At 32.9% G+C, this 59,977-nt stretch overlaps 4 protein-coding genes across 8 annotated transcripts; 1 reads left to right on the top strand and 3 right to left on the bottom strand.

Moving 5' to 3' along the window:
- Window positions 1-3,215: 3,215 nt before the first annotated feature.
- LOC130801799 (uncharacterized) lies at window positions 3,216-9,236 on the bottom strand. Its single transcript, XM_057665690.1, has 10 exons — window positions 9,031-9,236; window positions 8,834-8,947; window positions 8,675-8,740; window positions 8,321-8,467; window positions 8,123-8,233; window positions 5,268-5,339; window positions 4,864-4,947; window positions 4,656-4,756; window positions 4,280-4,364; window positions 3,216-3,962 (listed from the first exon to the last, which is right to left on the bottom strand). The coding sequence occupies exons 1-10, from the start codon at window positions 9,106-9,108 to the stop codon at window positions 3,585-3,587; spliced, it is 1,236 nt and encodes a 411-aa protein (XP_057521673.1). The 5' UTR covers window positions 9,109-9,236; the 3' UTR covers window positions 3,216-3,584.
- Window positions 9,237-14,483: 5,247 nt separating this feature from the next.
- Window positions 14,484-32,668, top strand: LOC130801798 (uncharacterized). Of its 3 annotated transcripts, none has more exons than XM_057665687.1 (13): window positions 14,484-14,779; window positions 15,144-15,270; window positions 15,761-16,016; window positions 16,117-16,191; window positions 16,273-16,331; window positions 16,447-16,582; window positions 18,532-18,628; window positions 18,729-18,795; window positions 25,233-25,331; window positions 27,996-28,085; window positions 28,703-28,857; window positions 31,130-31,231; window positions 32,230-32,668. In XM_057665687.1, the coding sequence occupies exons 3-13, from the start codon at window positions 15,764-15,766 to the stop codon at window positions 32,357-32,359; spliced, it is 1,263 nt and encodes a 420-aa protein (XP_057521670.1). In that variant the 5' UTR covers window positions 14,484-14,779; window positions 15,144-15,270; window positions 15,761-15,763; the 3' UTR covers window positions 32,360-32,668. The 3 variants fall into 3 exon arrangements, with proteins under 3 accessions (XP_057521670.1, XP_057521672.1, XP_057521671.1); XM_057665688.1 differs by having other exon boundaries at window positions 14,516-14,779; window positions 15,743-16,016; XM_057665689.1 differs by lacking the exon at window positions 15,144-15,270.
- Window positions 32,669-35,473: 2,805 nt separating this feature from the next.
- On the bottom strand, window positions 35,474-47,336 carry LOC130801530 (uncharacterized). 3 transcript variants are annotated; one of them, XM_057665401.1, is made up of 16 exons: window positions 46,776-47,336; window positions 45,401-46,056; window positions 43,123-44,373; window positions 42,590-42,943; window positions 42,396-42,464; window positions 42,167-42,247; window positions 42,005-42,042; window positions 41,832-41,919; window positions 41,608-41,733; window positions 40,867-41,055; window positions 40,636-40,715; window positions 40,450-40,519; window positions 40,254-40,352; window positions 38,872-38,977; window positions 36,916-37,003; window positions 35,474-35,924 (listed from the first exon to the last, which is right to left on the bottom strand). In XM_057665401.1, the coding sequence occupies exons 1-16, from the start codon at window positions 47,110-47,112 to the stop codon at window positions 35,738-35,740; spliced, it is 3,819 nt and encodes a 1,272-aa protein (XP_057521384.1). In that variant the 5' UTR covers window positions 47,113-47,336; the 3' UTR covers window positions 35,474-35,737. The 3 variants fall into 3 exon arrangements, with proteins under 3 accessions (XP_057521384.1, XP_057521385.1, XP_057521386.1); XM_057665402.1 differs by having other exon boundaries at window positions 36,916-37,000; window positions 46,776-47,297; XM_057665403.1 differs by having other exon boundaries at window positions 35,903-36,495.
- A 3,871-nt stretch (window positions 47,337-51,207) lies between these two features.
- LOC130801469 (uncharacterized) lies at window positions 51,208-58,197 on the bottom strand. The gene is made up of 9 exons (XM_057665330.1): window positions 57,783-58,197; window positions 57,059-57,084; window positions 56,754-56,838; window positions 56,459-56,668; window positions 53,162-53,284; window positions 53,023-53,080; window positions 52,852-52,925; window positions 52,062-52,150; window positions 51,208-51,970 (listed from the first exon to the last, which is right to left on the bottom strand). Exons 1-9 carry the CDS (start codon window positions 57,879-57,881, stop codon window positions 51,901-51,903), a joined length of 834 nt encoding a protein of 277 aa, XP_057521313.1. The 5' UTR covers window positions 57,882-58,197; the 3' UTR covers window positions 51,208-51,900.
- Between the last annotated feature and the right edge of the window lie 1,780 nt (window positions 58,198-59,977).

The following is a 59,977-nucleotide window of genomic DNA, read 5'->3' as shown; positions in this document are numbered from 1 at the left end:
ATAGAAAATTTCTACACATAAAAAATAATATAAAAATAATTTAAATCTTCAATGTCTTTGTAAAAACCTTAATATATATTTTAAGCCTAAAGAACATATTTTTTACTATAATAATTAACGTATAACTTAATTTAAGTATTTATGTATTATAAACTTGTCAAACATAGGTGATGAAATTATCATTTGAAATTTATTTCACCAATATCTTATCCTAATTATTAATTATTATTTACTTAAATAATTAATGTGTAATCTATTTTTGTGCAGTTTCTTCCATTATCTCATTTAAGCATTCTTCCTTCTAACCCATATATTTCCCCAAAATTGAACCCTAAAACAAGATCATGACAAATATTCTTATTCTAACCCATATATTTCCCCAAAAATCAAACCTTACATTATATACCAAATTAAATTTGCTAATAATCCCCAAAAAATATTCAATATCAAATTTTAATACAAAATGGTATTGCCTTCCTTTTAGCATTATGTTTTCTTTTGTTTCTTTAAAACAGTTTATCAATCAACCTTAATTACTCTATAAGTTGATACATAGTCAAGTAAAATCTTTTTTAATTTGTCTCATTATAAATTTTATTAATATTAGTTTTTTATTATTTTAAATTATGCATTGTTAGATATAATAAGGGTTGAATTTTAACTCGCCTTTACATCAACAGTGAACTAGATAGAGAAAACCTAAGGTGAAAATTGGAGGAAATGAAAGTTATAAAGACTACGGATATTTCATGATATACCACTAAGTTTCTTCGAAATTCACCATATACCACACGAAATGTTTTAATTCACCATATACCATTGAGTTTACGTCCGTTAGCACAGAATACCATTAATGACAACTGTCGTCAGTTTGCCATTTGTGGTAAATTACCAGTATGCCCTTACGCATTCAACTGGTGCCATTGTTAGGCTTGACTTTCCCAAACACAACGTATTTCTTCATAAAATTGATCCTCCATCTTTCTTCTTCTCCATTCAATCCCACGGTGAGTTGCCTGAGTCTTTGTCAGATCTCATCAATCAGAAAATCGAGCAAATCCTCCATCTTGGAATTCTTCAACGCAACCAAGAAAACCATACAACTCTTTTCCTCAACCAAAAACTTTCTCTCAGTCATATAATCAAACACCTTAAGTGCATCATGAAATTGCTTATTATCAGCATAAACCCTCATCAAAAAGTCATAAAATTTTGCCACAGTTGTGAGTTTATAACCAAATTGTTCCAAAACAGACGCCATAACTAAAGGTGGGCATTTGAGATTTCGATCAACAGTCATATATTTCACTACGTTTTTGGCAGCTACAAATTTTTTAACTTCTAACAATCTAAAAATAAGGGTAATGTGGGTATGAAGATCGGGTATTTGAGCAAATGGAGATTGTGAATTTCGTAGAAAATCGAAAAAATACAAGCAAGAATTGACGGGAATTAGTGGATCCGAAAGAACCATATTGCTTATTTGTGGATTCAGATTGCGAAGGGGAGGTGATTTCAGGAAGCCATCAAAGCTTGAGGATATTAAACATTTGGAAATATTCTCTGTCTTTACCAAATATTTTAGCTTCAATTTGAGTTAGATTTTTGATTTTTTTCTTTGTTTTGTTTGATCAGGTTGAAAATTGTTCTAGGGTACAGACATACAGCTATTGTTTCTGTAATTGCATAGAGTATAGACTTCCATTCGTAAATTTGTATTGGGTCTTTTTAGTTCTTTTTACTCTGCAAGATTGTATTGAATTTGGGTGTCAAGATAATCTGCAAAATTGTATTGATTTTGGGTTTCAAGAATAGGGTTTTAGAGGTTATTGTTGTGCTGTATATGAAGGACGAAGATGATGAGGGTAATCAGCTTATGCGTAGGAGGCGAAGGTCTGATCTCGAAGGGGATGATCTGGCTGAGTCTTCTGTTGCTTGATGCACTATGTTTGATATGGTGCAGGTCTTAACAGAATCAAATATGCTTGGTTCAGACTTCAATGAACATGCTTAAGGTCAACCCTGTGATTGAGCAACCAATTATATCAGAATGTGTGCATTCTGAAGTCAACAAGCAGCAATTTAAATTGTTAATCAATGAATTGTTCAATTCATCATCAATTCAGCATATCAGCACAAGCTGCTGTCCTTGAAGATATGTATATAGGTGTAAACCATCATGAACATCCCACAAAAACTAGCACATTTGATAAGAATGAACAAAAACAGAAGACAACAATTGCAGAGGAACAGAACACAACAGCAACAGCAATAGCCCAGTACCACAGAACACCCGCTGACCAGCCCACCTTGCAGCATGATCCAAGCCTTGACCATGGAGATCTGGATCTAACCAATCATGGGGACGTCATCTCTATACATGGGCCTAGCCATAAAGGTCCAAGAACCATGCTAATAGTGCACACAGCTCTCTGAAATCCGTGTGCAAGGTCGTGTAGTCAACAACCTTTCTCACAAACGGCACATTGACGGCAGTTGTCATTAATAGTATTCTGTGCTAACGGACGTAAACTTAATGGTATATGGTGAATTAAAACATTTCGTGTGGTATATGGTGAATTTCGAAGAAACTCAGTGGTATATCATGAAATATCAGTAAAGACTATATTTCAAGTTCAACCCATTAAAAATTAATGCCTATTTATCGTATTCTTAATATCTACTTAAAGCTTACTTACCCTATCCTTAATGCCTACTTTTAATATCTTAAATATCTACTTATATCATTCTTAAAGCCTACTTATAATATTTTTAAAAATATATAATAAGCCGGCCCAATCAGAAATAGTCTCTCAAAGAGTCCGTCTCTCACAAGAATTTGTGAAGCCTAATTAGGTCCTTGCCTCCTACTTGAAAATCAAGTCTTGTTTCCGTTAAAGCAATTATCACTTTTTTTTCAAATATAAAATCTTAAACTCTTGAATCAATTCTCACCCAACTCTCTCATTTTTATAACATACCTTGTAATAAGTGATAAAAATAATAATAAAAAAAAAAAGTCCTTGCCTCCCACTTATGCTCTTTTAAGTATTCCTTAAAATGGAAAAGTTGAAGCAGGAATCAAATAGTTAGGAGTCCTAAATACAAGGAAATTGTTAGGAAGCTAGAGTTGCAACCTTGTACAACTTTAGATGCATACACAAATGCACTCATGCACTAGTTAGATACATGAAACAATGAAGAAGAACAAGGAATGAAGATGAAACCGATTTACTGTAAAGGAAGTAGTTCATTCGCCCATAAACCAGACCATACTACGAACTAAATTTCAAGCTAAGCCGTAATTCATAATGATTGGTCATTGGTGAAGTAGTTTAAGTGTCGCGGCTAACGACACTTTCAAGTTGATTGTCCAAAGAAAAGAGCCATATATAGAGGCTATTGAGATAGAGATGAAGCAAAACCAGCTTGTAGAAGATGATGAGGTTACTTACTACTTAAATAATCACCTAGTACACAAAATACAATGCAAGAACAAAAATCTAACACGGAGATCCAACTGCCGAGAAAGAAAAAGGTAACTCTAACGATACCAAACGGAAAATTTAGCTTAAACAATGCGTCTACTCCACAGCATTCAATGGTGGGTTGCCATCGTCATCGTCACGCTTGGTTTGTTCATCACCTCTCTCGTTATCATCAAGACCAAGAACATCATCCATCATATCATCCTCGCCAACATTTATATCTTCTACCTCATCTTCGTCTTCGTTGTTAGCATCTGGGATTTTTCTGGCCTTAGGTCCATGTTCCAGCCTATGTGTTTCCAACTCTTTATCCATGGTTTCCTGCAAGTTTGCATCATTGTTTGCAATTCTAGATTTTCTTGCAGTTAACCCCCTTTCAAGATCCTTTTCAACATTAGCAATATATTGTTCATGGATTTCTTTCTGGTACGCAGAAAGCTCTTCTCTCCTGGCAGCCTTCCATTCCAAGAAGGCCTGCAATTAGGAAGAAAAGCACCCGGTTATATAACGATCAAACTGTAGCTTTGATATGCCTGACACGGAAACTACCACTTGGAACGAGAACGACAGACAACGAGAGACTACTGACTAGTTTGACAAACATAAACCAATACTTAGCTAAATAATAGAGAAATTTGTCAATGATAATGTCCTTATTCAGAAGAATTAGCATCACTTTTCGGATGTTAGTTTGGTCTCACTTTTAAATAGGATTTTTTACATCTCCACTGATGCTGTTATCAGAAAAGAAAGACAACATAAAAGCTGCACACCATTGAAAAGACAATCACCTGTTCTTTCTTCTGCTCATGTAATTCAGGATCCTCTTCCAATGGCTTGGCAGGCATGAAATAAATGGGCGGTTCTGTCTTTGTCCTGAATCACCAAAATAAACGAAAACATTAGAAAATCAGACAGATAACTAGAATGTTGCTAAAAAATAATACCTAATCATCACATGCCAAACCCAAATAAATCGAGCCATCCGGTTGCTTGAATGGCATGCACATGAAATGAAACTTATCTTTGGCTCAATAAAATTGTCTATATGGACTCTTTTTGGACCTAAATTAAAATTAACCTGCAATTGGACAAGAGTTTGCTCAATAATTAGAAAATTATTAGCAAATGCCAAAAATTGACCTAAAAGTTTAAATTAAAAATCACCTTAAAAAGTTCGTAAGCCTTTTATGGTGCTCGATCCATTCAAGAAACAGCAGTTCTAGCTTCTTCTCTTCAGCCTTAGCAGCTACTCGAGCCCTGAGCATCTGAAAGATAAACAGTGTGAGACAGAAAGTATGTAGCTCAACTACTCAAGGGACAGACAAGTAACACAAAGCACCAAGCCAAAAGAAGGGACATATAGATAGCATACCAAATCACGTTTCTTGTTTTCAGCAATTCGCTCGCGCTCTTGCTGCCGCAGCCTCTCGCTTTCTTCACGTGCTTTTTGCTCAGCCTAATAGGATCAAAATCCTTACGCCAGTGAGAAATTTATCATGTAAATGTAAAAATTATATTTAAATCCAATCCTCAGCGACACAGTTAACAGTAATTGTTATATATTGCATAACATAACAATGGCATTAAACAACCAAATTTCATGGCCTGACACAACAGAGATATGTTTATAGATATCTTCAACCTAACTAAATAACATATTCACTATAACAAATTTACACAAGTTACTAGACCATGTTCAGAATGGGCCCAACTTCTTTTGACTACAGGCCTGTTATTCACATAATAAAAAGAAAACTTGGACAAGCGTATACTCACTCTTTGCAAGGAAGATGATCTTCGCATGTATGCATCTGACCCTGATAGTTGCATGTCTTCTTTTTTAAATTTCTGAAACGAAGATTAAATGGAGGAAGGAAAAGCCATTCAGACTCTAATTGCTAACAGGATTGAGAAAGATCATTTGACAATGCAACAACAATGCCAAAGCTTTAATCCAAACAACATGGGGCCGGCTACATGTCAAAAAGATGATTAATAAAAAAAATTGAATTAATCAAATAAATATAAGCATCTGATACAACAAATTGAAAGCACGAACACAGATTTAAAGAGTGTATGGAAAAAAATAGGTGCTTAAACAGCAATTAGGAAAAGTAAAAGGACTTCCAAACTTACACATTTTAAAACAAATATGTCATGAGTAAGGACTAAGGAGTTATAAATCCATACAAACCAATTCACCAGAATTCAGACTTCCATTACTAAAAACAGTACATGCTACTCCCTTCGTTCCTAAAGAAGTTTCCATTTGCCTTTTTGAATGTTTTATTTGTTGTTCCCATAAAGAATCATACTATTTATCCCATAAATTTTGGACAAAAATAATCTTGTTCATTCTCATTTTAATAGTTTAATAATGTTTGCGGTCCTACATATTTTTTACTAACTTTACTCTCCACACGTTTCCCACTAACTTTAAAACAATATTTTTTTATTATTTGTGGTTTTTATATTTTTTTCTACTAATTTTCTTTTAATAAATTTTTTAGATGCTTATAGTTCCCACTCTCCATTATTATTATTTAATAAAATAATATATTCGCTATCTAAAAGATTTTATTTTTCTTAATTCCTATGAACATTCCTTGTATGAACTTCATTAAGGAACAGAGGGAGTAAACTTTGTTATGTTTTCTTTATTTCAGAAACTTGTATTTCCTTTCTGCTTTCTTTAAGGGAGAAACATGTATTTCTTAATTTAAGTAGATTCGACCAAAGAGAATAAAATCGAGAAAATACACCAAACAGCGAAATCTAACTGTGATGCACCATTAAAGGTCACCAGTCCAGCAAAGTGCTAGCATATCAGGTGTGTGGAAAGGCACACAAATAAGGAATTGTCTTTATTTCATTAATTTAAAGTATTAAGCTAATTGGTCATTGTAATTACAGAAGAATATGTGAATACAAATAAGGAAGAGTGGGACTTCAGAATTATATAAATTTGCTGATGCGAGATAAGTTTTCGAAAATTATCTATGAGTAAGGTAGCTCAAGTTGTCTACTTGTCTTATGTAGCAAGCAATAGCAAGCTCACCAAGCTGGTAATACAACTTTCCCTCTCTCTTCAATTTCTCTAACCGTCTCTTGCATTTCTAGTTTTCTACTTATTCTCCAGTACAAAACATATGCAATACGATATCTTCGACATTCAGAAAATATATTATCATTACAGTTCACGAAAAGCAAAAAGTAATATAAATAATTCCAACTATATGGTCATCTTCACAAAATGCTCTTATAACCCAATGCATCCAGCTGATTAATTTATTTCTTCTTCGGAAAAACTACATTGCCATCATCAGAAATGATGTCACACCACAGTTGAAATGTTCATTAACTTGATGGCAATTGACAAGGTAGACAACAAATCACATGCTGGAAACAATGGTAGAGATCTCTTCAAGAATTTCGATGTGGAGTAGAGGTGCTCATTCGGGTATTGAATTGATTTCGAGTTATATGTTTCAAGACGGTTCAAAATTGGGTTTTGTGTCCATGTTGGTTTTTGCATAATTTTCAATTCATTTTGAAGTCGGGTCAAAGTCCAGTTCGATCACAAGATCGGGTAATGTTGAATCCTCACATTTGTTTTGAACACCTCTAATATTGAGTGGTTGCTTTTAAAGTGTCTTGAGGGTAGGAAGTGTGTTTGAGGTAGAAGTAAGGGAAAGGGAAAGTGGTAGCAAGGTGAGTTTGAATGCAATGTGGTAGATTTGGCGGAGCGGATTACAGTTAGTCATGGCTTTAAGACACACTACACTAGTACATTGCCATTGCTTAAAATGAATATGCTACAAGCCTACAATGTAACGAAAAATTATTTTTGAAGAACTGGATGAGGTTTGTTTGAATTGTTGAGATCATGAAACAAAAAATTGAGTTGTGTGGATAATTTAATTAAAAAGAAAAAAAGAAAAAAATGTGTGGGTGAGAATTCAAGAACATGATCGGAACATTTTCAATAAAAATTTGACGCCAAATTGTTGAGACATCCCAAATTGGAAAACTAACAAGTTGAAAGGGACACAGAGAGTAAAAGATAAGTTATAGGAAAGGTAGAGCTACTTGGTCATCAATTTTAGAAGTAGTTTCAAATTCCCGGTAAGGCAAAGGGCAAATATCCTGCCAAAAGCCAGCATCTACCCTCCAAAAAAAGTTACCATTGCAGATAGTAGTCAATCTATTTGTCATTTCCTACACTGACAACAGTTAGAGTGATAATCATAACAGTGCATGAAGGACAATTCTTAACATGAATATAGTCAAAACTTAAACTCGCAAGAGCAATCTAAACTACTAAGTACTATCTAAATTCCAATAATCAATCTAAAGGCTAAATTAGCATCGCTGTCCTGTATAGAATCCAAATTAACGTAGTTCTGTATTTTTATACTTTTGAAACTGCTTCTACTTTGATTATAAATCCCAAAGAATGTTCTTAATGAGGCTTACAAACTAATCTGAAATTAAATACCCTGATTATGGTTCACTCACAGTTTGCTTCTTAAAAAAAATTCTAAAATTAAACCAAACTGCATTTCATAGAAATATAACTTACCCACACCTCAAAACTAGATTAAAGTTTTAAGAATAACAATGAAACATACCTCAAGGGTTCCCAAAAGTTGACCCAACATCCTCCTATTCCTATTAACCAATCTTGGATCCTCATCTTTGGGCAAAACTCTAGGAACCTCCTTCACCTGATGATCAAATCCCTACAATGAATTATCAAGATACCAAATATCATTTACTGTTCAATAAAATTAGACACAAAGTAGACAACATGAAAACAAATTACTAACATTTTCTGTTTGTAAAGCACCATTCTTTTGTTGCGAAAAGGAAGGCTTCTGATCATTCCTACTCATAGAAATGGAAACAGCAGCAGAAGCATGACTTTGCACTTCACTACCTAAATTATCTCCTTCAACCATAACACTGTCATCCACCTTCATAATCAAACAACATAGACCCATTGTATGTCAATATATATTCATTTCACAACAAAATCCAAGCTGGGAATATAAATTAGAGCACAATGACATGAACCCCAACCATTATGTAAGTTAACTCCAACCACAAATTCATTTTACAATAGAACCCAAACAGGGAATAAAAAATTAGGGCAAAAGGACATAAAAAGAAAAAAGAAAAACCTTGACAACAGCGGAGCACAATCGACGCTTAGGAGGAGGTTCATCCTTAGAATTGTTCCTATCAACCTAACATGGATAAATCACGAATGAATTAATTAATTGAAACAAAAAGTAATTCATATTGATAATCAAGAAATTGATGAAATAGATCGGATTTACAATAGGTCTAGTAAAAGCACGTTCACGTTGGAGAGGAGGATTAAAATTTCTTGGATTATTACTAGAAAAACCTCCGCGACGAAGTCCTCTTGGATCCCTAATACGCTCTGTCAACTGCACCAATCAACCAAGAATTCATTAGAAAAAGATGAAAAAGAAAGGGAAATGGAGAGAAAAAGAAAAGGAAGAAATGGAACCTCGCGTTGTTGCCGCTGTAAAGCCTCAAGTTCCTTACGTAGCTCTTCCTGGGTCTTCTCCAAAGTCATGGTCGCCATTGTTGTGTTGCGAGATTCTTCGTGATTTTGGTGGCTAGGTGAAAGACAGCCGCAATAATAGTCCTTCCTTGTTCCAACACCTAAACCCTTCCTTAGCCCGAGTGACGCCTATTGACCATGATGATTGCGAGTGTTCAACTGATCCTTAATTGAATATAATTTGACCCGACTTAAAAATAAAAAGTTACAAATGTATAAATAATATGCGCACAAAATTCAATTTTAAACTGATCAAAAACACCTCATCCGAAATCAACTTGATTATCCGAATGAACACCCAGTGATATACTCATCTTCATTTATGTGAGACCGTCTCTCGGTGAGACGATATAAAAAAATGATTTTGACATGTTAATAATTATATTAATTGGTCTATTCGACCCATATATGGATAGCGTTTTATGATGTGACCGTCTCACATAAGAATTTGTATTTTTTTTACATAAATTATCAAATAAATTAGTCTCATGGGGAGATCATCTATATTTGGTTGATCAATGTACATTTAATGTGTTAATGTGATCACTGACCATTTTATTGTGATCAATTAGAGAAATAGGTTAATTGACATTAACACCAAAATTAGGTCAAATGTATTTATTTTACTACAATATTATATTAAGAGGACAATTCGCATAACTTTTTAGTGCCTTTTTTATTTTTGATTTTTTTATGAACCAAATGGTAAAGAAAAAGAATTTAGTAAATAGTTTTAAGACAACAATTGACATATACACCAAAATTAAAAACCTATCATGAATAGCTTTTTTTTTTTATTGATTTTAGGTTCTTGCTTCACTTTCCTCTAATAAACAATTAAATATCTAACAACTAATTATTAGAAAATATTTTTATAACAATTAGTTTAATATTTGGCTTTGGTTAACATGATAATTAATGCGATCAACTAGTCAAACAAACCAACAAAACCAGACAATAATCAACAATAAATTGCAAAATGCCCCCTAAAATTATATATTGTCTTTGTGCTCTAATATTTGCTACAATTTTTAATTTTTGATATTTCTTATTCATTTTTTACATGATCATTCCCTGCTTTTTGCTTTCATCCACGTGTTTTATCTATTTTTTTCATCTTAGTCAATTATTATTTTATCTTAACTTTTACTAATTCACCTTTTTCTAATAAAGTACAATCATCAATTTTAACAAACACAATATACTAAGCATTATGTTCTAGCTTTTCCTTCTAGATCCTTGAAAAGTTAATCCTTATCCTAATTTAGATAAATACTTATAAGTCATGTCAAAATAAGTTAAACAACCAACAAAGACAAACCATACAAACATTTAAAGACAAGTCTAAACTCTCGTAAAGTCCAATAAATGTCACCTCATTGCTAATAACCTCAAAGGTCACCCAATACCCTAAAAATGTTTTTCCCTATAGATATATCATGATGTGATTTATACGCCAACTCATTATTACCATCTCTCTATATATTTACCAAAGTCTAGTCACCTCATCAATAAGATTATTGATATTTTTTTGTTGCAACGAAAGTAACCGCTGCTAAACACAAGATATATCAAAGGCTACTAATTATCTATTTGCAATATATTACTACTCATTGCACACACGTTACTTGTTGCAAAAAGTTTTCCCAGTATATTTGTAAAAATAGAAAAAACTATTTATCTTCCCTTCATTCAAATTCTACTCATCAGCCAACGTGAACCTTAAACATTTCTCTTCCTCCCGATTTTCCTCTCAAGAGCATTTTTTGTTAATTTTTCCTCATCCCATTTTGAATTCTACAATTATCAGTTGCCTCAAGTGCCATCTTTGCTAAAATGTTTTCATGTGTCAAGTAAATTAGTTTCCAACTGTTTTCTCCACTTGTTTCAAGTGCCCCCATCAATGAGCAACTCCACCATCAGTGAGCAATTGCACCTTCTACTCCTATTGACGCAATTCATATGCCATTATCGTTGTGACTGTATATGTAAAATATTAGTCATAAGTAATTATAGCAGAAAATTATCTGGGAGAATTAAATTAATGTTAATCCGGGAGAAATTAATAAGATTAGAAGGAAATCTGACAATATTCATTTGGGAGGGTTGAAGGAGCCTTGAACATACATTAGGAGTATTAGTTCATGGGAAGATCACGTGCGATTGGAAGACACTTGTCGTTATAGAAGGTCATTATAAACTAGTGGGACACATGTTAATAGAGGAAGCAAAGAGCGTCAGATAAAAGAAAAGGAAAAATTACCAAAGTAAAGGAGAATTGGACACGTCGAGGACAACAACAGAAGGAATGTTTTACATGCATAATGATGGACTATAAATACACATCGAGGAGCTCATAAATGAGATAATTAATTTTTACTATTAAGAGAGGTACAACGAACTCTATGTAATTTATTGCTAAGGAATTATTACAACTGAATTTCAAGAACCCACGTTGATTTTCAAAATAACATCAATAGCACAACGATAAATCTAAAAGAGTAATTATAATTATTCTAACTAATCTTCAAAAGAACATTTGTCAGATATTAAATCACAAAGACCTCACGTCAAAATAAATCTTAAGTAGTAATCCACCTTGCAGCCACAGTGTTCCTAAAGGACCTATTAGGCAATTTGTCTCAAACTGATACTGACTTGGGCGTCGAAGTGGGTCCTCAGAAGAACATTTTGGGCCCTGCTAAACCCTTGTTGCATTTTACAGGAACAACCATCTTTTCCAATGATCTTACTGCATAGCTTGGCAAAATAGTAAAAACAGGCTTCCACCAACACTTTATTCTTGATTAATCACAAATCAGGAGATTAAGTTCTTAATTAATTGTCCTACAAAACGAAACAAGAACAATTACCTTGATTGCACTTTAACAAACTTTTTTTACCCATCTTTTCCCTCAGATAAAGTCATTGCGAAAAAAAGCTTTTGCAACGAAATTGATTGGTGTCAAAATGATAATTTTTATCAACGACATTTTTTTTGCAATATAAATAAGAATTCAGGAGTATAAAATTTATTTTTGGCACCGAAATAACTATGACACCAAAAATTTTCGTTGCAACCACCATGGTAGTTGCAAAAAGTCTTTAGCCACTGTACCCACGGGCCACAACTATAGTAGTCGTTGAAAGAAATTACTACGGGAAAGAGCGAGTTGTTATACAAAAGCCACTTGATCTGCTAAAATAACTTTTGTATAACTTGAAAAAGATTCAAGTGAAAATATGAAATATATATGCGCGCCAGTCCAACTACTTGAGATTGCTACTTTAAATTAAAGCAAAAAACTTAGACTAAAATATTCTTAACTTATATAAGTCTCTTAGTCTTTGAGATTTTGACACTCTGTTATTCAAATTATTATAACTCAATTCCTTAACAAAAACTTAAATAATTGAAAATTTGAGGTAATAGAATGTCAAAATTTTTTTTCGGTCAACGTGTCGGAAAATAGGAACCAACCAGACCTGCTTTGCTATTTTTGAATATAAAATGGAAGTTACAAAAATGCGTACGCTGAGGTGGATGTGTGGGCACACATTGATGAATCGAATTAGGAACCAAGAGTTTAGGGACAAACTAGAAGGTAGTCCCTATTTTCAAAAAATTCGCGAGAATCGATTGAGGTGATTTGGACATGTGCAGAGAAAGACTTTCGACGCCCCTGTAAGGAGGGTAGAAAGCATTATAGTAGAGGGTAAGAGGAGTCGAGGAAGACCTAGGAGAACTTGGGATGAGCAAATAAAAGTTGACTTGCATGAGTAAAACCTCTCTAAGGACCTGACTAGAGATAGGGGTAGTTGGAGGCGCCATATCCATGTTTAAAACTACTAACTTCCTTTTAGATTACCTTTTGGTGTTCTTGCCCTCTTGCTTACCTCGTTTCTTTTCATTATTAGTATTATTGTTCTCTTTATTTTGTAGTCGGTTCTACTTATTTATCTTATTTATAGGCAGTTAAGTTATCTATTCCGTGTAGATACGTCTCTTTATCTTTTTCGAGCCGGGGAATCCTTTGGCCACGCTCTCTTTTATGGGTATGAGTTGCCGCCGTCCTTCCTTCCCCATACCCTATCCATAGTTTTTCTATGAGCGGGATACACTGGGTATGATGATGATGATGCGCTGGAAAATAGGCGAATGGTACTATGTGATGAAACGTTTATCCTTCCGATATACATGTAGCAAAAAGATCTTTCAGGTGGAATAAGGGTCTTATTTCAATCAGGTGGATGGGTATAGTAGACCGGTTTCAATCATTAACATGGAAACGTCGTTAAATATCTTTTTTCGGTCTACGTGCCGAAAAATAGGCAAATTAGTACTTATTTCGACCGAATTTCCAAAAGAGTTACCCATAAGGGTAATTACGACGTTTGGTTTTTGAAAAAAATATCGTTATGATGGGTAAAAACTATACTAAATATCTTTTTCGGTCTAGATGCCAGAAAGTAGGCAAATTAGTACTTATTTCGATCGCATTTTCGAAATAGTTATCCATAAGGGTAATCACAACGTCCGTTTTTTTTTTTTTAAATATCGTTATGATGGGTAATAATGACGTTAAATATCTTTTTCAATCTATGTGCCGGAAAAAAGACAAATTAGTACTTGTTTCGACCGGATTTTCGAAAGAGATATCCTATAAGGATAATTGTAACGTCCGTTTTTAAACAAAATATTGTTATGATGGGTAAAAGCGGCGTTGGATATCTTTTTCGGTCTACGTTTAAACCAAAATTTTGAAAGAGTTACCCATAAGGATAGTTGTGACATCCGTTTTTTTGAAAAATATCGTTATGAAGGGTAAAAACGACGTTAAAGTGCTAAAAAACAAGGGTACTATTGGTAATTAGGAAAGTCAAAGGTGATTATGAATGGTCAACAAGAGTCAAAAGTGATTAATGAAGGTCAATGGTAGTTTAGGTTGATCAAAGGTCATTTGGGTAGGTCAACGGTCACTTGGCCTGAATGGTGTAGACTTTGATACTTTGGTGGCAGTATTTCGCAAAAAATAAATTTTAAGGCTGTAATTCGCAAAAGCCCTACACTCGAACACTGTTATTCGCAAATTTACTCTAGAATTAAATTCAATATTATAAATTTATTTGAAATTTTGGTTAACAAAACATTACTCACTCGTTCCACTCGTTTTGCATCAATTGTTATTTTGGTCCGTCTCACTCAATTTGCTTCATTTATTTTTGGAAAATGACTCACTACTTTCTTTTAATATTATCCATATATTTTAAATCTCTTTTAATTTCGTCCATAAAATTCACTCTCACTTGATTTATTACTAATATCTATTTTTTTAAATAAAAAATATTTATTTATTTTTTGTTGCAAACATTGTTATAAAAAATTAAAGAAGGCCAGAAACAAAAGAAAAAGAAAGAGTGAAGACAAGCAACACAAAATAGGGCACCCCTTTTTAAGTGGATTCAACTAACGATCCCAATTCCTAACCAACCAGTGCAGAGGAGCGGTGAGCTGTATTCAGACACCTTACATTAGGGTGATAACAGTAATGGCCTAATTATGCTGCCATTAACTAGTTACTACTAGATTCTAGAGAGAGAAACTGAGATTTACAACGCTTCACAAATTCTTCAGAGTACACCAAGGATTTCTCTCGCGAACAAAACTTGCTTTTTCTTCAAGTTCAATTTGGTATGTGTTCAATTTCTTCCATTTCTCTCACGAATGTTTTTATTTTCTATTGATTTATTATGTTTGCAATCCTGATTTTGTAACTTCAAGCTTCATTTTTGGTGATAAGTTTTGTACTTTGCTACGTTAGTGTAGGGTTTTGACTTTCTTCCTGATTTTTGTTTCTTTTTATTGATTGACGGTTGTAAATGAAATTTTTATGGGATTTATTCGTGAAATGGTCTAAAAGTTCCATAGAATGGCTTGAGTTCTTCGGATATGATATTGTTATTTCAGTTATTTTCTCGCTTTGTACAAATTACTTGATATAATCATATAATTGATGATTGCGTTTGTTGATTGGCGTTCATCTTTTTTGTGGCAGTTACTAGCTATTAACTTCAATCGTTGAGGTGTATTAGGGTGAGTAGTGATCGATACAAATCTTTATCGGCCAATAGCATCAAATCTAATTGAATTTGGAGCAGAATGAAGCTGATTATGATTAATTAGTAAGCCTTTTGCATCCTCACTAGCCAAATTTTGGGTCCTTTTCTTTTTTTTTTTCTGTTTCCTGATAAATGATTACTGTCTTGACCAACAAATCAACTGCTAGATTATAAAATGGTCTTTTGATGACTTATTAATTAGTATTTGTAAGTAGGCTTTTGTTCTCTATGTTCCACATTTCAAAGCAGTTTAGTAGATAATGAGGCAGAACTAAAGCCATTCATTAAGGCTTATAATGAGATTTCTTATAACTATGACGTTATGAAGAGAGTTTACCCGGAACATGAAGCGTTAAGCTTAGTTATGGGCTAATATGTGTACTTCTTCCAGCAGAAACTGAGTTTTTTCTTTCAATTTCTCTTTCTTTCCACGTGCTTGTTTGGTTGTTGCAACTAACAAGCCAGTTTATAAGTTTTTTTTTGTATGTTTAAATTTCTCGTGGGGGCTTGATTACTGTGAAATAACTCGTAGTAGATAATTTTTATTCCTCAGAGTATGGGGTGTTTTGCATCAACTCCGAAGGAGGCTGGTGGAATTAGGAAGCGACCAACCAATATCGGCGAAGTCTCAGTCTTTGTTCCTGGGCTCCGGATTCCCAAACCTGTGGATTTCTCTCATTGCCTTGGTGACAGTATACCAAAAAGTATTTTGGACCGCTTGTCTGCTCTCAGAACACAAATTGTTGTTATGGTCGGCCATGAAGCCCTAACAGTCACGCGATCAAGAAGAAAATCTGCTACACAACATGGTATGTACCGTTTTATAGTGATGATGTGATATTTGTTTGGTTTGGCTTTATGATTTTCAAAATTGAATTAGTGCGAAAACAATTGTTTTTTTCTATGCAGGAGGTTCGACTTTGGCTGATCTTCAGCAAGCTCTTGAAGACTACTTGCCAGTTTTGCTGGGATTAGTTAAAGATGGTAAATGTCAAAACTTTTTTATTTAAGTTATTATGTCAGCTTTTATATCTAAGTTCAGAAATTGTGCAATATTTTCTTCAGGAAGTCCTTTACAGCACAAGATTCAATTTTCTTGGGTTAATCAGGAGGATGTTGCAGAGGTTGAGCCTTACACAGCCACACTGTATCAATGTTACTTTCTTGTTGATTGGTTTCTCTGTTATGTGTATCCTTATTGGGAAATCTAGCTATTGAGTCCTGTTTCTCATCTTTCAGGAAACAACAATGTCTAATGCTTGGTATGAGGTATTGTCTGTTCTACATTTGATGGCGATGCTGTTATTATCTCAAGCAAACCTTTTACTTTTGCCCAGAATATCTGCTGATAGCTATCAGCCAAAGGTTTCAGACGGTAGGCATAACTTTCATTTTATTCTTATTGAAACCCAACTGCCATATCACTAAAACTATTTTTGAGCTCGATGTTTTCAGGCTGTTAAAACTACTTTTGTGCTTGATGTTTTCATGTTGTAGAGATGGTGATACTACTTTAAACTATTTTTGTGCTTGATGTTATCTTGATATAGAAATGATGACACTATATTTTTTAACTTAACCTCTCAATGCGATTTCAAGCAGTTACCACCTGTTCGAAGTGTTGATTTATGGCGTGGTTATATTCTAATAATTTTCCTGAAAATATTGAAGATAATTGGTGGACAGGAACAAAGATATTGGCTAAATTGGTTATTGGGAGAGTGGTGCGACAAGGTCAACTTCAATTTTATATGGATGGGGGTGGTTAAAAACCTTAACAATTGACATATTGATCAATACTTCATTATGATAAATATTTCATATAACTACAAACTCAAATCTCCATTGAAGAAACATAAATTGTCTATATCCGATGCAAGTAGGAGTACTTAAAAATAAAATAAAATGGACTACTGAGAGGAAGGAATGAGCCATGTCACCCTTAAGATCCTTTACTTAATTATTTCTACCCTCCTCTTTTGACCTTTTTGAACCCTAATATCTTCATCTTAATCTCTCTCATTTCTTTTCACAATTCTCCTGATTCAGTTTCTTTAAATCTAAAATACTAATGTGACTGAATTGTTAAATTGATTATTTTTTTCTTACTCTTCAAGTTTGAATTTATCTTGTTATAAATTCATTAATGAAGCAATTATGGATATAAGATCCCAATTTTTTTCGAGTGCATGTGTTGTAGAAACTTCTTTTCTTTCATAGTAGTTGAATTTTGTTCAAATACAAGTAGTTTGATCTCATCCTGTTCTCTTTACAAAAATGCTACAAATGAAACATTCAACACTGCTGCAAACGCCAAAGATTTGCAAAAATATTTTTTTATGTCTAGTAGAGATGATGTCATGGGTAGTCTCATAAAACCCAACATTAGATCAATATCTATTGCCTAATGACTAACCCAGCAAGGGAACATGGTCTAATACTGAGGTAAAGGTTAAATGTAAAATTATTATGCATTGTCATTACACGAACACTCTTGTATGGCCTTTGCAAAAGGTGATCGTAAGAACATGGGGTAGTCAAAATTATAAGGTCGAATAGAAAAGAGCATTGTTAATAAAATGTTTTTCGTGTTGTCGACTTTGATTTGGATTATGGTTTTGACATTGTTGTTATGTTGTTGGTTCAATTATTTGTTGGTTTAAATAGTTTCGGTTGTGTGTTTCTTTTTGAAAGGTAAGAAAGATAACTTTTTATTATGGCACATTTTTTGGTCAGTATAATTAAATAAGGGTACATTCATTATCTATGTGTGATGAGAGGTTAGGCTGATTTATTGGAATCATAATTTTGTTCAGCAAATGACAATATGAAAATGAAGTGATTTGATGATGAATGTTTTATGATGTCTGTAAGGAAAATAGCTATAGAGAGTATTTGGTTGCAAATACATATGGTTTCCATATATGATGATAACTTGCTTATTTTTACTTTGGATCAACTTTCTTGTTTTGATGGAGTTTTTCTGTTTATGGTATAATCTCATGATCTCTTATTAGTTACTCTGTTTTGACTTCTTTGCGGATTTTTGGGTAATCATATCATATTAGGATTTGGTTGATGAAGAATTGTTACTGTTGGTTTTGTATTTTGTTCTACAATTGTAAATCTAGTTGGTTAGACTGAAACTAAACAACCAAGAGTAAGCATAAGCTTACAATACATCTATATTCAGTTTCTTTTGTGTGCAGCAAATTATTTTCTTTGTCCTTCAAATATTTTTCCTAAGTGAACATTCTGTAACATATTATAGGTTTTCTTTTTTTTTTTTTTTAAATCATCAATATTGTCACCCAATTGGTACAGAATGCAGGCGAACTTCTGTTGATATATTTTTGAAAGCAGCAGGTTACCTTGATTATGCTGTCTGCCATGTTATTTCACAGCTTTCAGATGAAATGAGGTTGGAATCATTTACCTGTCTTCTTCAATTACATTATTCTCCAATTACATTATACTGCTCCTTTTTGTCCAAGTGTTCAGACAACTATTCTTTATTTCAGGAGAAATTTGCCAGTAGACCTATCTGAAGGAGTTATACGGGCTCTTTCTCTACAGGCATTGGGTCAGGTAGTTGTACCATCCAACTAATTTTCTTCATGTACTCGAGCCATTACTGATTAGACATCTTCATCCAAGTTAATTGCTTTCCCTTATTTCATAGTCCCAAATCAAATCTGTACTACAAAATTCAAATGACTGTAAAGGTATGCTACTCTAGTGAAGGGTACCTTCAACTGCCTGCTAGTGAAATGATGAGATATCACACACATACACACATACACACATACACACATACACACAAGCTCTTTATGATAATCTTAGTGTAGTAGCACCCTAAGCTCTTTACACACTTGATTATTGAAGACAAATGCTGCCCCTTCAATTCATGATGACTCCCTGCTTTTGTTGTGGAACAAAGGGCTGAATAATGATGTTCTGAAATTATAAAACTGAAACATAAAGCTGCCCCAAAAATAAGCCTTACTAGACTCATTTTTGTTCATGTTAAAGCTCAAGTGCTTTTAGATTCTTATAGATCTGTTTGGTGTGCTCTATTCTCCCATGTTTGACTATAGCTTCCTTTTCCTATAAAACTATGCTAGGACTTGGACTTGAGTGAAAGCTGAGAACCACAAACTTCCAAGCTAGATTAAATGATCCATATGCATTTGGATGTTAGATTTATTGTGCCCAAGGGGGGCTTAAGTGGGAGAAGGTAGGTGAGATTATGGGAGCAACTTGCGTAGGTCAAGGCAAGGCACAACTGAGCCTTTCTCCATATAATTTCCAAAAGTAAAATTTCTTTTGTATGACGTAATTGAGCCACACCTAGGTGTGCACTTCCTTTGGAGACGCACACAACAATATGCTCACACTCTCTCGATCGCGTTTGAATTGATATTACCCCTTCCTCTTTAATTGAATATTTCCTTCTATTATGTAACCACTAACCACCAATATATTTCCTTCCCTTTTTTAGTTCCGACGTTTGTAATCTTGTTGCATTTATTTTTCTTACATAGGAAAAAATATAGTCGAATAAAATCTTGTTAAATTCATTTTAATGCGGGTTTTCAAATATCAACTTTATTAATTTTGAATGTGCATGTTGTTTTTTGATAAAGAATTTTTTTAATATAATAGGTATACAAAGTAGGGATAATTTCATGCAATGACAACTAATTACAATAAAATTTTCCAATCGCTTCTACTATAAATCTTTCAATTTTGAATGTGCATAATTAAAGATATCAAGAACTGAATAAGTATGTTCTATGAAGAATGTCGTTGTTAGTAAGTTTTATCCGTCAAAATAACCTTTGTAGTTGAAGAATTATATACAACCTTTTTGTTCTTCCACTTTGCACTTTTCACATTTGGCAATGCAAATTTTGTACAATGTATTTCTTTAATATCTTTTTTGTTAAAGAAATTTTTTATCAACAAAGAAACTTCAGCAATATATGATAGAGATGAGAGATTCATGGAAAGTTCAACTATCTAACTACATTAGTATGGTCCATTCTCCTATTCATTGTTTGTTTAAAGAATAATGTTGAAAAAGGCTATTGTCCTTGCCCCATATGAGGCCAAATTTTGTCTTATCTCAAATAATTCCTAAGGATAAAAACCGTTCGTTAAAACTTCATCTATTTCTTTCGACCATAGAATTGTATAACTATTAACACATCTATAATTTTTTGAAGTCTCTATTGCTACTAAACCCACGAAAATTAGTAAATGAGAAATTCCTAATTCTCCTCGAAGTAACCCACTATTCCTTGCCAATTTAAAAAGCCTAGTCTAAAGAATCTTCGCAAAACTGTAATGCATTATAGATGATCATTATTTTCGCCGTCCTTTAAACACATAATCCATCTTGTGGATTCGAAGACTTATTAGGTCTCTTAGTCGGTAAATTCTCCATCATATTATGCTTTTTTAAGACAACCAACAAAACAAATGCTCTACCTTTACGATGACTTTTATTCTCCAAATCAATGTGGTTTCAATAAAGGAAAACGACGTGTGAGAAGGGGAAATGAGGCACAGGACAAACCTTTTGATGGATTTGGAGACCAACTCCAAGCGTTTGAATTTGAAGAAGGGTGAAGATTTTGAATAGACACTGAATTTAGATCCTTTCTAGCCGATGGTGTTTAAAGAAAAGATTCCAAGACACTTGCATATTTTTCACGTCTAAAAATCACATAGCTATATTCTTTTATGCACTCATTTAAAAATATACTTAATATCATTTTAGAACGAGAATATAAGTGTGTAAGGAGCATTTTTTATGTACTCATCTAGATGAATCAAATAGTTTCATATAATTATATTTTCTTATATATTGAGATTTTAGTAGGTAGCTCAAAGAATTAATTTAGATGATGTGTACTATTTTGAGTACATGGTTTTGAAATTATAATGTGGAAGATCAAAGATTCCTCCAGCTATTTTTTGTTCTTTTACTTCATATCGACATGACATTGGTTAATTAAGTTGTGGAGTTTTGAGTTATTTTGGTTGATAAGTTAGTTGCACTTGTTGATTTAGATTTTCCCTTGGTGATGGAAATATGTTGTACACTAGCAATGGTAGAACTTTATTTAATGATTGATTTAGACTACTTTATGGAGTGTTTTGGTCAAGTTTCATAGCTTGAAACAGAATGGTATTAAGCTGAGGTTGTAGCACGGTTCAAATTAAACTTTTGTACACTTTTTTATTTAAAAGAAACATGATTTAACTTAGAGAGTGTTAACAAAATAATAACCATTATGGTCAACAAGAAATATCTACCAAATAAATTTTTCTACTAATTTTTATAGTAATTAAAATACACCAACAATACTAAACTATTTTAGGCGTTTATTACCAAGCAATCTCACTCGAAATTTCTCAAAATAACCTTCAGAAGAAACAAGAGAAATAAATTTGTTTACACAATATTCAAAATACAACAAACTAATAAATTGACATCTTTTAATTTTACCAATCTGATAATAAAGTTTAATTAATTTAGAGGGGAAATGTGAACACTAGTAGGCCGAGATTAATCCTTGTTAACGCCTACTTCAACAAAGCTTATAAACTTAAGTAATAATGGTCAATCACAAAAGTTCCTTATGTGTACACCCGTTCTACTTGGATCACAACAAATATAAGGAAGACAACAAAGTTATTACACAGTATAAAAAAATAAGAATGATCCCACGCTTGCTCAACACCCTTGTGAGCTACATTTCCCTCTTATTATTTATTCTTAGAGTATAAGATAAACTCAAAATTTTGTAACAATTAAGAATATATATATTTCATAAAGAAAAACATTCATTATAAAACTTTATAATTAATGGAAATAATAAAATATAGGAAAAATTATTTGTGAATAACACAAATTTTTGTTGATTCTCCTATTTAATACAAATTTTTGATTAACAATAAATAATACCAACTTAGAGGTTTTTTCGTAGAATAATACCAACTTTTGATGAAATATTAATTTACCTTTGTTTTTTTTGTCAAATAACCTACTATAAACAAAAGTTGGTATTATTCTAGACAAACACCCTTTTGAGTTGGTATTGTTCATGTTAATCAAAAGTTGGTACTAAGATAGTCTGTCGAAGTTTGTATTATTTATGGTAATTCTTCATAAAATTTATTACCAATTTATAACACTCATGTAATATTTTATATGAAATCTCAAACAAAAATAAACATTATTGGATAATTTAGTATTAAATTAAAGAGAATAAAGTCTTTATATATATATATATATATATTATCCATCATCATAATAAAATCATCAAATTTTTATTATTAAATAAAATCTGTGATTAAAATTATTCGGTTAATGAGTTAAGAGTATGATGGACATCTAAATAACCTTAAGCAACGCGAAGATTTCAAGGTTTCGAATTTCTATTTTGATGCGTTCTTACGGTTCTTTCGAAATCTCTGTTTACAAATTAGGGCTAAATGGCAATCACTTTACTATAACACCCTTTTAAGAAAAATAAGAATTTGATAAAGAATATATTTTAATTGAGATGATGTTTTTAATTTTTTTTAATATACAAAACAAGAGTAAAAAATAAAAATAAATAGTAAAAGAGAAAAGATTAAAAGTAGAGTAAAATCAAAAACAGAAAAAATAAAAGTTAAATAGGAAAAGGAAAGAAAAATGTGGAATCAGGTTGAGAGGAGGAGAGAGAAGAGTAAAAGAGAATTAAAAGAAAAAATGTCTTTTCTCCATAGTCGACATATAGATAGACAAGGAAGAGGAAGAAGAAGGAAGAAAAGAGAGAAAAGGAGAAATTTTGTCTACCATATATTCAAGGTAGGTTTTTTTTGTCTTCTTCTTACTTTATATTTCTTGACATAGAATAAAAGTTAGGGTTTTTCCTTCTTACCACCAGTTAGAGAGAGGATGAGTTGTGAAGTTAGAATTAGAATGAGGTTTAATTTAGTGTTGTGAAGTTAGAGTTAGACAAATAGTTGTTAGCTTGAGGCCTAGAGTTGTTTGCTGATTTGATTAGCTGAAAGTATTAGCTAGTTGTTTAATTTAATGTTTCAACTAGCTGTTTTATTTAGTGTTTAAGCTAGCTGTTTAAGCCAGCTGTTACGAAGATGTTTGGTAAAAATTATTTGCTAGCCGTTGGCTGTTTATTAGAGAAAAAGTAGGTCAAAAATGCTAAAAGCTAATAAAAAAGCTAGAGTAGCCTTTTGATATTGGCTTAAAGCCATTTACCATTATTTTTTGGCTGATTGACTAACCAAAAAGCAAAAGCTAACCAAAAAGCTAACAAAAAAAGCTAATTGTCAACCACTCCTTTTGATTGGTAGATTTGGAGATGAAATTTCTAGAATACGAGTGTATTTAGGTTGATGACTAATTTTGGTGATATTAAATAAAAACTTTCATTTTAGTAACTGATAGAATAATTTCAAGTTTGATTCCGGAAAATTTTGGTTATTACAGAGGGTTAGGTGTAAAGTGGCTTATGGTTTTTTATTTAGGTAACTTTTTTACTATTATATGTTTGAACTAGGAATTTCATCCTTTTTATACTTTTTGTTGCCTCTCTACATTCAGTTCATTTCTACTGTTTTCCAGGACAAGTGGAACACCTCTGTAATTAGGTTAATTTTCAAAAGCACTTTTAACGCAAATAAAGTATCACAAATATCTGCAGGACAATTGGATCACAAGTAGAAGGAATTTATTTCCTTCATATTTAATTTTAAGTGATTGATATATTTTACTTTTCACATTAAGTAACAAAGGATACATTGTATACTTTAATATATTTTAATATTCATATTAATCATCATAATTTCCTAATCAATGAGATCAAATCTCAACGTAACCACTTCATAGGCTCATTTGCCAATGTCTTTTTTGTACCATTGATTTTCAGTTATTACTCATATTTCAGTAATAATCATATTCATCCAATCAAAAAAATCATATATTATTTGCCATCTTTATCATTGTGTCATCCATTTTTTTCTCATTAATAAACCATATACATTTCTCCTTTCGAAATCAACCTATGTTAATAGTATATTAAGTTACGTCACCAATATTATTACATAAATAAAATATGATAAAAACATAAATTCCATAGTAAAAAAAAATAATAGTAGTAGTTATAATATAATACTTGCGTAATAAACTTCATTAACATATGACATAAAAAGTCATGTAATAACAATGAGATATACTTGATAAATGGACATTGAAAATTACCCTTTCAAGCATCTAAATTATCACATATGCTTTTAGAACCAATCATTTAGGAGAATTGATTGTTTGTAAAAGAATCAAGTTAAAGTGAAAATTAATGTGGGTAGAGAGGAAGAATAGAGCTGAGAAAGAAACTGGGAATAAAAAACAATCAATCATACCATAACCTTCTAATTTATAATAAAATAAAATGAGAGTTAGGAATGGTTGAAAAAAGTTAAGAAGTATGTTGGTATGGTTAAGGGCAGTTAAAACGAATATTGGGATTTAAAAAGAAAATGGTTGAGGGAAGAAATATGGTTCTTAAGATTTCCATAATACTTGCTACACTTTTCTTTTTTAACCGGTTCAAATTATTTGTTACATTACTATTTTTGGGAAGAAATAACCTGATAAAAGTCCACTTTTCTCTTACTTTTTTCCTTTACCCAGAATGCTTTTATTTATTCACTCAAACCTATCTCATTACTGAGGTTATTTATCGTCTTTTCGATAAGATTCTATTTTTTGATTTCTTGTAAACAACGTCACAGCTGAAATGTAGCAATACAAAACGGAAGAAGTATTAAGACTAGTTGTTGGCTTTTGTGGAACTGATCTACATGTTTCATGACTCGTTGCTGTTGTTTTTGTTTTGTTTTTTTTTTTTTTCTTGTTTAGATGTATGTTATAAATGAAACTTCTTACCAAAATAAGAGGAACAACTTTATGTATTCTACTAATCTATATCAATTAATTGATAGTATAGAGTGTAGATATTCAATTGGGAATGGCAATTGATAGTGCAAAAGCTACACTTGCTGTTAAGCGAAGGCTTGCTTGTGAAATGGTTAAATATTGGCAACAGGTATGTGAATGGTCTCTTATTTGATATATGTTGAATACTTGTACCTAATGCACCATCTAATTTTTGTGGTGCAATCTTGTTTACTTTGATCATTTCCTTCTTAGAAGTTTCTTTCCTTTTTCCGGTAAATTGCAAAACATTTCTTTTAAGTAAGGTTGTTAGCTTTGAATTACTCTCATTATAACATCCTTTTCCCCTTGTATCTCTTTGTATTTCTCTTATTGGAATTGTAGTGTTTCACCTTACATTGCTATAGCAGATAGAGGAATTATAAATTTATAATACTACAATAAAACAAAAATAGTAATAGAATCATGTTACCCAAATTGATTACTTATCATGTGAATTATACATTTATATAATATTACAATAAATCAATAAATTCTAAAAAGTTTGTAATTGAAGTTAACAATCTTATGAAAAAAATTTGAAATGCATTTGTTGGTTTATAAAAGTGGAGTGTATTTTATGTTGTCCAAATTGATTACTTATTGACAAGGAGAAATGATGCGGAAAGGGCGTACAAGGGGAATGTGTATTCACCTATCACGTACCCTTAACTTTATGTTTGTATGCAAACGGGTGCAAGTATAAATTAGGATAAGGAGGAATCAAATGGTGGAACCTAATAGAAGAAAGTTTTTTTTTTTTAATTTTATTTTTTAATTTCTGTTGCTAGATTTGATGAAGAAGTTGATCAAATGCGATTCAAACTTGGGTCCTGGACGAAGGTGAAGAATTGCATCATTCTTGTAACTACGTGAAAATTAGGTTAATTTCAGGGCGGTAAAGGAGTATAAAAATATACAATAAAGTGTAATGAAGAAGTAAAAGTCGCAATAAAGAAGAAAGAATGATCTTTAGCTTTAGGAATATGTAAGAGGGAGGTTCAAATTCGTTACAATGTCAAACTAGATATATGAATGATGTTTTGGCTTAAATTGGCGGAGCATAGTATGACTTGCTTAAATCTGAACCTAAACCTAAATATACTTCGATTTTCTTGGCTAATGTTATTTTTATTCACCTCAGAAAACAAAAGTTTGAAGGAATGATGAGTTTTGACATTTCTCAATTTTCAATTTGATCAAATTAGCTCCAATAAGTTTGAACATGTTCTAGTTAGCTTGAATAATTTCGGATATTTTGATAAATTAAATAAAGCAAAATATAATGTAAGTGTATAATTGACATAAGAGTTACAAATGAGAAAATGTACCTAATAATGTGTGCCATTTTGTAATTTGAGTAAGAGTTTTTTTTTAAACTTATACGATTTAGAGAAATGTGTATAATATAAACATAAATGCGCACTTTTGGATAGACCTGAAATAGCTTGATATTGGAAAATTGAGTGGAGGATCAATTATCTTGTAAATTAAATGCAATATGTTGTCTTGCTAATAATCTCAAGCAAAAGTTTTTGGTATGAGAACTGCCTATTTGGATAGTTTGGGAAGGTTATTGTATTAGAATCACCTCCTATTGGCCTATAGGCTTCATCTCAGAACTGTTTGAGCTCTTACTTACTTCTAACGTGTTCTGAAATGGGGCATAAGATCTAGCTGTTTTTAAAAGAGATGTTGGGTTTTATTTTACGGTTAGTTTTGTGGTTGAGAAGAGAGAGAGAGGGAGAGAGAGAGAGAGAGGAGAAAGTATGGGTGCAAATAAGTGTGAAAGGAGTTGGTTCCATTACCCGCTGAAATATTAGGAGATTATGAATAATTAGTTGGCCCATGCCAAATAAAAATTTGTTTAAATTTTTTGAGATGGATGAAAAAGGAAAGTGGTTTTATTTGTATGGGACAAAGAAAGTAGTTATGGTGCAAGGTTTAAGATGTTTTGAGGAATTGTTCTTCACAAATTGTTTTTGAATTCAAAGAAAGATAATTAACATGAAGAGAGGATTTTCTTGTTAATTCTCTTCAATAGAATATTTTTGCACCCACTATTATATTGGTATCATACACATGGTAATTATATAATTTAATTAGTTGATGCCTGATGTTTAATTCATTATTAGGAGTTTGCCACATTTCAAGTACAGTGAGTGGAAGAGAAAAGAATTGAAAGACTATCTTGCGCTGTAGCCCATAAGTGCGCCGAGATGCAGTTTCTTGCTCATTTGGATCCTTCATTGAGCAGATGGATAAATATACCTTTTGGGTGCATTGTTCATCTTGGTTGAAGTTAACAGGTTGTAACTTGTAACAGAGAAGAGAAGAGAATGAAATGTGTAAAAATGAGGTATTTTTGACCCCTAAGACCAATGGGTGGTAGTTTCATATTAATTTTGCTAGCTTTTAAAGGCTTTCTAGTATCAAAGTTGTGAAACGGTGAGCAATATTGTTTTAAAAGCCAGGAAAACTTTTATGTTTAAGGGCTATGTTTTGCAGACTGATACTTGTATTCTCCTGGGGTTTGCGTTTGAGTGTTTGACTTGGTTTATTTTTGGTTCGTTAGTGTCAAAATGTTAGACTCGGAGTGTCAAGGATTTGTGGATTTGATACTTGAGGTGAGCTGTAGAGATTGACTAGCATAGTTCAATGGTTTGTGAATCAATCTTCTCTTAGCCCATTATGTCACACATAATATGTATTGTTCATGTCAACATACTTCCATTAAGCTCATCCATATCTTGTGCTAATTCCTGGATTTGTGCAGGCACAAGATAATATAATGAATTTGCCATTATCTAATGGATGGGGCGAAAAACACCAACTGTTCATTAAGTGGAAACATGTTGAAGCCAAGGTATTGAATAAAGGTCCTTTTTTACATTTGTTCTTCTGAACTTTCTTTCTGCTTATGATGTTTTCAGAAATTGTAACATCTTTTGATCTCTATGGATTCCCAGTTGTGTTTTGGCTGTCGCAACTTGCAATTTCTCCTGTCAATCTTGGATAAACGTTTTTTAGACTTTTGAGCTTGGCTCTGTCATTATTTCATCTATTTCTTTTTGAGTATGTTAGTTATTTATCTTCTGATTTGGCCATATTGTGCATGTTAGCTATCTACGGAGACTTTTACAAGAGTAAATTTAGGGGACAGAAACAAACGCTTCAAATTCTAGGTAGGACACTGCATATGTTTAAGATTGCTGACCGCAGTTTCTGATTTGACCAGATCGTATCATCTTGTCCGAGTGATTATGTTCTATTCCTTTCTTTAGCTTCAATGATCTTGCAACTATTGTTAATTGTAGTGTCTAATATTTACAAACAACTATTGGGAGAAATATCAAAACATTCAGATAAATCTTGTTAAAAAAAGTTGTTCAATTCATGTGTGCAACTGAATGTGATACTTCTAATATTTTTTTTCCATAGAAAAAAGTGATTTAATTGTTGGTTTTGTTCAACTTGTTGTAGGCTGCTGCTTATTATTATCATGGACTCATTTTGGATGAAGGCAACACAGCGAAATACCATGGAATGGCTATTGCTGCATTGCAAGTAGCTGATGAGTATCTTAAAGAGAGTAAAAAGGCATGTGAAGCATTTAACATGACCCCTCCTCAGTCAAGGTAATATATCTCACAAAATCACTCGCTCAGCTTCTGTCCTACTGCACTTATTGATTTTCCTATTGAATTTTTAAAGGATTCCAAAAGTTTGGTGTTAGTCACAAGTGACTAAATTTTATACAACATAAACTGAATTTTGTACCCCTATACTAATAAACCAAAAATGTAGCAATTCCAAGCCATTCTGGAAGTAGCAGAGTGGAATATGTGATATCCACGTGCAGTTTATACATGTTTGCTAAGCATAATGTTATGTTTCCCTCTAATTCTATCGGATTAAAGTTATTGCTAAACATGCTATGTACAATAATGATTTTGTGTAATCTCTTGAAAAAGATTTTGAGAACATTCAACAGATTATAAAAGAATGACTTTTATTTGAATGAATGATCAACGTTTTTGATTTTTTCCACTAAATCATGAAGTATTAGTAAAGTAGACGAAGGCTTCATATCATATTGCAGCATGTGATCCCTTAAGTGGAGGATCAGAAAATAAATGCTGATGTTATAGTCAAGCTTTATGTTAGGTGAACAATTGAGGGATGGAGATGCGTCATGCACTCATGCCGTTGGTTTTTTTGGAAGCTAATCTGAGCTCATTGAATCTGTCACGATTTCTACACCGAATGAATGATTGATGGCAGACCATTGAAACTAAGCAGGCCAATAATGGGATTAATTATACAATCGATTCCCTTTGTGAAGGTTATTTCTAACAAACTTGACGTGTCTAAAGCCCCCCTATTCCAAACTCTCCACTTTCTTGTGGTTAATGATACATCTCCAAACCAACATCGAATATTTCCCTTGTCTCACCCACAATATTTGTTACTTCTACCTTCTTGCAAAATTTTATTCAAAGTTCCCACTCATCCACATCAAGTTATCAACTTACTTATCAGTGACAGCCATCTTCTTTCCATTATTCTTCACTGTACAATGCTTAGAAGAGACGAGCTGGGGATTCCTTAGAGGCTTCGTCCACATAAGACGCATAGCCACTTGACCACAATAGAGTCCAAGGTGGAAAATATAATAGTGAGTGAAAAAACTGAGACCATCATGTGAGATATGACTTAAAAGTGATAGGTGAATGGAATAATGCAGCCCTTAACTAGGGCTAATAAGGGGCACACAACTCTTGAGTCTTGGCTTTAGAAGATGAGCTAAAGATTTGATCTATGCTTAGTCTTCAAAATATACCTAAAGCTGTTCAATCCATGGGGGAGAATAGGGTGCTAAAAAGAAGAGGCAGGATATTGCAGTGAGAGAGGAAGAGAGAGAGAGAGAGGGGACTACGAGTATTTAGGTGATGGCTAGAAGAGCGTTAGTATTTGAGAGATATTTTCTTTTGATGTTGTGGAAGTTAGTGTGGTGGATTCATTTATTTGTGAATGTTGTCTTGTGGGTTCTTATGTTTTTGTGAATAAACTATTCACTTGTCGAATTTGAGCTCTATATGGGGTTCCTATCTGAACATAACATCTCGAAGAAGTGGGTATCTTGTCAACCTGCTTCTGTAATTGGAGTAAAATCTTTGATCCAAACCTCATAATTTTTTTTCAGTTGTGAAGCGTGCCAGTTTTTTCCAGCTCTATAGTAGCCCTTTGACATCTTGTCCATGTTGCTTTTATTTAACCCAAGAAAGCTTTCTTTGATACTAAGAAAAATATAAAATATAAAAGATGAAGGACCTACTTCTTATCACTAGGTGGATAGCTTTGTACACTTTAAGATATATTAAGTCTCTGATTACTTGTATTTCTTTCTGCTGTGTTTGGGTGGGAGGACAAGAAGTGAAAGGAAGGGGAGGGAATAAGGGATGACATTTCCCTTAATTGGATAGCCGAGGTAGAGGGTGAGGGGAGGAAATTGAAGAGAAGGGCATTGAAGGGAGAACTCTTAACATTTTATAAGAAATAAACCCTTCCAACATTGGAAATATTTGGAAGGAAAACGCATTAGTCTTCCCTTTCCCCCTTCTATTCCCTTGCGTTCCTTACCTTCCTAATATGTTATCAAAACATAGTCAATCCTGGTGTATTGTGTGGAGGAACTTTTTCCAATGTTTTTTTTGTTGAGGAATCAATATGATTTATTTTATCCATCTTGATATAGTGTTATGGGTGATCTCTTGTCTTGATTAATATAGTTGATCCCATATTTTGGGATTAAGGCTTAGGCCTTGTTGTAGTTGTTGCTACCTTTGCATTATCGAGGGTTTGTTTAGTACATGGCACCTGTAACTAAAGCGTTTTTGTTATTCACAGAAATCCACCATTATGGGGAACTATGAAGTATCTCTCTGAAAAAATTCCTAAAGACACTGCTAGCAAGGTGCGGATAAATCGGGACTTGTATACGCATGAGAAGTAAGCTATCATCTGAAACACAGCAAATTTAACATTTTTAATGTTTTTTGCTTTATATATGAATATAAAAAATAATATAAAATATTAAAATAATGCATGACATGTCTTATTGAGTATTATCGAAATTTATGCACATGTCAATTGCCATTTAAAGATTTATAAAAAAGAATAAAACAAAAAATAGTTTTTAAATAAATGACAAAGTAACAATAAAGTTGATATATTAATAAAAAGGGGAGGAAGAAGACTTGAACCTATCATCCTGAAGAAATACTAAGATGTCTACTTATCATAAACAAATCAAAGCTCACGTACTTTTGGTCATATCTTTGAAATGTAGTTGTTGGTTGTTGTCCAACTATACGTAATCCTATTCGTCATCTTGTTCTCGTCTCCCTCGCCTCCTGCCCCATGATGCTGATGCAAATGTATTTATTACCATTCATGGATCATCATCCCTCTTTAGCCCTTGATCATTGAAAAACTAAAAGAATAAGAGAGATTAAGAGAGTAATTACTTTATTACAGAGAGTAAGTTGAAAGAATAAGTAGAGAGTAGGAAGGAGATGGTGTCGAATAAATAGACTATATCATCCATTTTTATAGAACAATTCCAAATCAGCAGTTCATGATTCCGGTTTTGTTAGTTCTGTTTTTGGAACCGCCCCTGACCCCGGTTCGAAACCGGTGTTAGGTGGTTTTGATTTGAATCAGCTTTTGGGCTGTTCGGTTTCGGGTTACCCACCTCATGACAATTAGTAATGTAGCCTATCAACCTTACTAAATGCTTGAACACTTCCCCTCTTATCTTGTGGAAAAAAATTGCTAGAACTGTGAAGTAGTTTGATATCCCTCATAAGCTTTGATACGTTTTAATTTGAAAAGAATGTTGTTTAATCTACAAAGAAGCTCTACTTTGGGAGATAGGAGCATATCATAAATACTTTAAAGTTGCATGGAAATGCTAGTTTAACGACTGGTTACTTGTCTGTGTTCAGAATCATGGAGACAGCGCCAACTCTGCCTGATTTTGCATTGGCACTTAAACCTGACGAATATCAACTACCTCCTGTGCACTCGTGTTGGAGTGGCGAGACTATGAACTCTGGACAACAAGGCGTCAACTAGCATCCTGTTACAGTTTGGTCACTTGATTGCAAGCACCTTTCTCTCATTAAAGTTCACCTCTTTAATATTTGAAGACGAGAAGGCAATTTCTGGTGACGTGTAACATCATTTGCTGTGTAATTGGAAAACATTTTTTTTTTTTATGTTCATCACTTAGTCTCTCTTTCCAGGTACCAAGCCACCAACAAAATCATGTATAATTGTAAAAAATCAAATTGTTGGGGACTTGTTTCTTTATATTGAAAATAATGTGTATTTTTTTCAAATTAGTGAGTGGTAATACTGCAATAAGATTTTTCATTTGCTGTCTTGATTTGAGTGTGCAAACAATTCTTAATGACCTCTAAATTGAAATAACTTGCATTTAAGCGAAAATTTAAAAAGGATAAAACAAATTTTTAAAAAAATGAACATAATGAAATAACTTTCAACCTTATTCCAAAACTAAGCGTGAAATTCCTAAACCTGAGGTTTAGGACTGTTCGCAGTTAGTAATTGCGAACAGGTCAAAAAAGACAAAATAGCCGTTCGCAGTTACTAACTGCGAACAGTTGTTTGACCAGTTTTGACCTGTTCGCAGTTACTAACTGCTAACAGTCCCTTTACTTAATTTTTTTTCCTAATTATTTAGTTGTTATTTGTTATATTTGCATTAGAGACATTAGAATAAGTAATTACAAGTCAATGTATGTTTCAGCCGGAATTCGCCAAAACTCCAAACATTCATAAGTCAAAGCTTGAAGGCTATGATAAAGTAAATAAACATATATATATATATATATATATACACACACACACACACACACATAGTCATTCCAAATACACAAAAGCAAAACGTTAACGCTCACGATCATTTACCATATCCAACTGAGTTGGTCTCCTACGCCTCCTACTGTAATAAGAGGCGTTCGGATGTCGCTCTGGCAATGGAGGGGACTGGTACTGTGATAGCTGTGATAGCCCAGCCTGCGAGGTCCCCGCAACGCCAACGGAGTATGAAAGGTCCATCTCCTCCAAATGATAGTCATAAGTAGGAGACGAGACGTGCGTATGGGCATAGCCGGTGAGAACTTTGTAGCGACTTCCGGTATGAAGTGTTGAAACTACGTGCTGACGAGCATGCCTTGCGAAATCTCCCTCACCGGCTCCTCGTGGCTGTACCGCATCACTGTTGCCGCACCTTGTGCCTACAATTAATATTTAGTTAATGTAATATTATATTATGTAATCGGCAACTTAATCATTTAAATGCGAATGAAGACTTACAAATTGGGTCATCGTAGGCGCAGCAGGTGCGTAATGTGCTGCTGCGATGATGCCACGTGGTGTCATCCACCGGCGAGTGATGGAGAGGAACCATGGCATGTAGTGTGGTGTAATAGGTGCGCCATGAACATCGATCGGCGTACCTTGAGCCAGCAGCTCTAGTGTACGATCCCAACGAGCGATGTGGCGCCAGTTGATCTCCATCCAGTTTGTCGTACCCTGATTTTTGCGCAAAATCAGGTGCAGCTCGGGTTCAGTGTCACAAGGCGGTGGAATGCCCTGTACCAACCCATATTGGCGCAGTACGCGCTCTGGTAGATGTACTTCGACAATGTCGAAGCATATGAGTGGCACAGAAGCCCTCCACGCACCTGAATGAATCCCCGAGTGCTCGGGTACAGCTGCGTAGGCTTCCGCATGGTACGGGTCCCACAAAAACTAAAATACATGTTATGAAAATGTAACTGATGTGTAAATTAAATTGCACTAATGTTAATGAGTACTAAAATATTTACCTGGTTGGGTCTTAGCAGGTCTAACTGATCTCGATAGAATTTGAGAACGGTCCTGATGTACTTGCGCGTCCGGCGTGCAAAATTTCACCTTGAACCATACACAGCATCTGGTGGGGGTTGTTGGGGAGGAGCAGCATATATATATACTAGTAATAAATCCATAATGTAACTAAGTTCATACATATATAATACACATAAAATCCAAATAATAAATCAATTAATAAGTTCATAAATGATATTTCTAATACCAACATCAACATCAACATTTCTAATAATATTATCAACATTGAATTCAACTAATCCAATAAGCTCATCAACAATAATACTTCAAAAAACAATTAAAAATTACCTTGAATAGTTATGCATAATTAAGAAGAGTCTTGATTTAAGAACTAGTAACCTACATTTGAAAAAATAAGCAAATTTGATTAAAACCCTAAAAAACTACATATATACTAAAAAACGCAAACAAGTTTACCTTTGAGCAACTAAAAAACGCAAACAAGTTTACCTTTGAGCAAGCTAGAGTATCCCAGACTAATTTTGAAGTGCTAAATTGAAAGAGGAATGTAAGAATTGATGGATTGATTCTATGGTTTTAGAGGGAGAATGTCGAGTGATAAGGTAGGGTTTTGAGAATTGGGAAAAATGGGAAAATAGGAAGTTGATCTACCTATTTGTGGAGCATTCTGTTCGCAGTTAGTAACTGCGAACATGTCAAAACTGATCAAAGGGTTGTTTGCAGTTACTAATTGCGAACAACTATTTAACCTGGTTTGACCTGTTCGCAGTTAACACTAACTGCGAACAGCCCGAAACCTCAAGTTTGGAAATTTCACACTTAATTTTGGAATAAAGTTGAAAGTTGTATTATTTTATTCATTTTTTTGATAAATTAGATTAAACATTTCAAATTTTCCGCCGTGTTCGATTTGGCATGAAACAAAATAATTTGCCATGGAAAATGCAAATCATGATGTTTTTTATTTTATTTGGTTCAATGATGAACTTGGGGGAATTATTGGTGTTGAGGGTGAAAGAATTAAAGATGGTTTATTTAATTTTTGAAAAATTTGTAAAGTGATGGAAAGAACATTTTTCATTCAAGCTTTTCATTTAATTTTCCTTGATGAAACCGTTCAAGAAAATGATTTTTTTTACAATTCAGATGCTCCTTGGGGAACTTAGACATAATACTTTGGTTTATTTTGAACTCCTTAATTATAATTCTAATCAAACAAATTTTCAGAGAACAAAAACATTGTGCACAAATTGTTGTATGAGACAATCTCACCAAGAGTCACATTTTTTACTTGTGATACGCAAATATAAATTCCTTATTAGAAGTCTTCTTACCATTTTTGAGAACACGAACTCCTTGTTTGAGATCGTCTTACAGATAGTCTCTTACAAGAAAAGCTCAAAATTGTATTCTTAAATGATACAACAAAAATAATCCTACATCTCTACTCATTCCTATTCATTTCATAAGTATTTAAAATCACATTCAAGCAGCTGAATGTACAATGCGGACATACAAAATGTAGGACTTGCATCTATTTTAAAGGCAACGGGAATATTGCAGTATTTTGTTAGTTTAGTTGATACAATTAGCTTGAATTGTCCTAGAAACACATCGACAAAGATTCAATATCCTTATATACCCAAATCTAACACCATGTATAGCACTATTAATACTGTCCAATAGTAATCGTAAAGATTCATGCCTTGCTGCCGGACTTACTTGTACTTCATATGGCAAAACCTGTGAAGGATATAATCCCCTGCTCAACAGAAAGTAATCTCCATGAATAATTGAAGTTAATATGCAATATGCCCTTGCAAATATAGCGAATCGTGAAACCTATTAAGCCCTAGTAAAACAGCATTTCCAAATGTTTAGAACAAAGTCAGAACAAGTGGGAAGTGACAGTGGCTCGCCTTAGACTGTGGGGTAACGTGATCCAACCCAAATCTATTTATTTCGACCCAATACAAATTGACGTGAGCTTGAAATATGAACCTTGATCAACATGCTTATCAAGGTACATCTAAATTCAAATAGTCCTATCACTTCTAGAAGCTAAGTTGAGAATATGGATTCAATAGACTAGGTTACAAAGTCAATAATAATATAAACTTGTTACAATTCACATCAAATAATGGATCTGGTTTAGAAGTATTAAACCCTAGTAGTTTCAGAAACAGATAACATTTTATTGTTGTGAAGGTCCCAAACTCCCACTATTGTTCATCGTTTCTTATGTACGCTTTTGATCCACCTCATTTACAACTCACTAACGCACTTCCACCCTTTAGCCATCAATATCCTCTTATCAAATACCAAACTGTCTCCTTCAAAACAAACAATAAATAGCCAAAAAACTTATTTAAAAGTTTGTACCATCCCAAATTTCGGATGTAATTTTGGTGGTAATAAAGCTTTGCATAATACTAACGACAATATCTAGCAAAAACTCAGTAACATCCTAGTTAAAAATGTTGTATATATAGTGTTTAATTGCTTTGGCAATTGGTTCTCAAACTCGAGTTGAGTTTTGAACTTAAAATTTTGATATTAAAATATCTCGAGAATTAGCTTGAGCTCAACAGCAAGTTTACAAGAAAGTCAAACAACCCAAGATCAACTTCAACTCATTTTACTCCCACTACAGAAGCACTTCGACTCAAAAACCTCTAATATACGGTCGCAATATAGTGGTGCAGCCTTATTATCAAGAAAATAAAAAAGGTCCATAGTTAGGCGGACAATACCATTTCAAACAAGTGACGTCAACACTCAAAACCACTCTTGCACCACTGTTGAAATCGGTGAAACTCAATTGCAAATTGAGCTTTCCTGCTGAAAATAAAAAACAAAAAACACAAATAAATCATTCACACAGGAACTATTAAAAAGGATGTACAGGTCAGAAAAGTTTTGAATTTTGATGCCAATAAACCGGTTATTATACACACTCCATGCAACTAAATATCAGCAGAATACAATATTTTAAATTTGAGACTACAACATTGTATATTAATTCCCAACGCTCCAATACAACATTCTATATTTATTCCTAATGCTCCCAGCAACAGCGAAATCTGGCCAAGTAGGTGGGTAAAACTTACTGTGCTTAAAGAAAGTGTGATGAATTGGAAAATACATTTATAGTGAAGATCATTTGTAGACAGAAACAAATAGAAAGTATATAGAAATAAATGAATAGCGTGAACTAAGTAGGGATGTAAACGTATTTTGTATTTATTGTAACCTAAACGGATTACAATAAACGTGATAGGCTCTTTAAAAATGTGTATAAATTCATTCGAAGCTTTTGTTAATTATTTGATATGCTTTTTTGTTTCCCACTTCATCTATACACTATTTTCTCACTAGCAACTTATCTTTCAAGCTAACTAATTAACTAGATAACTCTAAATATCCCTCCAATGCGATGCATCACGGAAAGAAGCATTCAATAGAGAAGGAAGTCATCAAGAATTTGAAAGAAATTAACGGGCCTATTGATCTATAGAACCAGCATAACAGTGCAAATGGAAGAAATGAACTTAGTAAAGGACTGAAAAAAACATATAAAACTAAACCCAAAAAACTCCAATTAATACAGCAGTCTACAATATTATTACGCTAATAAGAAAATTCCATTATTACAGCAGTTTGATGGAAAGTGCTTTTCGTGAGTACTGCTCTGCTGTCTGTTGAGCATACAAATGAGGCTCCAGCATATTTGATCGTCTGGAATTAGCCTGGTAGTTCTGCTGACTTTTTAAAAATTTAATGTTTGGTCTCTCCACAAATAATATTTACAAGTTCCCTGGATCAATTATCCAAGGCAAAAGATACAAGTTCATTGCTACCCTTCAACAAGTTAGGTATTTTAAACTAGTTGAGTTTAGACAACTCAAGTTAGGGATCTCTTTTAAAAAGACTGAAAAATAAACCAATAATACTAGCCACACTCAGGGTTACAGGGGTCTTAGATTAGTAACTAAACACAAGACACAATTGTTTGGCAGATTCGCACTTTTAACTATTCACATAAAACACATGGTTCTAAATAATAACATCAAATTCTATTTTGATTTTTATTATTTGAGTATCTAGTTATAAGGAAATAGCCTCAAAAGCCGGTAACATCTAAATTTTGTACCCTTGACCATTCACATAAACACATGGATCTGGGAGGGGTCATGGAGTAGAAAGGTCAAATGGAACCAAACTGTCCTGTTAAAAGGTGATATTCCTCGCCATTAGAGCATCTTACGATTCTTAGGGACCTTGTGTTGTAGAATTCAAATACCTTTAGGCTTCATCTATGAATATATGTGGATATCAAAGTTTGTTGCATGCTCATTGGAATTCTCAGAATTGGAAAATCAACCAAAGACCGAGAAAAAAATTATAATCTAACTGTCTAAGGAGATAAGTTCCTTGCATTCGTCTTCTCTATCGCACTCTAATTATGGGACAATATCCCCAAACCCAGCAATGACAAGGCTGTTGTGGTTTTTCACAACATTTGTTTGGCATTTTGTTAGTTTTCAGTACTCATATTTTCTTGTCAAGGCTAACTCCTTTCATGACATGCAGAGATCAATTTTTTTAACAAACTAAAAACACTTCGTCAAAGATTATAGATAAACACCTAAAGAAATCACAACCAAAACAACAAAAGGCTTAGTAGTAGCAGCATGAAGAAAACGTACCTGATGGCTGCAAAAACTTGGAGCCAGTAAGATTTTTTAGTTCAACCATAGCTAGACAAACTTCTTCAACAACATCTAGCAGAGTATGCAAAAGTGAAGTGGTTTTCTACAAAGAGAAACAAAAGTGAACCAATTAGGTTAACAAATTATACACATATTCCTTGCAAATTCAAAATTTCGAGAAAATAATCAGACATGATATCATGAATATTTCTCGACATTACCAACTTCCCCTTAAGTTTCATGCCATTGAGACAAAGACACTAACACAAATTGTCAATGAGTCACCTCTAAAAACACCCTAAATAGAGCAATGTTCCTTCAGTTACACTAAATTATGGAAAGGTTATTTGGGCTAGTTTTTTTTAATCTCTTCCACATCCACATTTTGTCCAGATTCACTAATTTATGTCGTTATAAGTGGAACGATACATGAAAGCCACTGAATAAAAAAAAAAATTATAAATTAAACATTTTATGTTTGAAAATCCAAAAAGATTCATCAAACACCAATAGTTTGTCTAAGTATGTAAAAGCATTGTCATCTTTTTCAGGCCTAAAATTTCCCACAAAATCAATTCTCATCTTGGCTTACACAACTTCCAATAATGGGTAGAAATTCATTAGTTTTTGCAATTACAAGTAATTTATTAATTACCAAACTGGACAATACAAAACAGCAACCAAAGCCATATACACAAATTGCACATTACCAAAAATTGCATCAATATGAAGGCTAGAAACGTTCAAGGAAGGGTTTTTAACCTCACTATTCATGTGCAAGGTAGGGCTTTTCATCTAACTATACAAGACAAAATTGATTTCACAAAAAAAACAAAAGAAGAAACCATATTTTTCAGCTTTTTCTCATTGATGTACGAAATATGACATTTCTAGCAGCTTGCACAGCACCACATGAACTGACATCATGAACCTTGACAGATCTCTACAGCCAGACCTCATATTCTTTCTGTTCATACACAAACACACTCGCCTGAGGCTGTTTTTTCTCCTACTGAAATCTCCCATACACTATATGAGGTAAAGAACTGTGATTTTTTGTAGTAGATGGGTTGTGTATGGGTGTTGGAGGGGGTTAGGGAAGGGATTTCCATAAAAGCACGTTAAGTCATTGGTATCCAAGTTAATTAGCCCAATTAAAATACATGTCCGCAAGTAGCTAAACTGTAAATTCAATGAGTTTTCTGGTATTATACAGGATATTAATATTCACCAACTTATATCCAAAAAATCACAAAGTTTGACAGCAAGATCTAAAGGAACATTGAACATGCAATCAACATGAGAATATCGGTATTTTTGTCAGACAACTCAACAGGATGGGTACAACAATTTGATTTAGATAAGCGAGAGAGTTTTACCTGTACTTCTTGTGCAATAACTTCCAAGCCAGAGTATGCAAGATTAGTTTCACTATGTAAAACAAATGAAAATGCAGTGTAGACATCACCAATGGACATCTGATTTATACAAAATAAATAAAGAATGATTACTAAAACATACTAATAGATTGAGATACAACCAACAAAAAGTAACCACGCTACATAAGACACTCACCATAGAGATTTTCACATCATCCAATGTATTTGAAATATATAAACCATTAGAGACAGATTTCACCATGAACCTATATGTAAGATGCAAAAAAACAAGACCCCATTTGATAAAATTGTAAAATTTAAGTAAAATAAGTCACCCATGTACTTGACCTTCGGGAAATACTAAATCTCACAAGAAACCAACCTCTGGGACATTATGCAACCATGGTCAAAAAGAATATTACGTTTTCCATCCACAGCCGTTATGCTCCCAACTTGACATAACTAATGACATCAGATGTAAGACATTTCAGGATACCATTGACATAGAATATAGACTATTGATGGTTGTCAAATGTTAAAATAAAAAAAAAATAAAAAAAAAATTAAAATAAACAAACAAAACTAAACAAAAAACAAAAGAAAACTAGTAGACCTGAAGTTCTGATCGCAGTGATCGACATGCAACCCTCTTATTCAGTAAGTTTTTAATACACACAGTTGTTTCAGTGCAGGTTAGTTCTTTCACATCCTTGATGTATGTATGAAAGGAATCATGCAAGTTCCTTATGCTTTTTTCTGATACTTCTAGCTCCTTCCTCAATGAAGGAATTTCAGCAGCAACCTACAAGTAATAGCCAACAGTACACATATTTCCATAAGAGGACGAATAGAATTACAGATAAGTAACCTTAGGTGTATCTGAAGAATCCACAAATGTAAAGGAGCACCAGAAGGCGTATGTCAGAATCAAATGAAAACAAAAATTCCCAAATAATTGGGCATGGACTATTATAGATTCCACACAACTGCATTAGTGTACTTCTGTAAACAAACAAATAAATAAGATGAAATAAATTCTATCCCACAAAAGCTAAATAGTCAAAATAATGCTATTTGAAAAATCATTTGCCTGATATTTCTCTAAAGAATACCATATTTCTGTGGAAATTTGTCCAAAATCATGCTCAGATCACTATTTTCTCTAGTTATTTCAGACAAATATACAACTAGAAAGCCACCTTAGCAAACAAAAAAAAAGAAAAACACCATTCCCCTGAACTCAAACACACGACAATTAAACTTTACATGAAACCACAATTTCAAAGTAGACACCTAACATTCAGAGAACAAATAAACTGCTGCTAATCAAAAAGCCTACTAATCGGATACATACCAGACAAGATACAGGTAAAAAGGAATCTATTTCAATATCCTTCTGACTATTTATTTGAGAACCATGAGAACTTGATATCAACATGTTTGATTCTTCAACTTTAGAATCCAATTGACGAAGTTGGACCTGCATACAAATATTTGCGTGATAGAACACACCGTATGAATATGATGAAAGAAAGTGATGCATTTTGTGACGAGGAAAAAGAATATTTAGATTGGTACCAATAACTTTTCACGCTCGAGATGCATTAGCTGTACTTTTGCTTTTTGATACAGAGTTCTATAAAGAAGCAACTTCATATCCGCCAATCTATATCAATGATTACATAAGAGAGTGTCAAAGTTGCATTACCAACAACAATCAATTTAGGAACTCTGTAAGCCAAGAGTTTCACCTTTTTGTTTGTTGATAGTTTGCAATCTTGAATGCTTCCTGAGAAAGACAGCAAGAGTCAAATGATGAAAAATGCATACTTAAGTGTTGGTAAGCTCAGATCACGTAGTTATTTCTGATGAGTAACCAAAAATGAGCGTAAATGAGGATGACCACAACAGACCTGAGAGCATATGTCACGATAAAGCAGCTCATAACTTCTCATCTTGTCTAGATGGACCAAAATTTCATCAAGCATCCTGATCTGGAAAGAAAAAAGAAATAATGAACTTTTTTAGATAAATACTAAGAGACCAAGATTCCTTAAACATCGGAACAGAGATATTAAATTATTAAATAAAGAAGAAAATATAGTTTTGGATGGAAAGAGCAAGCCACATAGATGAACATGCCTGTGTCAAATTCAACTTGTTAATCAAGGCAGGTGATAGTTTGGTCATACCCAGGAAACTGGTAAAAACCTATAAGGAAACCATTTCACAATAGTGTGAAATTAGTTGTTAAAAAGGCAGGCTAATCACCAATATTTCTAATCAACCAAAAATTGCAGAGACATAATATGAAATGACAGGGTGCATGCTATTACATCAACCCAATCTCTTGCTGTTGAATCACTTCCTATGTTTCGTGCTTCCTTGACATTTCCTTGCTTCTGATCTTTAGAAAACTTTGGCTTATGCTGAAATGCTGTGATTTCATCATTATCATACTTGGCTTTGTCAAAGAGTTTCCTTTTTAAAGAAGATGGACGATCAGCATCATATATTTTAGGTGATTCTGACACCGGCTGATCATTTTCATCATCTACACTGCTAAAAGGGTAAGATCTAGGAGTCAAGATTCTGTTGCCAGAAAAAGGATGCACAATAGTATCATCTGTCAAACATGGTTTTTTCTGTATCAAGCTATAAGATAGCTCTCCTTTAGAACTCTCAGACACCTGCTATGCCAAATGCAAGAATAAGGTAAGAAGATATTAGAATCATCAACATTCTAAATGCTAAAGAAAGAGGGTTACTGTTGCCTTAAACAGCCAATAAATAAAGTATAATCCAAACTGGACAAGTGGAGAATTTCATTTGCTGATAAACAGGAAAGCTAAAGTTACCGAGATATGACCTGGATAGGTAATTTCATTGGATTAACATCTCCAGTAACAGGTTTCATGTCTTCCACTGGAAAAGCCCTCATAGACATTGTTCCAGTTCCGATATTGGCCCTATTGATGACTAATTCACCTAGATCTGAAGCCTTATCAATTAAAGCATGTTCGGAGCATGTGAATGTTCCAGGGAAACCATGAAAATTTCTAAGTGTTGACTCATCATTTTGCATCGCATGGGAAACAGTTTGAAAATGTTTTAAATCAGACGAAGACCTCTCAGCCTCATTTTTGCTTTCAGTAACCAAAGGACTGTTAATTTTGGATCTGGAACCCAAGTCATCTACCACCATCTGTTTCACAACTCGGCTTAGGCTTAAGTTGGATCCAACCTGTTGGTTCGGGTTCTTAGAAAGACTTTCTTGATATAGTGGAGAAGCTGACACCATCTTTCCCACATTGGTCGTAGGAAAAAAAGTAGAGTCCCCAGATTTTACAGAATCCAAGTTATGTTTCAAAACATTAGAACTTATCTCCAGCAAAAAGCAATCACTTCCAGTAATTGATGCAATTTCTTTGGTGTGGGTGACTCTTGACACACTTGGATTGAATTGTTTTTCTGTTGAAAGTGCCAGAGGAGACCTGCTAACAGAAGACTTTGCAGAATCATCATGGGAACCCACAGTTGCACTCAAAGAAGACATTTCTGCATCATTAGCCTCTATGTAATTAGCATTCTGTAAATCTCCCAAGGTCTTCATATTAGATTTACTTATCTTTCCCATGCTTTCAATTTCACCATCATCCCCAGCAACATTCAAAAACTGCTCATCCAAGCAAGCAACTGGAGCAGCCATATGTTCTATCAATAAGTCTTTGCTATTTGTTCTCAAAGAATTATTTCTGATTAAGGAGCGTGTCACAGAATCTAAAGTCCTTAATCTTGAAGCATTACTCTCGGCCTTTGAAGCAGAAGTAAATGGAAAAGTGTGTCTTTTGACTCTGGAAACACTTTTTTCAAGAGTTGATGCGCTCAAAACATGTTTACTACCTTCATGAATCCTCTTTTCAGACAAAATTAAGTTTGATTCATCAATTGGCAAGACCCTAAATATCTGTCTACGTTCCTCAAGAATTGAAGAAACCGAACCCGCAATTCGTTGATCGTGATTTAAGTGAGAGTGTGAAGTAGGCAGAGGAGATTGAAAGTTCCCACTAAGTTCTACAGCATCTTGCCTTTCATGGTCATTTTCGTCAACTGGCATAACCTACAAAAACACAACATATGCAATGAAATGTTAAGAATCAAGAGTATGAAAGACGCCTAAATGCTATAACACTAGATTTCTGATTGCCAAGGAATTACAAGAAAATGAATTGAAAAAAAGTGTTCAACAGACAACAGTAAGTAGAATAGACCAGAACTAATAAAGACAAAACGTGACACTAGTCAACCCTCGTCTTTTTTGCCACTGAGAAAACATCAAGGTAACACTTTCTCATTTTCTTAAAAGTACAAACTACAAACAATTTAAATCTAAAGCTTAAGATGAATGTTCAAGATTTTCATTTTGAAGCCAATGAAGGAATCTGAAAACCCCTTATTAAAAAAGAGAGCTTTTAAAGTGAATTAGGTGTAGAACGAAGAAAAATTAAGCACAAAAAAACTAGCATCAAATCCAACATATAGAAAAAATGTGATACACACTGTTTGATAGCTGGTTATAAATGGATGAATGGGAATAAAATTTTTGTCTAATTTAAGAAGGAAAAGCCCATGTCAACTTCAACAGAAATGCTTGTCATTTCAAAACATCTTTGTTGCAGAAAACTCAATACTGTCCATTACCATTGTGGAAGCTAGAATTTAATAGAGTAGTAATAGAAATTAAAGAAAACATGCGATTCGGCACAAAATCTCAAACTGGCAGAGTCTCATATACATTGAATTGAAATAGGACTTTCTAACAAATTTACAGTGAAATCCATAACCATTACTATTTTAAGCTATTGATTACCTTCATATAGATTATCATTCATATAACAGTTTCAACAATTGAATCCCATAAGAACCCTCATCTATGTACAATTTCATTGACCCTACTCACTTGTTCAATATTTTCCAAGTCACATTATTGATTAAAATTTTGAAACTGAGAAAAAATGAAAAGAACAAGTGTGCGGAACCTTTGCAATCAACTCATGTACAAGAGTATTGAGCGAGTGAAATTCCCAAATATTAGTTGTCAACAAGGCTATACAACTAAGTACAAAAAATCTAAAAAAAGATCTTACATTTGGAGAGTTAGTCCGATCCTTAGATAGTTTTACAGGAATACCATCATTTCCTTTGTCAAGAATGACTTGAATTGCAGATATTGCACCATCAGATGCCTTTTCCACATTTAAACCAAGTTGGGCATCAATTTCTCTATTACTGGAACTTAAAAGTTCAACTCCACTTGGGTTTAAACAAGATCCTGCATCCCGTTTATCGTGTTGAATAGGATTTGAATGTTCAAACTGACTTGTGTGAGAGGCCCCCTTATCCTTGCCGTCATCGGCCAATAATATATCTAGTTCAGGAGGTAGCTCCCCATAATCATATATGCGAGAGTGTTCCCCCACAACACTCATATCATCTGAATTGCCACTGCCATTAACTGTCTCAGCAAGAACAGAATCAGAGACTCGCTTATTGGAAGCAGTCAAAACCATTGAATCCCCACCACTCGTAGAAATTTGACCAAAAGTTCTCTCTCCAAATGCTAGACGGGCTCCAGTTGGTGTTTTAAACTCTCCTCCTGACTCTGATCTTGCTAGACTACGGAAGTGCATAGAGAAAGCCGTTGAATCCATAGTTACATCATGATTGTCCTCGGAGACCGCTGAATCTGATAATCGTCCAGGTCTAATAAAATCAGCGGATACAGGTCCAAAAAAATTATCTTCTGCAATGAAAGGAGAGTAGATTATAAGTTCACCAATATGGTAGTGAAAATGGGAAAGTTGTCCACATCAATTTTATTGCATATAATTTAACACTTAGATTCTAGATTTCAAATACAAAAAGAGTAGGAATATGGTTCGCGCAAAAAACTATTATCGAAAAAAGTAAAGAGGATAAGATTTATCACAATCTGGTCAACATTTTGCAGAATCTGAAGAAAACAAGAAACTAGAAACCATTCTATCTTGACAAACTATCAAGTGAAAGGTATTATCAAGTCAACAGCTATATTTCTAGAACGAATCCATTAGGGACACCTTGCACCTTTTGCTATACAAAATATCTTTTGCTTTTCATAGAAATCCATCATTTTCTCAACGGCCAAAATCAATGAGCTTGCTCAGTTGCCCAATTTCCTTTTTACAAGGACTACGAAAAATAAACCATTCTTGTTATGGTAAGAAAAATGTGTCATGTCAAAAAATGAACGTTAATGCAAGAGGGAGACCTAACTGAGTAAAATTGAGAAGACCTTCTAAATGGATTAATGCTCATCAAGGATACCAGGCACCCAATAGAAAAACCAATCCTGTGGACATGCTTGCACAAATAAAAAAATGAATTTGTAGCATCACACAAAAAAAACTGCTTCAAACAAAATCATTCACTTAATATGCAGAATAGAAAAACAAAATCACAAAGAGTAGAATTAAAACTTGCCATCATTAGAGGTAGCGGAACCGAAGTAACTGCCAGGAGACGGTGATTCCAAAGGCCTTAAAAAAGAGGGCTCGAGAGAAACCCTATCCTTATCATCATCAGAGTCAGAATCAGTAACAAGCAACTCCCTAATCTCGTCACTGTCACTCCTCTGAATGCGGGCACTGGATTCCTCAACCGCGGGAGGTGTCTCACAATCTTCATCTCTGATGAACAAGTGTATAGCAGTGGTTTCAGCGAAGCTTACTCTCCTTGATTTTGAACGCTTCTTCTCCAAAGCAATTGTTTCTTCTGTTTTAGAGTTGCTGCACTTCTCATCAGCATCCTTTGACGCCATTTTTACAAAGCAATCGTTTCTTAGGTCAGTCAATTTAGGAATTTCTGAAATTTGGGGGTTTAGGGTTCGTGGAATTTTGATGTCATGACCTCATGGGATTCTGTGCGGGAAATGCTCAGCTTTTCAAAAGTTTGAAAATTTTTAAAACTTGGTTAGTAGCCGTGGCCGCTTGGCTGCTGAGTAGATTTTACTCGCTCCATCGCATCAACACGACAACACTTTCATTTCTATTTTTTTTTTAAATTGGGTAAATTGCAATAATAAATCACAATATTCTTGTTTAGGACGGTCCAAAAATTAGGACGGTGTTTTATATGTGATGACTTTTAAAACTTATGTGATTATTTTTTTATAAGGCTTATGTAATCATTTTTAATGCCTATATGATCACTTTTAATGCTTATACGATCACTTTAAAAGGCCAATGTGTTTATTTTTATTTTACTATGTAATCACTTTTAAAGCTTATGTGATCACTTTTAAAACTTATAGAGATTGTGTTTTGTGGTGGTGGTGGTGGATTTGAAAATTAAACATGATCACATATGCTTTAAAAGTGAACACATAAGCCTTAAATGTAATCACATAGGTCTTAAAGTGAACACATAGGCTTTAAAAGTAATCACTTATGATAGTCAAAGGGATCACACATGCTTTAAAAGTGATCACAAAAACTTTAAAAGTAATTACATATGTTTTAAAAGTAATCACATAATCTTTATAAGTGATCACACAGTAAATTAAAAATGATTACATAGACTTTAAAAGTGATCATATAGACAGGCCCGGCTATAAAGCTATGCAATCTGGGCTATTGCACATGGCCCCAAGCATAATTGTCAAAAATAGGGGCCTCTAAATGATTATATAATTTATATAGTTAGTTAGCATTAGCATCATTAATAATTGTAGCTCGGTGGTGGTAAATAGAAATGCATGTGGCGTGCCATTTGATTTCATGAGGGTTGAGGGATCGAATCCTACAAGCTAGAACCTCTTTAGTTCTTTTTTGTTTTAGAGGGATCGAATCCTACAAGCTAGAACCTCTTTAGTTCTTTTTTGTTTTATTTTTAGACAAATTATTTCCTTATTTATAAATAGAAATAATGCCAATTGAATAACTTTTTTATTTTTAAAAATAAAATCCATCTTAGAAAATTGCTGTTTCTTTTCAAATTTTTTTTAAATTTAGTTTATATACTACTATATGTTTATTATTTTGATGTTGTTAATGATTTATAATAATATGGTGAATTATATACAAACAAAAACATGTGGCATGTTGATACTAACAAAAAATTGATTCATTTTCGTAATTAGTAGGAAGTGTTGACAAATAAAATAAATTTTCAAGTAGTTTCTGAAAAAAAATAAAAAATTTACCATGAATAATACAATATTTTACTAGTTTCCTACAATGATACTAATTTTTTATTATCTGTGAATAATACCAAGTTAGGGGATGTTTCACTAGAACATCACTAACATGTTAAAAATCATACTATATGGGAATATATGACAAAAAAATTGGTGAATTAGTTAATAAACTAAAGTTGATATTATTCTAGGAAAAAAAAAACTTTATGTTGGTGTTATTCATGATTAATCAAAAGTTAGTATTATTGGAGGAAAATTAACAAAATGTTATATTATATTCACGGTAATTTTTTCAAAAAATATTATTAAGATACTTTCTAACAAAAACTTAATCTTTGTAAGTATTTTTGACAAAAAATTTATTCAAGATAGTTGATGATAGAAACCAATTTTCATAGGTAATTTTTGACAAATTTTTAATTTTAATTATTGTTACATAACATTATTATCTTATAGATGATTTTTTTTGAAAAAAGAAAATGTAATAGAACAAGGAGATTTTTTCTAAATATAAGTGCAAAAATTGGAATTAATAGTCACTAGATTATTCCACCTTAAATGGAGAAGGGCCCATTTTCTGTTGTATGTACAAGGTTTCTATTTTCTTTGAGACGGCCCTGCACATAGGTCTTAAAATTAATTACATATGCTTTAAAAATTATCAAATAGTCGTTAAAAGTAATCACTTACAGTAGTAAAAGTGATTACATATGTTTTAAAACTGATCACATAAGCCTTAAAATTAATCACATATGCATGATCACATAAGCCTTAAAACTGATCACATATGTGTCTGGGAAATGGTTGTATGGGTTCGGCTATTATGTCATAAATATATGACATAATAAACAATAAATATATGACCGCCACATGTGAGACTTCCAGATAATAAATTAATATTTATTTGATCAAATGAAGATAAATTTACATATTTTTTAAAATAAATTTACCTATTAGATATGTTGACTAAAAATATATTTACTTATTGTTTATTACCATCTTCAAAGCTTTTTTGTTAGTCAAAAATTAGGAATAAGGAATAGTTAAATTTATTTTCAGCAATTATATCGTAATTATTTAAAAATAAACAATAGTTGATTTTATTTTCAACGTATTATATCGTAATTTATTTAAAAATAAACAATTGTTGATTTTATTTTCAACGTATCAAGCAAATATTAATTTAGTTTTTACATTTTTCCCTTAAAAATATATGTATTATTATTTTTAGGTTGTTCATCTCACTAACATTTTTCCAATTTTAATTTAAAGCAGTTCACTAACATATTCTCCTTAAAACATTATGTAAAAACTATTATCATACATAATATATGCAATGTTTTGAAAAAAGATTTACACTATGATTTTAAAAAATATATTTAGAATATTTCATAGAAAAATTCTAAATCTTTCTTAAACAGCTAAATATTTTTTTTAAAAATGAACCTAATACAAATTACAGAATTCCTCTTTATAAATTTTGCATGTTTTAATAATTAATGACATGTGTAAGCGCTAAGCAACCACTAATAAGAGTCCATATGACATAATATTTTAGAAAATGACATATATTATTTACCAACAACTTTAATAGATTTGTATGATGTATGTTTCTAATATAATCCATTTTATTTAATTTCTTAAAAAAAAAAAAAAAAAAAAAGCCAAGCATGAGCTATGTGTTTTCACTATGACCAAAATGCACTAAAATTTCACAACAATTTATGCGTTTTTACCATGGTTAAAACGTTATTTTGGTGCGTTTTGACTCTAATGAAAATTCACTATAAGTTTGGGATTTTCATACATAGAAAATATAATGTAAATTTAATATATTCACTTGTTTGTTATTAGTAACAACAAATAAGTGATTACATTCTTTTTTTTAATAAATTATAATCTAATTAAAAATTATAATAAAAAATTGTTCGTTGTTAAACTTTACTTGATTTTTTTACTAATTTTTATTGTACTAAAAGTCTAAAAGCGAACAAAGTCTGATCATATGTTTGGATAATGAAATACTTATTTGTGGTTTTTATTGGTTTCTAGAAAAGTTCATCCTTTGAATTTTTTTATTAATTATTTATTCTAAAGTTCATAAGACTACACACTTATTAACAAAACAAAATTTGAAATTTTAGTTTATAATGACAAAATTCTCAAGTTTGATTTAATAAAGAATTATAAAATTGAATCTTTTAGATCGTGAGTATTTTTTTATTCAATAATAAAGCAAATAAAGTTGTGGATCATAAGCATTAAAAAATATTAAAATAATTAAATAAAGTTAGTGGAAGAAATATAAGGTCCACACTTAATAAAAAAATGTTTAAATAAAGTTAGTGAAAAACATGTGGAGAATATAAACAATATAAAAATGTTAATAAAGTTAGTTAAAGATGTACAGGGACATAAGCATTAATAAATTACTATTAAAATTATGACGAACAAAGTTAATTATGTCCAAAATTTGTGATATAAATTGAAATATTTTATAGGAAAACAACAAATAAAACGGCCAAAAATGACTAATAGAAACATCATTGAGTAAGGACATTTATTTCATGTGATATTACTTCATGCATTAATAAATCTCATCCTTCAATTTCACTTCATTGTTGTCATGGGAGAACAATAGATAGAACGACAATGAAATTAGGGTTCTCATCAGAGTCTTGCAAGGGACAATAATCTTAGAAGACGCTTTTTTAGGGATTTTTGGAATGGTATATTTTTTCTAGGAATAACAGAGTCTTGCAACGACATAAATGCATTCCGATGTTCTCCCATTTTCGACGACATTTGAAATTATCGAGCACCACAAGTTTAGTTTAGCATCAATGGAAATACCTACAATGGAGGTACTTTCTCACATATGGAACTGATCCAAAATGGAAATCCATTATCGTAACAGCTCCACAAACATATGGAGTGGTATGCTTTTTCTTGGGACACTTGGGTCTTGCAACGACATGAATATATTCCAATGTTCTCCCGTTTTTGACAACATTCAAAATGATCGAGCTCCACAAGTTTAGTACATCGTCAATGGAAATACCTACACTAGAGGGTAATATGGAATTGATCCAAAATGAAAATCTTTTATCGTAACCACTCCACAAACCTTTAAACAAAGGTTGTTCACTCAACGAGCCAAAATAATACTTCATCAAATGACAAGTTATCATGAAAATTTACCAATAAAGTTCTCGTCCAGAACGGGCTAGAAACAAGTTCTTGTCTATAAGCCCTCCCCTTTTCTTCCTCTTTTCCCCCAAAAATGAAAGGAAGATAAGAGAGTATCATATTACTAACACTACAATAATACGATTACAAAATAATGAATTCAAACCTCAAAACATGAAAGAATGCCCAACTAAAACTTCGTGCATGTTCCCGACTCGTGACTCATGAAGGCTTCTTCTTACGCCCAGTGTGTGAAATTCGTTTAAGATCTCGAGTGCTCGTTTTCAATCCCCTACAACATACAACTTGGATTATCAATCCTACAAGAGTAGATCAAACTTAAAAAGTAGGAATTAAAAACAACTGAAGAAATGCACAATTACCTCTGGTACAAATATACAAAAGCATAGAACAATGCGAGCAGCATTAGGATCAAAACTGAGATGACAATATAAAAAATACTTGTCCGTCGCTGCATATATCGAAACAATGACAATTAGTGCTTTACAAAGGCTAGTAGCAAGAGAATTAATGTTGAGCTCTAGGAACAGTTAATACAGGCAAGCAATTGAGGAATAAGTAAAAGCAATTTTGTAGTTGATTGATCCACATCTGAAATTTATTTGCAAAAGTTAATCGTTATCTTTTATTGAAAAAACATGCAAAATTATTGATCTATGTAGCAAATTAGCATCTACTAAGAACAATTATTAGATTTGGTTTTTTCTCAAGTGCAAACAAAGGAAGGGGCATAGTGCAAAAACAAGGTTGCATCACATCGAATCGGCCGCATAAAGGATTTCAGGAAAAAAAAACGAACCAATATTTTCCACGTAGTAAAGGTGTTAAAAAACCACGTTTTAGGTCATTTCAAGGAATATCGCATGCTTTCGGTCGATATTTGGCATTACGATAATCGCATCACTTACGTGACCACAACACCGTGGTTGTTACCACGATTGCGTTACCGGATTGTTGCACTATGGGGAGGGTATGTTCACTTCCAAAATATAACAAATTACACGTAGAGTGTAAATGTGTATTAGGGATGTCAGGAATACTTATAAGACTAGTGTGAGTTTCCCATGCTCTTTAATTGATATCTTTTGCCTAATAAAAACATATAACATAAAAATACAAGTCATATTAACATATACCAAATTAATAGCCTACCTTGCCACCTCTGGAGAACGGATTTTTCCCTCCAGAACAAGTGTGTGCCTCACAGAACTGATGCAAGAAGAATTCTATCAACATAAGCCAAGAAACAACAATTAGTCATAAAAAGGTAACACAGATATACACAGCTCAATTTCCAGAGTTGGACAAGTTGAAGAGAAATACCATGGAGACGACTGGCTGATGCACCTCCGGTCACTGGAAAACAAGTATCAGCGAGACTCTGCATGCAATTCATATAATTTTTTTAAGGTAAAGAAAATATAGTTCTGGAATTGTACAGCTGAAAACACCAATAGTTTACCTCACATAAATGACGATTTCTAACAGCTGCAGCTGGATTACACTTGGTCTTTCGAGGTTGCAAATCCATCACACGGTCACAGTGTAATGCTCCACACAAGTCCGCCAGACAGTTGCTCTGAGTCTTAAATAGCACAAATTTTCATTTTTTTTTGGTTACATAATGCACAAGTCAGAAACAGCATATGACTGAATTTATATTTTATAACAATGAAATAAGCCAATCATAAATAAACATCAATCAAACAGCCAACTGAAAAGGGCAGGTCATGAATTATAACCAAAAACTGATGTATTAGCAATAATTTGAACTACCACGGGAAAATGCAAAAAAAAGTGCAGATCCTTGATAAAATTATACATTCACCAGACAGCGACTCGGCTGACATTTCCAAAAATAATAAATTTAACCAGTTACAATAAATTAATCAGATTTCGAACCAGTTCCCCTCCATTTCCAAGCAAAGTTAACAGGTCAACTGACTTAAATTAAACTTCCATTTTAGAGATACCTGTGGTTATTAACGTTAAGTGAGTTTCTTCACTCACTGTAGAACAGCATATAGAGTGCTTAGGATCATTTCCCATGTTTTTCTTTGTGTTTTAGGTTTTAACAATTTTTCCACTTTCTTTTCTTCTTTCGAACTATTCCTCTGTTAGCTCTTAGTTCATAGAAGTTGAAAATATTGAACAGAAGATGAAAGAAAATTGTAAGATGGTTTGGATACGTGAAAAGATGAGGTTTTAGTGAGAAGACAAGGAAGATAAAAAGTTGGAATTTCGGGGGAATTAAAAAGAGAGTGAAAAAAACAAGCCAGGAGTGGCCTAGTTGGAATTGTCTGGCAATATGCTTTAATAATGCAATTAAAGAAATCCTTGAAATCTGAACCAAGTTCTACTACTACTACTCTAAAAGACCACGCCAGACTTCAGTGCTAGAACTAAATGGTAACATCCCTTCATCTTCAGCTTTCATTTGAATTCTTTTACATGAGTATTATGGCTCTCGTGTGGGTGGGATAGTAGGATGTATCAAAAACTTGCTTTGAAGGGACTTTGTCCTAGGACATATAGCAACATGTTCAACAAAGTGATGTTTGTCAATGGAAGAAGCATTCAACCACCCACCCTTCTAGTTTGTTGCACCCCGTTCCTTTTCCAAGCATGTCTGAAGAGGGCAAATCCATGGACTTCATAGATGGATTACCCAAGTCCCAAGTGGTAGAATATTCTAGTGGTAGTTAGTCACGAAGTTTGCTCATTTCATGAGCCTCTCATACCCATTCACACTTGTGTCTACCACATCCTTATTCCCTTCTATTATTATCTCTGAAAGGAATTGACTTCTCCATGAGTATTTTCAAAAAGGCATTGTTTTGTCCTTGAGGTACATTGCTTAATAGTAGCACAACTTAGCATCCCAACTTTGATGGGCGATGACAACTCTAAGGTGTTTAGTAAACGTTTTGACTTATCTGCAATATTTTGTGAAAGGTAAACCTAAAGCCACAAAGTCTTATTTTCATACATTCTTAAATGTCTATTTCTCCCTTTATAGAGTATCTTAGGGACATTTTTGTTGTATTCTTAGTTTTAAGAGGCACAAGGCACACCGAGGAACAAGCCGCAAGACGAAGGCGTTGACTTATTGTATGTGAGGCGCACAGATTCGCTAAAAAGCTCCAAAGTCAATTTTAAAACATTTAATACTTAAAAGTTAAAACAACATGAAATTTATATTATACTAGGAGTAACATATAAGTAAGCTAAACACTTGTTTAGCACATAAAGTCATACAATAACTCGATAATTCGATAACATAGTCTTGAGTCAATAACATAAATAAAAACTAAAACAAAGATAAAGGTAAAGAAAGCAAACAACGGCTCTTGATGTTTGAAATGTTTTGTGACACACTTAAACAAACACTTAAAATCTAAATCAGAATCATACATCGACCAATGAAGATGGCGATGTTTCAAGGTTATTTATTCTCTACTATTTATTACTCAATATATTTGCTTTAGGGCAAGAATAGGGGTGTATTTTTGCTTTTCATTCAACAAAAAACTAAGAGTTCACGGTCATTTCAATAATATTAGGCAAAGACATGTTAAGGCGCACTTTTGAAGAGCCTCTGCGCCTAGGCTCAAGGAAGCATTTAAATGATCGTCTCTTAGCGCCTCATGCCTAGGCACACTTTGGGTGCGCTTTTTAAAACACATGTTGCATTTGATATGTTTTATGCTCATTTTATATTTGGGTTTATTCGGCGACTTTTGGTGAAGATATACACATTTGAGCATAAGCTAGTTCATTCTTTAGGCTTTGTTTCAATGTTGGAGATGGAAGTTATGGAGTCATTGGGACTCATATGGAAATTTGGGAACAACTTGATTAATTGAGAGTATTTAGAGTGGGAAACGAGCCCCTATGAGCAACGCAACGAACTCCTTCATTCATACGGGTCATTGTCACACTCATCCAACAACCACATTCTTTCAAAGGCGGGCAACGAGTAGATGGTGCCTAGGCGATGAGTTGTTGGTGTCTAGGAAATGAGTTGGTGGTGCCTAGTGCGTACAAGTAGCAACTCATTGCCAGAATAATCCCTTAGCCATATGCAACGACTCGTTGCCATTCAACATTGCGTTATTGACATGAACAATAAGCAATATCACTTTGGCAACTTGTTATTGCCCTTAACCAACAACTTCCCTTCAGAACAGAAAGTAGGCAATGAGTCATGGCACTCAATACCATGTTCATGTACAAAGCACAGATTTGTTGTGCAGTGCAATTCTTTGCCATAAAGATTTATGTAATCTTTAATTATTTTCTAAAGGATAAATTTAGCATTAGTTTTTTCATTGCCGACCCTAGTTTTCTATACTACTTTTTAGTTTCCTCCATAGTGATATTCAAGTATTTGATATTTTTGACTAATTTGGCTATTTGAGTGTGCACTTTATTTTTAGTTTTTAATTTTACCATTTTATTATGATATATTCCATGTGGTAGCAATTACAATGATGCAATTTCACTTTACAACTTACATTTCAATAACATGTTGAATTTATCCCATATATTATGATCATGTGTTAGGGAAAACAGCTAGTCAGCAACATCTGAGCTTGTTGTTCTACGGTTTTCGAATCGAAAAGGTGTATAGTTCTTAGTAACAAAGAGATAATATTACGTCAAATATTATAAGATATTTATAAGAAACCTAATAGATCAATCCATTTTTAATTTTTTTGAAGATCAGTCAGACATACTTTATGGAGAAGAAACTCACTGCATTTAGTAAATTGTAATGTCTGTTCTCGAAATGCTTATCGAGATACTTTTCTGCATAAAAGCTCTTTTTACAGTAGTCACATTTCCACTCATTAATGTCAGCATTTATCTTGTGTTGTTCCTGATCCCTGAACATGTCATTATCTGGGTGAAGTCTGCACTTGTTTGATATTTGATACTTCTCTTTCTCCACAAAAGGCATGAGATACTGCATTAATACTGTACACCTTAGGATTAAAAAAATAATAAAAAGAAGTGACTTGAACTGTTTACATAACAAATTAAAAACATACCTCATCAATAACCTTCCATGCTGCTCTGCTCCTCTCTCTTGAACAATGTATCTCATTAGCATGCTCTTCATGTTGCAAAATTCTTCTGTAAAATCAAAGCCAAAGATAAGCAGTAAAGAGATTGGTAATCCAATTACAAGGTACAAGACACAACTTTTGATGAATTCATCAGGATTAGTAAAAACATTGGTCTAAGTATGATTGGCACGTAAATAGCGAAGTTTACAAGACAACAACAGTATAAAGCTTTTAAAAATAATCAATAACAGCTGCAGTCTGCTAGTGAATTCTGGAAAGCTTATTACCTTCTATGTGTATGACCTGAAAGATCCTGTGTAAAAAACGTAAGTAGAAGTTAATCCTTCATGGCAATATACTCAAAATGATCCCTTGAAACAGTAGGAAAAAATGTACTCAAAATGATTAAAAAATTAAAACTTTTTTTTATCTATCTTAAATGAATTTTAATTTTAAGAAGCTAAAAATCAGTTAAATTAGCTTATGATGGTAACAAGTAGCTGAACTTTCGCATTTTATTTTCTTTTTCTTATGTAATTCCTGCAATAGCTATCAATATCAAATTAACCAAAGTATGAAAAATCCTCAGAATCATGAAGCAAAACAAAATTAAGCTGTGGACGTCGAAATCAATAAGGACATTGGGAGCAAGAAAATATACCCAAAAATCAGCTATCAATCAATGAATTTTCCAATCTCTTTTATCAATCTCATCCCCACTAAAAGCCTAAAGAATCCTTTCCACTTGAGACTATAGTCAACGCTAAGTCGCCTTATTGAGACTCGATCAATCAAAATAATTACAATTCGTAGTTAGCTGGCGTTTAAATTCGATCATCAAATAAAACCTATGATCCCAATTCCCAAACTAAACAATACTTGAAAATTTTCTCTAATCAAAATTAGTCAACAGTCAGACAATTTCCAAATTAAGCAGCAATTGAGCATGAATAAAATCATCGGATTAGGGTAACCGAGAATGTAATTGAACAATTGGTGGGAATTATGTACCTGAGGCTGAGCTTGTTGCGCGGGAGAAAATGCTTGGATCCATAAGATTGATGGCGAAAAGCAAAGGAGAAGTAAAGCAAAGAAGATCCGGTAACCCATCTAACTAAAGGGGTTTATTAGCATCTGATTAATTTTTCATTGCTGATTTCTTCAAGATTCTGCTACCTTCTATTTTCCATTCAGAGTTGAGGAAAATTCAGCTACACATCAACAATATGATTGATGAACATAATCATTATAACTATTCGGTAAGTATCGAATACAAATTTTTACATGAATTTTCGTTGCAAATAGAATGGAAAAAAAAATAGGTGGGAGTCATACAAAAAGTGCAACCGGTCTTAAGCCTAGGCGCACATTTTATGCAACAAGGCCTATATCGTGTTCGCCATTTTGAGCGACTCCTCCTCTAAATTTTTTTCTTGCATTGTTAATTTTTAAAATATTTTTATTAATATATGTAGGAAAACATTGAGAACTTAGGTGATGATATAGATTATTCGACTAGATTTGTTATAGATATTTTTCATTTGACGATAATTTTTCGACAATGCTAAATATCTTTTTCGATCTACATGTCGGAAAATAGGTGAATAAGTACTTGCTTCGATCAGATGATCGCAACGTTTATTTTTTTCAAAAAATATCGTTATGATAGGTAAAAACGACATTAAAGTGCTAAAACACGAGGGTACTATTGGTAATTAGAAAATTCAGAGGTGATTAGGGATTGTTAACAAAAGTCAAAGGTGATTACTAATGGTCAAAGGTCATTTGGGTTGATCAACGATCACTTGGCCCGAATAGTGTAATTTGATACTTTAATTACTGTAATTCGTAAAAAGTAAACTTTAAAATTGTAATTCGCAAACACTAAACTTAAAAGCTATAATTCTCAAATTATTTCTATTATTGGATACTCCATGATTAATGTATATGTGTAGCCTTGATCTTCGAGTACTACACACATCATTTGCCTTAATAAAATGTATTATTCCATTCTTTTTTATTATTCTCATATATTTTTATATTGTTATTAATTTCCATTTAGAATCATTATATGTTATTAAACAATAGAATACAATGACATTATTTCATTACACTATTCAACAACGATTAATATATATGATCTTAACTTATTCTAAAATTTTGAAAATGGGTTCTTATTTTAGATATTTTTTCGTCAATAATATTATTTGAAAACTTATTTCCAACATTGAGTTATAGGAAAATATGATTTACGTTTTATGTTAGAGTTTATAACATATCTTGGAGCTTCAACCATCAGTTTAAACTTTTGGTTAAATTGGTTCCTTGATATAGTATCAGAAACCAACGTGACAAAAGGTCAGGGGTTGGAATCTCATCCACACTTGTGTGAGGGGGCATGTTAGTGTATATAACATATTTTGGGTTTTAACCATCAGCTTAAGCTTTTTATTGAGTTGATTCCTTGACATTCTAAGCCTTCCACGTAGGATAGTTTGTCAAAAAATTTTTACTTTTTTTAGTAAATTTGCCATTTGAAGTGGCGGTTTAATCTGAATTTTTTAAACAAGCCACTTTCTAAGAACACCATTTGATATGAAAAATGAAAAAAATACATAAATATAAATACCAAACCGACATCTGAAATGAAAATTTACTTTAATATAATTCTTTTTCCCTCGTAAAATAATTTTGACATTTAATTCATCTCAAATACAAAATTATATAGTAAATAGGTATCAATACCTCAAAGAAATCCCTTCGGTTCAGTTGGTCTACGCCTGTTATTAAAATGCCTATAGATTTACCATTTTGAATGATAAAAGCAAACCACTATCTTACTAAACCTGGCAGTTTGCTTTAGAACTTTTTAAAAAGAAATCGGTCTGATGTAAATGGTAGAGTGAATATTATTTTACCTATCAATTATGTTTCGACTAAAGACGGTCTCAAGTAAGAATTGTTGACTATGTTTTGATTTTGCAACATTGAGAAATAGACTCCTTATTGTACTTGAACAACAAATTCTTCCTCTGTTTCATTATACTTGCTACTGATAATGATATTTTTCCACTGAACATGTCACTATCAGTAGTAAGTATTCCAAAATGTATTTCAAAATGAAGGAAGTATTATTTTTTTAGCAAAAATTATCATCCTTTTCTTTTAGCCTAAAAAATATAAAAGGTTAAAAATAGATTTATCCA

This window comes from Amaranthus tricolor, chromosome 15, assembly GCF_026212465.1.
Source record: "Amaranthus tricolor cultivar Red isolate AtriRed21 chromosome 15, ASM2621246v1, whole genome shotgun sequence".
NCBI lineage: Eukaryota > Viridiplantae > Streptophyta > Magnoliopsida > Caryophyllales > Amaranthaceae > Amaranthus > Amaranthus tricolor.
The sequence above is the reverse complement of the archived record's forward strand: the minus strand, read 5'-3'. Positions and strand labels throughout refer to the sequence as shown.

Bases quoted from the DNA above. Each gene is read 5' to 3' on its own strand.
- LOC130801469 (XM_057665330.1), bottom strand. From the start codon at position 57,881: ATGGGTTACCGGATCTTCTTTGCTTTACTTCTCCTTTGCTTTTCGCCA. The intron at 56,839-57,058 runs GTAATAAGCTTT...TTGATTTTACAG, and splicing joins TCAGGTCATACACATAGAAG to AAGAATTTTGCAACATGAAG. The intron at 52,926-53,022 runs GTATTTCTCTTC...TTATGTTGATAG, and splicing joins ATCAGCCAGTCGTCTCCATG to AATTCTTCTTGCATCAGTTC.
- LOC130801799 (XM_057665690.1), bottom strand. From the start codon at position 9,108: ATGGCGACCATGACTTTGGAGAAGACCCAGGAAGAGCTACGTAAGGAA. The intron at 8,741-8,833 runs GTAAATCCGATC...TATCCATGTTAG, and splicing joins GTGCTTTTACTAGACCTATT to GTTGATAGGAACAATTCTAA. The intron at 8,234-8,320 runs GTTAGTAATTTG...AATTCATTGTAG, and splicing joins GTGCTTTACAAACAGAAAAT to GGATTTGATCATCAGGTGAA.
- LOC130801798 (XM_057665689.1), top strand. From the start codon at position 15,764: ATGGGGTGTTTTGCATCAACTCCGAAGGAGGCTGGTGGAATTAGGAAG. The intron at 16,192-16,272 runs GTAAATGTCAAA...TATTTTCTTCAG, and splicing joins GCTGGGATTAGTTAAAGATG to GAAGTCCTTTACAGCACAAG. The intron at 31,232-32,229 runs GTAAGCTATCAT...GTCTGTGTTCAG, and splicing joins GACTTGTATACGCATGAGAA to AATCATGGAGACAGCGCCAA.
- LOC130801530 (XM_057665401.1), bottom strand. From the start codon at position 47,112: ATGGCGTCAAAGGATGCTGATGAGAAGTGCAGCAACTCTAAAACAGAA. The intron at 42,043-42,166 runs GTCTGTTGTGGT...TGTCTTTCTCAG, and splicing joins ATCGTGACATATGCTCTCAG to GAAGCATTCAAGATTGCAAA. The intron at 40,353-40,449 runs GTGAGTGTCTTA...TGTATAAATCAG, and splicing joins ATGATGTGAAAATCTCTATG to ATGTCCATTGGTGATGTCTA.